The sequence below is a fragment of the Lissotriton vulgaris genome, chromosome 11 (genome assembly GCF_964263255.1).
Source record: "Lissotriton vulgaris chromosome 11, aLisVul1.2, whole genome shotgun sequence".
Lineage (NCBI taxonomy): Eukaryota > Metazoa > Chordata > Amphibia > Caudata > Salamandridae > Lissotriton > Lissotriton vulgaris.
Genome location: NC_141699.1, coordinates 620,434,227 through 620,506,315, shown reverse-complemented (window position 1 = coordinate 620,506,315; position 72,089 = coordinate 620,434,227).

Sequence of the window (72,089 nt, the reverse complement as noted above, 5' to 3'; positions counted from 1 at the left end):
ATTAATAGCATTTTGAGAACATTTCCCCACACAGCAATCCAGGTTTGCTATTATCATTTTAATCAGAGCATATGGAGGCATCTCCAAAAATCTACTTTAAGTATACTATACTCTACAGATAGCACCTTTGCCTATCAAGTTAAAAAGTTAATAGCCCTGGCCTACGTCCCTGTTACAGATGTAGCGGAACATTACAATTTATTAATTGACAGCACATATTACAAGAGGAATGAGGATAAACTAACCCCATTACTGGACTATTTCGAAGACACTTGGGTGGGAAGGTTGCACAGATCTGGACATCGACGCCAGCCCAAATTCCAAATCCCTTGGTGGAATGTCTATCTTAGTACTTTAAACCAAGAGGCTAAAACCAACAACAGTGTAGAAGGGTGGCATAATGCTTTCCAAGCAACTACAAACAGAGGCAAACCCACATTCCATAACCTTCTAGAAGCTTTGAAAAAAGAACAAAGCTATCAGGAACTAAGAATGGAACAATCAGTGTCACAAATAGGTCCAAAACTCACTAAACAAACTAAACAAATGTTCCGACTACTTCAAAGTCAAGTCACACTATACCCTACAACTAGAGGATTAGAATACCTGTCAATAATAGCTAAAAGTCTACTATAAAAATGTCAACTAAATAGACTAATGTCTTCTTACAATAATAGTAAAATTTAAATGTCATAAACATATATAATCAATTATAAATAACACATATTTGTTTGACATACTTATTAAAATTAATAAAAATATTTCGTAACAAATATGCAATGTTTATAATTTCATCACACATACACATAACATTAAAATTCGACATTTCCCACCCAATGAAAATTGTAAATAAAATACTTACAATTTTTGGAGATGAGAAAGACGCAATCAAGCAAAAAGCAATCCATACAATCCAATCCAATATCTTACAATTCCAATATGGGAAACCCTCAAAAACCCGCAAATGAAAGTGTAAAACTTAAAAAAACGCTCCAGGAAATCCCGAAAACAGTAGTGTGGACACTTTAGTATTTAAAGTGATATACACACAACTTTTAAAAAACGGTCACGCATATCAATGTATCAATCCGATTCGAAACCCTCCAAAAAACCCGAAAAGGTTGAAAAAGTGTTAAAACCGCTCCTGGCAAACACGAAAAATAGGAGATAAATGTCAAAATATAAGCATAATAAGTCAAACATTTGTTTCTCCGTAAAAAAACACGCTTCCTTCCATGTAGTTTTCATGCGAGGAACCGGAACCTGTAAAATAACATACATAACGAAACCCACCCACAAATACCCCCTTCACATTTGTAAATATACTAACAATTAACATTAACCATGTAAGAAGACATTTCAGAACACTTAAAATAACACTTGAAGGAAAAAAATCACGACACATCTATTACGGAGACTTTTCACCAAAACGCTACTTAAACAATTAATACATACACCAAGAAACACTACAAAGTTCGATTATACCCTCAAACATGACCACTTACTTATAATTTCTAGGTAAAAATAACCTTACCTCTCTCCACGCGAAGCAACTCCCAACCGCGAGCTTCTCCAGTCCAGAATGGAGCGCAATAACCTTACGCGGTAAAAAAGTAGTTCCCTTAACCCATTTGTGTAAAAGTATAATAGACAATACAATGTAATAGTTAAAAAATATAATACATACACATGTATAATTTAACAAATTAATACACTATACTCATTACAATTTTCCTTATTTAAGAAAAATAAATATATTTAATATAAATTAATATATAATAATTATTATATATTAATAATATTAAATAAATATGTAAGACTTTGAATAAAAGATGTAAATATTTGGTTATTGTGTACATTTATATAAATAAGTTTGTGTTTATTATAAATGTTTATGGTAATAATTAATAATAATAAATAATATAACTTATTTGTTGTTATTAATATAACAATTTGAACGATTTACTATATAAACAATGGCCAGAAAAAAAGTATTTATTTTATCTGTGAATGTATGTTTTTTTGAAAATAATAAAGGAATGTTTATGTTTATTAATTAATAATAATAATAATAAATTGAATAGTTATTATTTTTATTAATTATTACAAAATGTTTTATAATAATTTCTAACTATAACAAAAGTATATAATAGCTTAACTAATATTTTGGCAATACCAGATATTATAATTAAACATATTGTTTCCCTATACAATTATAAAGTTTAGAACCGAATAGATTTCTGTGTTTAATTTAAAAACAACATTTTCTGAAATATATACCAACAAATATTTTATTTTGTATTTCAATTTCTTCTAACAAATGTAATAATAGTCATGTTACTTGTTAAAAAAAAAGTTTTATATATATTTAATGATATTAATATTTAATATTAACATTATTAAATATTAATGTAAGAAATGTATTAAAAAGTCATTTTTTATGTATTTCAATATAAATACTTGTAACTGTAAGTGAATGATGGGAATATGTTAAATTTACAGAAATAATGTTGTAAACAAATTTATTTTTATTATTGACAACATGTATATAAATGTAAATGTGTTATTCTGTGAATACTAAAAGTCAAAATAATGTGATGTTATTTTTGTTTGTGATTGTATTGTAGTACACAATAAAAAATTTAAAAATTGTTTAATAAAGTTTTTTGAAAACATCCATGTTGCATTATTTTTTAATATTAAAAGACAGTAATGAACAAATGTATGCAAATGTGCAGCACACTGACCAATTTAATATGTCCTATTGCTACTCCAGTCAAGCTAATATCATAGAAGCTGCAGGACACTAGCTAAAAATTATTTACTATTCCTACTCCAGTCAAGCTAATATCATAAAATGTGGTGGACACTGACCAATGTTTATTTAGTAATCCAACTCGAGTGTAGGTAATATCAGTGATGGTGCTGGACACTAACCAATTAATAATTAGAATTCCAACTCCACTCTAGCTACTGTCTGCAAAGATGCGAATACATATATTTTTAAGATAAAAGTAAAACTTAATAATGTAAAGTTATATATTTTTGTATTTTCCTGTAATAGCTTTAATGTATAAGTGTTTTATTTTACACTATACACCAGCACTCCAAAATACCCAAAACTGTCCCTGAACACTAAAAATACCCCTTCACCTCAAAGCCCAAAACTGACCCAGAACCCTACAAATACCCCTTTATCCACAAACTTAAAACTGACCCTGAACCCTACAAATACCCCCTTTACTCAGAAACTGAAAACTGACCCTCAACCCCAAAAATACCCCTTTACCCAAGAACTGAAAATTGACCCAGAGCCCCAAAAATACCCCTTTACCCACAAACTGAAAACTGACCCTGATCCCCAAAAATACACCTTTACCCAAGAACTGAAAACTGACCCTGACCCTTTAAAAAACTCCTTTACCCACAAACTGAAAACTGACCCTGAACCCTACAAATACCCCTTTACCCACAAACTGAAAACTGACCTCAACCCAAAAAATACCCCTTTACCCAAGAACTGAAAACTGACCCAGAACCCCAAAAATACCCCTTTACCCACAAACTGAAAACTGACCCTGATCCCAAAAAATACACCTTTACCCAAGAACAGAAAACTGACCCTGAACCTTTAAAAAACTCCTTTACCCACAAACTGAAAACTAACCCTGAACCCTACAAATACCCCTTTACCCACAAACTGAAAACTGACCCTCAACCCTAAAAATACCCCTTTACCCAAGAACTGAAAACTGACCCAGAACCCCAAAAATACCCCTTTACCCACAAACTGAAAACTGACCCTGATCCCAAAAAAACCACCTTTACCCAAGAACTGAAAACTGACCCTGAACCTTTAAAAAACTCCTTTACCCACAAACTGAAAACTGACCCTGAACCCTACAAATACCCCTTTACCCAAGAACTGAAAACTGACCCAGAACCCCAAAAATACCCCTTTACCCACAAACTGAAAACTGACCCTGATCCCAAAAAATACACCTTTACCCAAGAACAGAAAACTGACCCTGAACCTTTAAAAAACTCCTTTACCCACAAACTGAAAACTAACCCTGAACCCTACAAATACCCCTTTACCCACAAACTGAAAACTGACCCTCAACCCTAAAAATACCCCTTTACCCAAGAACTGAAAACTGACCCTGAACCTTTAAAAAACTCCTTTACCCACAAACTGAAAACTGACCCTGAACCCTACAAATACCCCTTTACCCACAAACTGAAAACTGACCCTCAACCCAAAAAATACACCTTTACCCACAAACTGAAAACTGACTCTCAACAAAAATAAAACCCCTTTACCCAACACCTGAAAACTGACCCTGAACCCTATAAATACCCCTTTACCTACAAACTGAAAACTGACCCTAAACCCTATAAATACCCCTTTACCCACAAACTAAAAACTGACCCTGACCCCAAAAAATACACCTTTACCCCTGAACTGAAAACTGACACTGATTCTTAAAAAACACCCCTTAACCCACAAACTGAAAACTGACCCTCAACCCAAACAATACCCCTTCACCCAAGAACAGAAAACTGACCCTGAATCTTTAAATAAGCCCTTGACCCACAAACTGAAAACTGACCCAGAACCTTTAAAAACCCCTTAACCCACAAACTGAAAACTAATCCTCAACCCAAAAAATACCCCTTCACCCAAGAACAGATATCTTACCCTGAACACTCTAAATACCCCTTTACCCACAAACTGAAACCTGACCCTTAACCCTTTAAAAACCCCTTTACCCACAACCTGAAAAATGTCCCAAATCCCACTAAATACACCTTTACTCACGAACAGAAAAATGACCCAGAACCCTAAAAAATTACCCTATACCAAAAATTATTTAACTGACCCTGAACACTATAAATAATAATGTACACAACATTAAACATTAATATTTAATTAACAAAAAAATAATAATTAACAAAAACAAAAAGTAAATATATTATCACATTAGCTATAATAATAAATTTGATTAATTAATATTGTTTATTTCCAATTAATTAATTAACATGAACATACATTTATACATTAAATTTAAATGCATCCAATTAATGTAATTAAGTCATTATTATTAATTAATTACCAATTAATGAATTAAAATAATATGCAAAATATTAATAAGATAATTAACTAATTATAATTAATTTTTTACCAATTTCTAAATTTCAATAATATGCTAATTAATAATAAGATACATCCCTAATTATTATTAATTAATAACCAATTTATCAATTAAAATAATATACAAATCAATAATAAAAAAATCACTAATTATTATTAATTAATTACCAATTAATCAATTAAATAATATGCTAAATACTTAATAAAACAATTAACTAATTAATATTAATTAATTACCAATTAAAATCTAATTAAAACAATTAACAAACATATATTAATTAATTAATTATTATTAAATTACTTCCCACCCTATTCCCCTATAAACCCACAACCCGCTCCTAAACATTAACTACTATTTATTTGTATATATATATATATATATATTTTTTTTTTACTATTTTTTTCTACATAATCTCGATATTTTTTACTTTCACTATTTTTCGATATTTTGTCTTGTCGATATTTTTGAGTCGATATTTTTGTATTCGATATTTTTTGGTCATTTTTTCAGTCGATATTTTGTCCAACGATATTCCTATAGTCGATATTTAGTTAATGTCGATATTTTTCCGTCGATATTTTGTCCATTCGATAATATGTAGTCGATATTATGTCCAGTTACCCTTAATCTCTTGTAAACAAGTGATTTTTGAAGACTTATCGGCTTCTCTAATATGTTTAACTGCTTTAGCATAAAGTGCTAACTCCGGGGTTGTCCATAGACGTCTCCAATATGCCAGGGGTCTGAAACCCGCTGACTCCTCAAAAGAAGTACATCCCAGATCTAAAAGTAGGGGTTTTAGGGGGGATGATTGAGGGAGACCAGTCAATGATCTCAGAAACTTGTTCTGGGCTAGGACAAAAGAACCTACATTTTTGAAGCCCCAGAGTTCTGCACAATAACTTATTGATGCCCTTGATAAATAGTTAGTGCCGGTCCAACTGGTTTTGTGTGAGATAGCTGGTGTTCTCTTAGAAGGGCCCCTGCTAATTGATTGTGCCTAAGGACTAGTAAATCTATCTGTGGCTTCCAATTCATCCTTTTGCCCATCATTACACCCAGGTACATAAAGGAATCAGTTTGCTCCAGAGACGCATTGCTCATTCACTACCAGATCATGGTCTTTGCAGAATAAAGTGAATCTGTCAAGGGCTCGTTTCAGACCAGATTGTGTTTTGGACAGAAATAAAGTATTGTCGGCAAACATTAGGAGCGGAACCCTCGAACCGGCAAGAGTAGGGACATTAGTTGGATACTCAGTATAATATGAAATAACATTATTTATGAACAATGAGAAAAACACACCCATGCCATACTCCCTTGTTCACAGTGAAGCAATCTGTTACCTCACCCTGCTGTCCCCACCGAACCTGGGCATAATTAGACACATGAAGCTTAATAATAAATGTTAACATCTCAGGCGGCATCCCTGCTTCCTTAAGTGTGTCCCTCAACTTGTAACGGGGCACTCAGTCGAATTTAGATTTAAGGACTATAAATGCTCCATATAGAGTCCCCCCAGCTAAAACCACAGTGTTCCAATATAACATCATGAATCTAAAAACTTGATCGATAGTCCTAACGTGAGGACGGAAACCCGCTTGATAGGTGGATAGGATTTTGTTATCATCTATCCAGATATTCACCCTACTTAGCACTAGTCGGGCCACAATCTTTTGCAAAGTGTCTATAAGGCTTATAAGCCTATAGTTATTTGGACTGGCACAGTCCCCTTTTTTATAAATAGGTCTTCAAGACAACAATTTTAATCACTTTTTTCTTTTTTTATACACATTATAATACTTTTTGTTAAGAAAATACCACAAAGATCACAACAGAAAAAGGCGAAAGAAATTAATTGAAAATGTTTTTCTAGTTACACAATGACCGAACCAAACTTAGGTTTGTAAAACCACTAACAATCATACTTAATCATTCATACACCATTCCCCATTCACCGTCAACTTACATCACACACACTATCGCATTTCAACTCCTTGGTTTACAAAGATCCTAATTTTCAACTTGGTGGACCAAGGACCATAACCAAACAAAGAGAAAGCTCGAAGCCAAATTAGCTGTGCATCATGTAAACTCAAAATATCTTTGTTCAATCATATGTTATTTAGAAATGCACAACTTGACTAGCAGCAAGGGCAGCAGCGGCAGGAAGGCGGTAGAACGATCAAGAAATAAAGCAAGTGGGAATGCAATAAAATAAGTAATATTACCTAAATAGAATTAAATCCCCCAAAACAGGACGGGACAGTGAACTGACTGGAACCAGTGAGCAGGGGGTGAGGGGGTAGACCAGGCGGAGCAGGAGCCTGGGTCGCCTGTGCATCTGCGGCGAGCTGCTGGTACAAACCCAGGTGAAGGGAGGGCTCTGACGAAGCGGGAAAGTGTGGAGCTGCTCGGGAGAATGCTGAACCTAGACCTGGGTCAAGGTGTGAGTTGGTGGGCATTAGAATTCTGTAAGTCAAATAATTGTAAAATGTTATTTGCGAGCTGGCTACTCCTGGTTAAACATTTCATTTTTTTGTACACTAGGCACACTTTTGTGTAGAACTTACTCCACTTTACCTTACTTTCCTGTCTGCCCTCATGGCCCTCCCCAATGTGCTTGCTATGTATGACTTGAAAGTGAAATGTGAACTATGTAGTCATTCAGTCACTCTGCCAGGTTTGTCTTTTGGCCTCTAAATTGCCTCTTACATTGGCTTTGTTATTTTTGGGAAATTTGCAAAAATGGAGATATAGTGGTACAATGGGACAAGCCAAGGATTACTATGACAGACTGAAGCTGGTCGCAAACACTCCAATTGCTGACCCATAATGCCATAATGCATCTACATCATTAACTTACATATGTATATTAACCATGTTGAAGAAAGACAACATTTTCTATATTCCTATCAGATATAGGATACATGCAAGTCAGCTTCAAAATAAATTAGGATACAAAATATATTACACTTTCCTCTTCTGATAAATGTAAAAGGGGATGCTTAACAAGGCGTAGCATACCAAAACATAACATAACATATAACAAAAGAGCAAAGCCATCTTCAGCTGGATATAGGCACTGGATGATAGGGTTGTCCATTAACATTCATGCCACCCATGGCATATACTGAATGCACACACTAGGGGCTGGATGTATTAACCTTTCACAAAATGCAGTGTAGCAGGGCAACTTGCTGTGCTGTGTTGTGTGAAAGGAAGTGTAGTGAAGGCAGGACCTTACTTAGGCACATTGCTATGTTAGCATATGTTTATTAGAAGTTTAAACGTCATTTTACCTTTTTACTGCTTTTGCACAAAACACTATATGTAACTGTTGTTGTAAGTTAGGCTGCTTGAATTGCTTCACATGTGAATGGCTTGTTTTCAACGTCCCTAGACTTAAATATCGAACTTAGTCTGCACAGTGAGTGCCTAAGCATCCAAGTTTATCAAAACAATGTTAGGTGTTGTTCAGGCTGATCGGCTCATGCGCTAGACATAACATGCACCATGCTGCAGCTAGCTGAAATGCTGACATCTTTAATATCACACTGCATGTATGAGTTAGATTCTCTGAAGAGAATCTGTTTCCAGAGAGACAGAGAGCTATTGCAGATCCTGATGTGATTCACTTCTGCTTATCTTGGAGGTATGGGGTCACCTATTCAAGCCTAAGAGACCTTCTATATTTTATAAAACATAATACCTAGCTAGGGAGGGGGGCATACAAGACACTATAATATCTGTTTCCACCATCATCATAGTATGATTTCTCCTTTTGTGTTTTATGGAATTGTAACAATGCTGATCATATCATTTGTAATCATATGCCTGCTTATGCTCGCAAAAATACTGCATCTTAGAGCACGTCGTCAAAATAAATATTTTCAACTTTATCGTGTCTCCTTTTTTACCCATGTTTTGGACTGGTATGAGAATATAACAAAAGAGTGTTCTTGATTCCCGCCATTCCTGAGAGTAACCTAAGTCGCATGTTCTGGGTTGTTTAATCATTGGTACTTTTGCTATAGGACGAAGAGGTAATGTGACACTGATTAGTCGGTTAGGGGATCTAGGTACTGAGGTGAGTTTTTTGGTCCACCACAATTCACTGATGTCCTGGGTCTCTGTGTACAGTTCTGTGTCTGAGCAGAATCCCTGCAACAGGATAGAGCAAATATTTGCCATATCTATTAAGATATGGAGCACTTCTGCTCTCTCATACCACTGGCGCACCTGAGGCAGCCTAGCACCAACAAAGGCACCATGGTGCAAGGGTGCCTGTGTTATAAAGAGCATTGTTTTTGTGCAGAAAGGGAAACTTTGCTGCACAAAAGCAATATCTCAAGGCATTTTCCTCTTTCTCTGTGTGCTGCAGAATGCAGCATAGATAGAGTAAATAACAAGGAGAATAAAAGATGTTTCTGCTTTTTATGCCATCCTATGTGAGGCGTAGCAATTTCACGCAATGCCAGGTTTACAAACGTTTGTAAATCCGGGATTGCTTGAAATCCATGGGTGGATTCATGGGAACATCCATTCTCCACATATTGAACACATAGCAGAAAAAAAAGTTAGGCAATGCAATGCAAACTGCTGTGTTACATTTCTTTACAAACCAATGCAAGATGGTGCAAATTGTCCCTTGCGTGGCTTTGCAAATATCAACTAACATTTTCTGGCGTGGCTGCGCCACAAAAGTGACACAACCGCAAAGCAAAATGTTAGTAAAATTGGCCATAAACTAGTAGTCAACTCACCCATTAGCATGATAGCCCTTAATTTTTTTTTCTTATTTTTTCACTGGCACTGTCCTGCCCGTACTCACCAACGCTGGCCCACCAAACAAACAAGCATTTGCAATGCAATAGGTCTCGCATTAGGAATGTTTGAGCTATTGGTATTGTAAATGACACATTTTTTATTTATGTGTTCGTTTTGAAAATATCGAAATTAATAGCTTTGTAATTTACAATGCCAATAGTTTTAACTTTCGCAAATGTGACACCTATAGCATTTGTAATGCAATATGTTGTATTTACGTGATGTATTGCTATTGCAAAGCAATGGCTTTTTAAAAATAATTAATACTTAAATAAAAGTTATTGTAATTTATAATGGCAATAGCTTAAACGTTTGTAAGTAACTTTTGTGAAGATTATGTTCAGTGTATTTTATTGTGACGAAAATCCAAGAACAGAAGTGAAATATTAACATCTTTTTGTGACATTTGTAATAAAGCTTGAAACATTGAGAGAACATAGTTGAACCAGTTGTTGTTGAATGTTTGCACAGATTGATGCTGTGGTGGTGACAAGTGATACTGTGGTGTGGCCGATAGAGTGAGTGAGGGCGATAGAGTGAGTGAGTGCGAGTGAGGGCGAGTGAGGGCAATAGATAGATAGTGGGGACACGGCCAGTCAGAGGATGAAGTGTGAAGGGGTTGTGAGGAAAAGGGGGACACATCAGGGGAGGGGAGAGGCTGGGGGATGGAGGGATGAGGTGCATAAGTTTAATAGAGGCTAGAGGACAACGTAGAAACTGTAAAACGCAGACGGGAGAGGGGGCAGAAATATGAAGGAAAATAGCCAAGGGGAATGGAAAAATAGGAATGACCAGCAGGATAGAGGAGTGATGGTGAAGAGGCAAAAATGGATGAGACAGCCTGAAAGGAGAAGGAAACCAGCCTGACCTAGAAAGGGCCAGATTAAAAAAAATGTCCAACAGCGTTCCATATTCTACAGATCCCTTCAGCATTTTGAGCCCCAGTTTAGCATCATATGAAGACTGCAACACATTTCACAGATGTACCCGTTTCCAGAAGAAACCTGACCACTAGGGGTGAGTTCTCTGTACCATGCATGCTGCAGATCAGGGCTAAACACTCAGCGCATGTGTACAAATCGATGGTTACATACTCACTATCAACATATTTATTCTTATATTTTATTCATGACTATCAAAAAACACCCTGTCGCCTCGAACGGTAGCAGGGGTTCTGTGCACTAAAACTCCAGCAGTTGTACGAAAAAGCGTTACATTTGACCACAAATTAAAGTGCAATAAAATTATAATCAAAAGATTAGAAGCAAAATGCAATACAAAAGCCCTAAAAATATTGCTTCGAAAATGTTTGACAAATAGTTGTTACCCGTTAACAAAATTTGAGATGTTCTAGGCCGGAGATTAACAGAATAGGAGAAATACACTGCTAGAAGCCTAGGTCTGGGGATTTCTAATTTAGGCAGCGTCTGACTGCGAGCCAACCTAGACGGATCCTTTGGACAGGTAGTTTTGGGGATAAACAAGCAAGTGGTTTTTGAGGGTAAGCACCTTTATGTTATCCATGCACATTTAAATTGGGAAAGGAAGTGCAAAGGCAATGGCAAACAATAATTAAAAAAGAGTGTTGAGATTAAATCTGTGGAGAGCAACAGGGTGAAAAACGGTTTCTGAGGCTAGAGGGGGGACACAAAAGGGCCTACAAAAAGTGCATTGGCATTCTTCCAGCTAAGAAATAACTGCAGCTGAGACAGCATAAAGTTATTTGTGAAAAGAAAAGGCGCGATACTTGCAGTGTTCTGCAGTTCCCAAGTTCAGATCCCGCCAAGGGGGCCGCAGGCCTCCATCCTTCCAGGGTCGGTAAATTGAATACCATTGTAGTGAGTAAAAGTAGCACCTGTCTTAAACAGCGCATAGAAACGACCGAAGTGTCTAACAAAGCACTATCTAACAAAACAAGGATGGGATTGTTTTTACTACAGAAAAATGTGCAAGTGAAGAGGCAGGAATGTGAGAGTAGAAGCATGGGAAGAGGGGTGAGAAAACAGAGGCAGCAGTAAAACGGGTTGCAGCAAAAAAGAACTAGCCATGTCTTCATCTTCTTGTTCTGCATGAAATTAAAACTACAATCTCAGTACAAGTCGGGAAGGGGGGGAGAGGGAGGGCGGGGGCGGGGGCATGGCCAGGATGGCTAAAATGGCAGACACCATTTGAACGAGCTCCGACTGAGCCTCATAAAGCCATAAATATCCTGCTGTGAACTCAAGCCTAAAATGACTGCCTCCCCATACTGTGTTTGAGGCAAAGTTGTGGCGGCTCCCTGGGGTCTGAGGGTGGCTAGGAGTACGAAAAGTGGCAAAAGACGGAGACTATGAAATGTGGGCCTACCTGTGTTCCTGTGCTCGAACGGCTGCCTTTCCTGAGGCGACCTGGCCAGGGAAGCGACAACGGCGACTGCTGGCGGACATGCTAGGGTCCTGTTGGCGTATTTCGGCAGAGTTGCTGTGCTCGCCTCCTCGAGTTGCTGACGCAGAGGTATGTGGCCCCCGCCCGAGAATCCTGAAGGTGAGACATGGCGTTTCCTCCTGACCCAAGGCAAGACGACGGATGACTGAGGTGGCGCTGACCGGAGACTGTGCAGCGGATCCCCCTGGCGGGGGTGGTGCCTCTGATAGAACCCCCCCCCACTGGCGGGTGCACGACAGAGAGCTGCAGACCCCGGCTCTGCAACACTGCTGGCCTGCCTCTGCTGGCCTACGGAAAGATTCAGCGGCTGCCCTCCGGCAATAGAAGGTGGTGCACCTGGCCCAGGAGACATGAGGTGAGCAAGGAAGACCGCGAGTGCTGGACTTTACACTGGGCCCGACCGGTGTGGGTGCAGTGGGGTCACCACACTCGGAGGCACGCCGGAGAGCTGGAAATAAATGTGCTTTACAAAGAAGGACTGACTATCAGGGGTTTTAATCATTGATATCAATTACGAAGCTATCTTGTAATTGAGTTACAGATGGTCCGTGCCGACTCCGTCCTTCTTTAAATGAGCCAGCGCTGAAGGGCGCTCAGCCAATGGCGCACTAGCAGGGCGGAGCCCTGGAGGCGGCTGAAGGGCAGGGGCTACGAATTCTGCGCAGCCGCCATCCTGCCCTGCCCGTGCACCGCAGCTGCTGTTCCCGCAGAAAGTTACCAGGCTGCAAGTTGTCAGCCTGTCCCTCGTCTGGAGCCCCTGGCTGCGTCGCCCCCGCCCGCCCATCCATCGGGAGCCGAGGACCCGGAGCTCCATGAATCATTGTCCCCAACAGCAGCGGTGAGGAGCGTGTGTGTGCCTGCGCGCGTGAGTGTGTGTGCATGCGTGAGTGTGCCTGTCGCACCCGTGCGTGTGTGTGTGTGTGTGTGCGCGCATGCGTGAGTGTGGCTGTGTGTGTGTCCATTTACTTGCAGATTAGTACAAAAAGACATGGGTAAGCATTTCATTTCTAATTCAGCGCGTTGAGCGAAAGCAAAAGCACGCCCACACAGCAACCAGCCAGCGTGCTCCTGAGGACAAATCCGAGTCGGAAAAAGCGCGCGTCCGACTCGTGTCCACATTCTCAAAACAGGGCAACTATAGTTGTCGAGCTAGACAGCAGTGCTTTGCACTGCTTTTGTCTAGGCTCGACCTAATAAATGTATCAGTCACAGTAGGCTCCACTTATTTGGTTACACCCATCTGAAAGACTCTCAGAGAACGATCGCCACTTGGGGAGGCCTAGGTCCAATAATCTGCTCATTGGGCCAATGGCGTACAACAGGCTCCCATAGCCCCACAGCCTGTGCGGTGTGGGGTGCCCCCAGCTTCAGGGGGCCCCCTCAGCATAGAACTCTGGCCGGAGAGCTTCCAATTCATTTCGGAGGGGGCCCCGCCACATACCTTGCAGGAAGCCCTCCTTAAGTTTTCTTACGCCAGCGTATGGGGCATCATTGCCTCACAGGCACCAATGTGTAAATGGGAAACACAGAAAACCACACACAGCTTTATAAAGACAGTTGTTTGACTAGTCACAGCAGTCACTTTATTGCAACATCCCCTCCCCCTGTTATCTTAATAGTGTTCGCCGAAAAAAGGACAGTTGCAGTGCAGTGTACGATGAATCTGCATTGTAATTCGTTGCTTTTACGGGAATATGCATCACTGCATCCTTCTTGTCTCTTATCTGGTTGTGTAAAGAAGGCTGGCAGCTTAGAGAGATCTTATCTTGGGTGATTTATAACGATCCCTCCCTTGTGCCCTCAGCTTAAAAACAAGCAGCTGCCTGGGAGATCACTTTCTGTTAATCCACCATGATTGAAAAATGGGTATTAATAGTCCCTATTATTAATTGACTAGAGGCGTAGGAGATATACAAAGGACAGGTTATAACCATTATTATTAATACTATCATGCTTATGACTGATTATCACAGTATTTCTTAAACACTGCTGCTTTGATTCATTGGACTTCGAGGGAGAAATTATCAATTTTGTGGTGATAGTTCAAAATCACAAAAAGTGGCACAAACAGGTACAAAGGATTAATGAAGTATTTAAATTCCAGCATGAAACTGGTTAGTGCTGGAAAGCAGCCCGAAAAGTAATGTAAGTGGCTACTTTGCATCATGGGGGCATCCCATGGTTGGTACTTCGGCATTCCTACGAAACCATCCAATGTTTTGATGGAAAACCTCATCTGCTAGCAGTGGTACACAAGGCTATGTGCCAAAAAACACTTCCTTGTGGCAGGTGTAACAAGAAGAAATGTATTTATTTCTCTTACTTTTATATGCATTGCATTCGTGCGCCGCTGTGCAGCAGATATACCATGTGGGAAACGTATGTCTAAGGGTAGTATGTTGTACTAGAGGGGTAACGTGTGCTAGACATCACACACACCTTCGCACTTTCATCTTTATAAAATATGTATTCTATTAAAAAAACATAAAATAATTACAAACATTTCAAGTATCAAACTATAAATATAACATACACTAAAGATGAAAATTGTGCAGTAAAAGTGCAAAGGTGTGTGCTTGGCTTAGGCAGCCTGAAACAGGGCATGCTGTAACTCAGCAGAAGGGGGATTTTTAATATGGAAGAACAACACTCACATTAGGATTCAGGGCCCAAGAGGAGGCAACAGAGGTATGCAAGAGGGTGAGATGCCTTTACGAAGTAAGTAGTGGCTAAAAGGGGAGCAAGATAGACTTGCCAAAAAGAGGCAGAGATGCTTTCTTATCAAAACCCAACATTTTTTTCACACCACCAGAGTCTGACAACAGGATCCTCCCCCTTTGAGCCACCATGTTATATATATATGCTTGTAGTGACAGCAAGACCAGTATTGCCTTCGTTTTGTCTGCTCTGTACTGTGTTTGTAAAAATGTCTTTCTAATAAAATCTTTTGAAATAAAAAATAAATTTAAAAAAAGGTTTCACAGTAGGCGGGGCAAAAGAAAGTTATTTTTATCTTATTGAAACACAGAGATGTGCCAGAAAACCTTGATTTACGCTCTTTTTAAAGAAGTATAATGACATTGCACTGTCACTAACACAAGAAATGAGCAGGGCTTGCGAAAAGCCAGATCATGATATGAGATGTGGTGATTAAATGCTAAAACTTGCTGGAGGGTCTAGCAGGCATGAAACTAATGGATGTCCGCTGCTGTGCCCCACATGAGCTTATGCCAGGGTTCCATGTATTTGAATGTGAGAAATGCTAGCCACAGGACTAAAAATATCTCTTTTATGTTTGAATTTTTCACTCAACAGGTACAGTAGCATGAGGTGATTCATCATATGTAAGTTTGGAATCACAAGCTTGTAGTGCATGCCTTAGAGTGCATGCGCATCACATAATTCGGTCATGAAAAAGGGATAAAAAAGGACCATTCAAGTCCTAAAGATAACCCCTATGTTTTTAAACTTGCCCAAGCCCACCATTGAATAAAGTACCATAACAGGTGGCAGACCTTGAGACAAATTTGAGCCACCTGCACTTTCTTCACTGTACATAAAAAACCAGCACCGCAGTAAATCTGGCATCGAAACACACCCTGGTGGGCACTCAACACTCATGATGGGAACCCAATGATGAAGCACGTCACCAACTAGAATGGTGAGCGAGGGTTCTTTAATCACAACCTGAGCGTTCCTTTTATATAGTGACTAGGACACTTAAAAGTCTCTAATGTTAAGTTGGTAGTGAGTTTGTTCTTAGTGTTTTTGAAGTGATATATTACAGGAAGACATATGTGCTCCCCCCCCTCTCTGGCTTTGTTTATATATTCTTAAAAAGAGTCGTGAGTTACTAGCAATATGGCTCATAGAGCTAAACTCTTGCTACTTACATCTTTTGTAATTTGCAATTCACAAGTTAAAATTCTGCCAAGACCAACTCAGCCTTCCGGTTTTTCAAACTATGTATATTGAGTACCTTTTTATTGGGAAAAAATACTATATAAATGTACATGCTATTGTGGGTTATTTGTTATTTCGCACATTGGATACTAAGGGGCACATGCATCGAAGTAGGCTTTTGCTATTCCTTAATTGTGTTTATTAAGGAATCACAAATAAGGAATCGCAAAAGCCTATTCATGTAGGAATCTCTAAAAAAATTGCGATTCCTAAACATTCCTTAATTGCGACTCGCAAACTGTGAGTCGCAATTAAGGAATGGCTTCCCATTCATTCCTATGGGCCTACAGGCCTACAGGCCCTTAGGAATGAATGGGAAATACATGCGCAATTTGCGAGTACCCAATATGTACTCGCAAATTGTGCATGAAATTTCGAGGGTGCCCAAAGGACACCCTGTTGCACCCCTGAAATTGTAATCTGAACACATGTTGCGCACATACATGCCCCAAGGGCATGTGTGTGTTTAACCCTTTCGATGCTGATGACGAGCTCAGCTCGTCATCACCCACGGGTGTCATGTGCTGATGACGAGCTGAGCTCGTCATGGAAACAGCAAAATGGCATTTTGCAGCACAGGAGGGGGAAAACGCCTAGCAGCCAAGAGGTTAACCAGGAACTTTGAAAAATGCACTTTAGTGCATTTTTCAAAGTTTTTGAAAATTACCATCAAGTTCAAAATGGTAATTTGTGACCCATATTTGCGAAATCGCCATTTGCGATTTCATCATGCATTGCATTTAGGGAATCGCAATTTGCATTCCCTAAAATCACAATTAAGTAATCGCTATTTTTGCGATTTCTCTTATTGCAATTTTTGCACTTGGTATAATGCATCCCAAATGCAAAAATACCGGCCGCAAAGGGGCAAATTCTGCAAATCTGACCGTTTCCGAATGGATTTTTGCTTGGTGCATGTGGCCCTAACTAACTGTATTACAAAAAAACATCAAACAATTGTCTGCACAGTGAAATATAAAAACAGATGAGAAAAGGTGGGAGTTAAAGAAAATGCGTAATGTAATTTTACGATGTTCTATTTTCTAAGCTATTATTTATTGGTTTTTCAACTTCTCTGGAAACATTTCAGCGCTAAGACAGGGTACTTTAATGTATTATCTTTGGAAAATGGAGACTTCTTCACAGAGGGAAAAGGGATGAAAGACAGAACCACCGGAGCCCTCCTAATACAATGCCGCTATTGTGAATTATGGCAAGCACACCGATGGATTATTTCGAGAACACGGAAGGAAAGCAACTACTCTCGGAAAAGCTGTATTTATAAGCCACTGATCGCAGTGCACCAACACAGCACTGGAGTTATGAGCCGCTCCTCGGCAACTGTCATTGCTTTGATGAAATGCAGCTCTGGCTGAAAAAGATGTCATATATTTTTTTGCTAAGCCGAATATGAAAACATGCCAAAAAGGAAAAACAAGGCTATTCAGACTCGTGATGGACTTTGAACTGAGAGAACTAGGCCCATTATTAATGTGTAAAAGGCGCCAGGTGCTGACAGTCCATTTTTAAAAACTAAAATAGGACTGCCTGGTTGAGATTACAGTCTTGTAGGCTAGACTCGATTCTATGCAGAAGTCTGGCACTTTTTTTTCCGACATTGAGTAGTATTTCTTTCTTCCATAACTTTATTGGTTGGGATATGACCTCTAGCTGCCATGAAAGATGGCAGGCAGAATGCCAATGAAGGTATGGGGGTTGACGAAAGCCCCTTTCCACCTTGAGAAGAGATGCTTTGTGCTACTGCTAAACATCACATGGGTGATTTCTTTCCAACATTGTCTCTATTTCACTTTATAACAGAAAATAAATTAACTAAATGAGAGTGAACCAAATATTTCCCTTTCTAATATCCGAACTGGCAGCAGAAGAGTCATGATTTCGTCATATTTATCCCTAACAAGAATGTAATTAATTAGTGCTGAATTTGCTTTGCATTAAAGAGTATTCGTACAAGTCAGTACGTTATTGAACGGCCAAACATCATCCTTCAAATAATGTGTTAATAATCCATGCATACTTGTTGAAGGTTCAAGAAGCAAGAGGCACAACAGTGGCTTACTGTTCTTTTTCAAGTCGAAGCCCACTTGCTAAAGACATCCTGAGGACATTCTACAAGCTTTCATTGGAATACATTCCGCCCACTACTTAACACTGGCTTTGTGGTTTGTAACTCGCATTTCCTGGATTTCTATTTACTGGCTATGTTTTAGGCTGCCCAGCATAAGTACACCCCTCCCAATGAGTAAAGACTTGTATCACTACCTCACCTTGTATTCTTCCACGAGCACTCCTTTCTGTAAGCAGGCTTGTAAATCTTGAACTTATATTGTCACATTTGTTTTACATTCAAAGACAGAGGTCAAGTGTCAGGTTCTGTCTTCCAGGGGAGACTGGTGTTTACTTTTCTTTCTCTGACTTCAAAATGAGAGGGTTTATGTGCCAGTCTTGCTCGATACTGCACGTAGGAAGTAAGTATTTCAGAATTACAAATGAAGCAAGTTTTTTTAAAGTCCACTGTGTAGTAAACAAATACTTTAATATGATCTGAATAAATCAATACACTAGGTGATGCCATTTCCACACATTATTGTTTGTGTGCTGTATAGTTGTATTAGTAAAACTGAATGTCTGTTCAAATGCAATGGTAGGTTCAATTGAAAATGTGTTGTCTGTAATGGGAGTGTGCTCCCACACAATGCATACTCCTCTCTAAGCACTCCACTCTACTAAACTCTGCAGCACTTCACTCTGCAGCACTCCACTCTATGCCACTGCACTCTATGCCACTTCACTCTACACCACTCCAGTCTAGGCCACTCCACTCTACTCTGCACAACTCTACTCAATGCCACTCTGTAACATTGCACTCTGTGCCACTGCACTCTATGCCAATACACTGTATGCCAATGCTCTCTACTTTGCACTAATCAGCTCTATGCCCCTGCACTCTATGCCAATACACTAAACACTACTCTAATCTATTCTGCACCACTGCAATGTATTCCACTGCACTCTATATCACATTACTCTATGTCATTACAATCTGCGTCACTCTACTCTATGCCATTACACTCAAAGCCACTCTACACTATGGCACTCCACTCTACTGCACCACTCGACTCTACGCCACTTCATTGTACTCTGAAACAGCCTATGCTATGCCATTGCACTCTACGCCACTCTACTCCACTCTGCACCACTCCACTCTAAGCCACTGCACTATACGCCACTCTATTGTAACCCACTGTACTCTTTGCCAGTCCACTTTATACCAGTGCACTTTACACAAAAGCACTCTAACCACTGCACTGTGCACCACTCTCATATATGCTACTGCTTTCTACGATGCTGCATTGTATGCCACTGAATTATATGGCACTTCACTCTCCTCTGCACCTCTCTCCTCAATGCTTAAGCACTCTATATTACTGTGCTCTATGCCACTGCACTTAACCCTGCCCAACTGTACTCAGTGCCACAGCATTTTACACCACTCTCCTCAACACCATTCTATACCACTGCACTCTACTCCAGTGAACTCAACGCTGTTCAACACCACTTTACATTACTGCACTGTATGCTATTTTGCTGTGCAACACTGCACTCTACTCCACACTAATCCACAATACTGCATTCTATGTCACTGACTCTATGCCACTCTACACTACTGCACTCTACAGCATTCCACTCTATGCCACTGCACTCTATGCCACTGCAGTAGATGACACTATATTGTACTCTGCACCACTCTATGCCAATCTTCTCTGCACTATTCTAGGCCACTGCACTTTAAGCCACTCTACTCCACTCGGCACCACTGAATTCAATGCCAGTGTACTCTACACCACTCTACTCTGCACCACTCCACTCTGCACAACTGCATTATACGCTACTGCATTCTGCTAGGCAACACTCTGATCTATAATACTGGATTCGCCGATTCTGCATTGTAATCCACTGAATTCTATGCAGCTGCACTTTACGCCACAATACGCTGCAACAGTCTATACCAATGCACTCTGCAGTAGTCCACTCTACTCTACGACACTCCACAGTATGCCACTCTACAAGGCTCCACTCTATGCCACTCCAATACATGACACTCTATACCAATCCACTCTATGACCCTCTACTACACTCTTTGACATTCTACTCTATGCCACTCCACTCCACTAACTTTTAGCCATGCTGAACATCAGACATACTGGTGTACAACATACCTAAAACACAGTGCAAATAGCTCTTGCATAGGTTAGACCTATTGGCTTTACTAATGCTTGTTCGTTTCTGGCAATTTACAGTATCAGTGGGTCATTCATGAGTCTCACTGTGCCCCAGAACTCAAACTGCAGCTTACTGATGAGGCCCAAAAAGTATCTATTTGTTTGTGTTCACGTTCCCTGGGGACCCATCTTTGCAGTTCAGTTTTGAGCATCTGTTGTAGAGCAGGACATGACTGAAATAAATATATGGCTGATCTCTACCTGTATTAACACATAAAGACTAAGTAATTAAAGGCCAGAGTAATTATCAGTGGTTGATATTAAAGGAAGCTTTCCATCCATCACTTTTTGTACTTTTTATAAAGCCAGGTGGTGTTGTGAATCCGAGGTCCCTCTCTGGTGGTGATCAGTATTGCGAGCCAATCCCAGAAAGTAACGGTTGCATAGATAACTCATTTAGGTCACTTTTGTGGGATTAGCTGTGGCTTTTCTCAGTCTTCGGTTACTTCTGTCAGATCCTCTCCTTACAGTCAGCATTAATCTGTGATCTTACTCTGGTGCCTGACTTCTGTCTCAGGTACTTGTGCCGGAGTTGTCTCAGGAGACTTATGACAAACAGACAGAGATGATGACAGCAGTGAAAGAAGAACCCTGTCAAAAAAGTTTTAAATAACTACTTTCATCTTCAGTGTATTCCTCTTAATAGGTTTAGCATAAACTGGGTAAAAGGAAAAGGGAAATAACCACTTCTTCCAGGAGGACAGAAATGTGATTTCTGGTAAGGGTCACAAGTTGAATTTCAACTTAATGATTGAGTGTATCCTTGGCTGGATGACTGTGGGTGTTGAGGAGAAAGGCTAACTTCATATGAATGATTGCATATCACCTTCAAGGAGAGATCAGAGAGAGCGGAATAGGCTGACCAGCAGTGAGGGATTTCTTTCAAGATGTGTTGAAGGGAAAGTGGCTTAACATCGGAGTGAAATATTTATAAGTTGAAAATATTTGCCAAATTAAAGTCAGATTGAGTTATTGGATAAGCAGCAACAAACACTTCTTCATAAATGCATTTGCATTCAGCAACATTAATTGGATATAGATGCACAATAATTGCTTTTCCTCTAACAATGGTCCATAGTTTGCATTCATAGGGGTAATGTTACTAAAAAATCAGGCATCGCAGCACAGCAACCAAAGTTGCTGCTCTGTGTTGTGTGAAAGGGAGAAAGCAGGACAGCACTGTATCTGCTAAGATATGGCACTGTCTTGCCCTCTAGCACTGGGGCACAATCATGGTGCCTACCACCACACACACTTCCACCATGGTGTAAAGGTGTATGCTTAATGTCTAGCATATATTTTGTAACATAAGGTTACCCTTCAAGCACAAAATACTATGCCTAGACAAACTTTAAATCTTTTCCTACTTTGGACTTGTGCTCTTCTGTGCAGCACCCATGCAAAGTTGGAAACGTTTGGAAAAATAAAAGCATTTATCAACGCCACTCTCCAAGAGGCATTCTTTCTTACTGCAAACCCTGTCTGCTATTGTTAGTAGATAGGACTTTGCACCAAAAACCCAAAGTGTTTGCATTGAAGTGACCAAGTACCACCCATTGAAGACCACCCCTGACACAAAGTATTGTTAGTAGATAAACTTTACAGCACAAAATATGGCCTGTTGTTTGGGAATGCCCAGATACTACTCATGGAATGTCCCTTTGATGCAAAGTAATGCAAAGCAGTAGCATCACTTTTGTGATGCAACCCTAGCACAAAGTGGTAGTAAATCTGCCCCTCAGAATTCAAATGCGTTAGCCCCTACTAAACAATGTACCCATGTTGAGACATATCTATTACGTTTCCTCACATATTTGTTGGTGGTTCAAGAAACCACACCTGGTTGGGGCCCATATTTTGATTCTACAAGAGCATAGCATTGAGGAGGTGGTTGCATCATTGTGTAGGTGATTGCACAGGAGATGGCCATGTTCATTAATAAAAACTGTCAGTTAGCTGTATTCGAGCATAAACAGATAATCTAGGGATATTTCTCCCTTCATACTTTCAGTATCCGCATTTCCTTTAGATAACGTTTCTGGCCCTATTGTCAACAAAGCAGAGCCATTACAACAGTTTGGGGATTTTGTGGTCCAGCCTGTTACGTTGGATAGGACCTCAGCAGAAACACACATACAAGGACAACATTTGTATGTATTTGTAACTTGGCATTGTTATATGATTGTTGAAATGGCTGGAAAAAAAAGACAGTGACAGTTTCGATCCTGGCAGTCATTTAGTAGACTTATGAATTGCTTAGTACTTGGTCTCAATTGGGTTAACAGACAGGTTCAATATAACTGTCTCTCCTATTTCCTTCCAAGATCATAGAGTGATTACTCTAGTGATTGTTCTCTCTATGGGAACACAGGCTCAGAAAAGGATCGTAGAATGTTCTTGGACATCCTCAGTTTCAAACGATTGTGAGTGCAACAATTAAAGCCTTTATCAAGATCAATCAGAATCCCCCGCCCATACTGCTGGCTTACTGTGCAAACCTAAACTCATATGATGGAGAACATAAATGTGCATTTGTCAGAGACAGAGTCCTAGAGCAACATGAGGGTGTTAAAGGGAACCAAGTCTGGATTGTTGTAACCCAGGATCTGAACAAAATGTTCTGCGCTGCAGGGTGGGAACATATATGTGCAAAGTTGTAGCCATTTATAAATAAACTAGAAACTCAATGGCTGATCATTTAGCTGTAGAAGCTCATCAGAAAGGGATTAGAATGAAAGGTAATTACCATCAACTTAGTAAAACAAGCATTTACAATGCAATGGTTTTGCCTTTGACAATGTTAGAGCTATTGGCATTGTAAATGTTAAAATTTTCATCTATGGTTTTTTTGAGTAAACAGATAAATAAATGGTGTTGTTGTTTAGTAGTAAATAGCTTTATTTTTCGAAATTGTGAGACTTGCCATCCCAGAACAGACAGCACAGTATTAGTTTGTACTGCAAGACCAGGGTTTGCCATGGAAGTAGGTGACAGCCATTTTCCCAGAAGATGACCCAAAGCCAATTTTTACTGTCCTTTTATAGCACATCGTTGTAGTATTCTGTTAAGAATTATATTGGCTTCAGAGCGAAGGAAATCTTACACACTAAGGGGTCGATTAGGATGGCGGACGGAAGAGCCACCGCGGCCGGTGAGTAGGTGGAAAAAGCCTTTTCCGTGTCCGCCTGCCGCGGATACTCCGTCCGCCATATCAGGATAGGAAAACTTGTCAAATTTCCGTCCGCGACGGAAAAGCACGCTCCGCCGGCCAACTACACACGACCACGCGGCGGACGTAACAGATCCGGACGCACCGCCGTACGTACTGACGACTAAGACCGTCCCCCCAATCAAGATGGCGGAAAACACACATAAAACCGCAGCGGAAAAACAACCTGTCTGAACACGTCGGAATCCCCACAGCGAACACAGGTGACATAGCCGAGATACCCACCGCAAGCTGACCACCACCATGGACCCTGCGCTACACGCTTTCCCGATGCTCTTCGCGATCCACCACGTCCTAGTCATGGCCTACTATGGACGACGCAGGTAAGGCACAAACCATTGGCTGTCTGGAGGTGAATACCAGCAAGGGACGTGACGTAGGGAGGGGGAGTGTCATGTCACCGTAACCACTGATGAGAAGCAAATACGAATACACATTTGTAGTACGCAAGCAGGAATGACAACGAAAAACCACGAGATTTGATAGACCACCTTTATTTCACAAAATAGGGGTTTAATCACAGTGTATGCGTGAGCATGGGCAAAGTGGGCACCAGAGCAGGCACATCATAGCAGGTAACGAGAGGGCAGTATGCAGTATCAGAGCATCAACAGGGCACAGTGCAGTACACAGCAGGTACATCATGGCAGGTAACGAGAGGGCAGTATGCAGTATCAGAGCATCAACACGGCATTGTGCAGTACAGAGCAGGTACATCATAGCAGGTAATGAGAGGGCAGTATGCAGTATCAGAGCATCAACAGGGCATTGTGCAGTACACAGCAGGTACATCATAGCAGGTAACGAGAGGGCAGTATGCAGTATCAGAGCATCAACAGGGCATTGTGCAGTACACAGCAGGTACATCATAGCAGGTAACGAGAGGGCAGTATGCAGTATCAGAGCATCAACAGGGCACAGTGCAGTACACAGCAGGTACATCATAGCAGGTAACGAGAGGGCAGTATGCAGTATCAGAGCATCAACAGTCCATAGCAAAGAACAGGTCCATCAGAGGCAGCACATGAGAGGGGCACAGAGAATCAACAGACCATTGCACAGAACAGGTCCATCAGAGGCAGCACATGAGAGGGGCCAAGTGCATGAACAGTCCATTGCACAGAACAGGTCCATCAGAGGCAGCACATGAGAGGGGCACAGAGAATCAACAGTCCATTGCACAGAACAGGTCCATCAGAGGCAGCACATGAGAGGGGCCAAGTGCATGAACAGTCCATTGCACAGAACAGGTCCATCAGAGGCAGCACATGAGAGGGGCAGTATGCAGTATCAGAGCATCAACAGGGCACAGTGCAGTACACAGCAGGTACATCATAGCAGGTAACGAGAGGGCAGTATGCAGTATCAGAGCATCAACAGTCCATAGCAAAGAACAGGTCCATCAGAGGCAGCACATGAGAGGGGCACAGAGAATCAACAGACCATTGCACAGAACAGGTCCATCAGAGGCAGCACATGAGAGGGGCCAAGTGCATGAACAGTCCATTGCACAGAACAGGTCCATCAGAGGCAGCACATGAGAGGGGCACAGAGAATCAACAGTCCATTGCACAGAACAGGTCCATCAGAGGCAGCACATGAGAGGGGCCAAGTGCATGAACAGTCCATTGCACAGAACAGGTCCATCAGAGGCAGCACATGAGAGGGGCAGTATGCAGTATCAGAGCATCAACAGGGCACAGTGCAGTACACAGCAGGTACATCATAGCAGGTAATGAGAGGGCAGTATGCAGTATCAGAGCATCAACAGTCCATAGCAAAGAACAGGTCCATCAGAGGCAGCACATGAGAGGGGCACAGAGAATCAACAGACCATTGCACAGAACAGGTCCATCAGAGGCAGCACATGAGAGGGGCCAAGTGCATGAACAGTCCATTGCACAGAACAGGTCCATCAGAGGCAGCACATGAGAGGGGCACAGAGAATCAACAGTCCATTGCACAGAACAGGTCCATCAGAGGCAGCACATGAGAGGGGCCAAGTGCATGAACAGTCCATTGCACAGAACAGGTCCATCAGAGGCAGCACATGAGAGGGGCAGTATGCAGTATCAGAGCATCAACAGGGCACAGTGCAGTACACAGCAGGTACATCATAGCAGGTAACGAGAGGGCAGTATGCAGTATCAGAGCATCAACAGGGCATTGTGCAGTACACAGCAGGTACATCAGAGGCTGCACAACTACGTGTCCCTACCAACCCGTCACAGGAACCACAAGAGTGCCACGCAGTTCCCACTGGACACACCATGTGAAGTAACATTTCAGTGAAGTGTACAGCACCTCACATCACAGACTCAGGGGGACTGCGTGAACTACCTGCCTCGGACACACTGGCAGCACCAGCAACAGGAGTGTGAGACACAGTCACAGCCCGAGTCACACACACATGGGCCACGGACCCAGACACACTGGCAGCACCAGCAACAGGAGTGTGAGACACAGCCACAGATGTAGTCACTGACACGTGAGCCACTGACCCAGACACACTGGCAGCACCAGAAACAGGAGTGTGCAACACAGCCACAGATCTCCTAACTGACACGTGAGCCATAGACCCAGATACACTGCCAGGACGGGCAACAGGAGAGGGCACAACTGACACTGTGCCACCATCTGATACATGAGAGTCAACTGCACCAGCGCCACTGGGACAACTGAAATGATGAGCCACAGGGCTGTATGGGCCAGGAGGCAGGGTGGGCCTGGGAGCTGGTGATAGGTCATCTAGAGCCAAATCGGGGTTGGCAGGTGTCAATGGTGTGTGTCTGCGTTTCTTATGGAGGTGTGAGTGCACCCTGGACAGGACTGGACTGCCAAGTGGCGGGGACTCCAAAGAATCACCACCCAGCATAGGTGGAGCAACTGCTGCCGGGGATCTGGTTTCTGGGGACGTGCTGGAGCCTGCTTGTCGTTTGCTCTGTGCCTGCCGCCTGGACTCGGAATGATGTGTAATGGGGGATGCTACAACAGGGGACACCCACCTCTGCTTCTGACTGGCCTGGATGGGAGTGGAGGTATGGGGGGACTCCGCCGCGGAGACATTAGTTTGGCGTCCAGTAGTAAACATCAGCCTCAGTGCAGCCAGGGGTGAAGTATGCCTGTCCTTGATTGCGCCATTGTCCATGCTAGATGCCTTGTCCGTAGGAGGTGCCTTATCCTTAGGTGGAGTGTTGTCTCTGGATGTAGCCTGTGCCCTGCTCGCCGCCCTGTTCCTGCCAGCAGACTTGTCGTCTGTGGTGCACCTGTCTCCAGTAGACACCTGCTCTCTGTGTGTGTCCATGCCCTTGGGAGTGTCCCTTACCTCTGCTGTGGGCCTGCTCTTGGGAGTCTCCCTGCTCTTAGTAGGTGCCTTAGTCTTCTCACTGTCCTTGGGAGTGTCCCTTACCTCTGCTGTGGGCCTGCTCTTGGGAGTCTCCCTGCTCTTAGTAGGTGCCTTAGTCTTCTCACTGTCCTTGGGAGTGTTCCTATCGACCGCTGTGGGCCTGCTCTTGGGAGTCTCCCTGCTCTTAGTAGGTGCCTTAGTCTTCTCACTGTCCTTGGGAGTGTTCCTATCGACCGCTGTGGGCCTTCTCTTGGGAGTCTCCCTGCTCTTAGTAGGGGCCTTAGCCTTCTCACTGTCCTTGGGAGTGTGCCTTACCTCTGCTGTGGGCCTGCTCTTGGGAGTCTCCCTGCTCTTAGTAGGTGCCTTAGTCTTCTCACTGTCCTTGGGAGTGTCCCTTACCTCTGCTGTGGGCCTGCTCTTGGGAGTCTCCCTGCTCTTAGTAGGTGCCTTAGTCTTCTCACTGTCCTTGGGAGTGTTCCTATCGACCGCTGTGGGCCTGCTCTTGGGAGTCTCCCTGCTCTTAGTAGGTGCCTTAGTCTTCTGACTGGCCTTGTCCAAGGAACAGTCCATGGACATGTGAGTATCCCATGCCTTGGGAGTACCTTTTGTGTTGAATGCCTGTGTAGCTCCTGAAGGCATGTCCTCCAACAACACTTGTGGATCCTGTGTGTGTACTCCAGTGCATCTGACGTCGTCTACGTGAACAGATGTAGGTGATCTAGGGGATGTGGTCTGTGCCCTGCGTGCCCTGACGTGCTGTCTGACGCTGCTTCTAGTGCAATAACCTTTATTTGAGTCTTGCTCACAATAATCACTACCCCCTGAGACATCCAGCGGTGTAGATGGGGAAACAGAAGTAGCACCCTGTTCATTCGACTGAACTATTGCAGACGACACACTGCTTGCCAATGACTGCACTGTCCTGTGTAGACCTGAAAGATCGCCATGCATCCCTTCCATGAATGCCACCACCTGCCCCAACTTCCTATCATGGTCCTGGAAAGCATTCGTCATATTGGTCTGCCCCACACACAGCTGTCGCAGCAGATCAACTGCCTCAGCACACAGTGCATTTTGGCTCACCGTGGCAGGGGCAGCGGTGCCTGCACCGAACGCCACTCTGCTCCCCCTACTCCTCCGGCCACGAACAGTACATGGTGCAGTTGGTGGAAGTGTGGGCCCTGTGTGCTGTCTTCCGACAGAAGGTGATGAGTGCCCACTCCCAGTCTGTGACAACAGTGCAGGCTCACCAAGAGTGTCCGACGAGGAGGACGATGGTGTCTCCACATGCGAGTCCTCAGGGACGGTCCTGTCCCCCTCTCCGGCGCTGGCCTCCTCCGTGTCAGTCTGCGTGTGTGCGAAGTCTGAGCCGGACTCATTTCCTCGGCTACTCTCCACCGTCTGTGGCAGAGTGTCCTCTGTCAAAGCTGAAATGCACAGAAAAGATGTGTGAGTCATGGGCAGACTGACGTACAGAAGGAACAGGATAGCCAAATTACATAGCAGACAAAGGTTTAGGAGCCCACATCCTGCACATGGCCCACCCCTACCAGTCATCCTCACATTTCCTGGCATGGGGCCATGGACCACTAGGGGATGTGCATTAACACTCAAGTACTAAGCAAGTGGCGTGTCAACATGGCGGACCTGGCTGTCAAATGAGTACCACCCAATGGGACCAAAATGGCAGCACAGGCATACGTACGCAACACGGAACTCAATAGTGTGTCTGGGCACCAATACATGCATAGCACTCACAAGTTTCCTACACAGACAGTATGCTCACCGCTAGTTTGCTGTTGATCGGCACTCAGACGTTCGGCCAGTTCAGGATGCGTCACTGCAATTATACGGTGCATGAGAGGGGTCATGGAGCGTCGGGCCAGACGGGGCGTCCTTGGAATCAGGCCCAGTGTTACTTCAGCTACATTCTTGCTCAGCCTGGAAATGTCGTCCCAGCGTTTGTGGCAGTGTGTATGTCGTCTGTTGCACACCCCCAATGCCCGTACTTCCCGTGCTATGCTCCTCCACAGGTCCTTGCGAAGGTGCAGCTTGACCTACCATGATGAAAGACAAAAGGGTTAAAGTCAGTGGACAGGTGGCCTGTGACACACATAGGGGCAAGACGTAACTGTCAGCAGCCATGCACAATCGGGAACATATGTGTAGGCCACACTACACAGCTAAGATAGAAATTGGCAAGATCATTTTGCCCCCTCATGCACACCAACATGTCCCACACTGCACTTACCACCCGTCCTGGTGCGCCGTAGAGGCGTCCATAGTTGCGGAGTACACCGTCCACGAGGACATCAAGCTCCGCGGCGGTGAAGGGTCGAGACCGGATCTCATTGCCTCTCGACATGGCAAGATCACGGTGTATGGCACTAGAGCAGCAGTCGGTGGTCAGCTCAGCAGCAGCAGCAGGTCGAGGTGATGGTCACAGGCAGCAGTCGGTGGTCAGCTCAGCAGCAGCAGCAGGTCGAGGTGATGGTCACAGGCAGCACTGGTCCCCAGGGTAGGAAGCGTCGTTTTGGCCAACACACATATATAGGGCCCTCAGCACGTGTCAGTGGCATACGTCGCCTGCAATTGGTCAGCCCTGGAAGCGTGATCGTGAAATGGGCCAATGACTGGCCCATAGTTGCGGTGCACACCTTCCGCTACTTGCGATTGGCCATATGCGGCCAGCGTCCCTCTCCCCATTGGCTGCATGTGCATGGACCGTCACGGGCAGACATCGGCGACCGCACGTGCAAGCCTCAGGCACGGATGCTTCAGTTGCAACAATGTACTATCACTGGCGCCTCCATGGCGGTGCACGTACTCAGCGGGGGAGGTGCAGGCCCATACACCCTGTAGATGTAGTCAATGGACATGCCATTTCATGACCCCCCTTACAGTCACCTTGCATCATCCACCGTACACCGGCCGGAGCGGCCGGGCCTAGGACGACCGCCGTGCCCGGCCATGAACACAACCGCCATGGCCGGGCACGGCGGTTGTTCATGGCCGGCCACGGCGGTTGTTCATGGCCGGGCACGGCGGTTGTTCATGGCCGGCCACGGCGGTTGTTCATGGCCGGGCACGGCGGTTGTTCATGGCCGGGCACGGCGGTTGTTCATGGCCGGGCACGGCGGTTGTTCATGGCCGGGCACGGCGGTTGAACATGGCCGGGCACGGCGGTTGTTCATGGCCGGGCACGGCGGTTGTTCATGGCCGGGCACGGCGGTTGATCATGGCCGGGCACGGCGGTCGTCCTAGGCCCGGCCGCTCCGGCCGGTGTACGGTGGATGATGCAAGGTGACTGTAAGGGGGGTCATGAAATGGCATGTCCATTGACTACATCTACAGGGTGTATAGGCCTGCACCTCCCCCGCTGAGTACGTGCACCGCCATGGAGGCGCCAGTGATAGTACATTGTTGCAACTGAAGCATCCGTGCCTGAGGCTTGCACGTGCGGTCGCCGATGTCTGCCCGTGACGGTCCATGCACATGCAGCCAATGGGGAGAGGGACGCTGTCCGCATATGGCCTTTGGGAAGTAGCGGAAGTTGAGCACCGCCATGGCGGCGCCAATTATGTGATCTTGTCAGACGCTGCACCGTGATGTCTTGTGTGCAGTTGTGTCATGAGGGATGTGAGCGTGATTGGGAAAGGTCATATGTCATACAATACAGCATGTGTGTCCATACAATGGCAATCGGTCGGCACATAATGGGCAACAGATGTGCATTTGTACTTGTTGACGTCGGGTGTGACCCTACAGACGTTGTTACATCTTCACAACTACACAGTACATCACGGCTGTGTGGCCAATTAATGCATCTGTTGTCAGTTTCTTGTTGTGTCGAGGTGACTACAGTGGTGGTGGTACACATGCATTCCGTGTATGTGTTTTGTACGTTGTGTCACCATGCAAGTCATTTCCGTATGCACATCATTATTGGTGGTGGCATTTGTGCTTGATGACATGGCGTGTGTACACTTATCGTTTGTGTGCATGCAGTAGCATGAGTGTCTGTGATGTGTCTACGAAACATTAGGGTGATGACTGAAGTTTTGTCAGTAAGGTACACATGTGATGGAGTTCTACACGTATGCGTCGTTTGTAAGTTGACCAAAGTTACATCTCTGTCCCACACAGGAGGGCTCCAAATGTGCATCGGCCATACACTGTGCTGGAGGATATGGTAGACGAGGAGGTGATTCGGAAATTCCGGCTGGATCGACGTCGGTTGCTGGACCTTGTGGCACTATTGTCTCCTCATCTGCAGCCACGTAGAACGTATCCTGGGTCGATTACACCCACTGCAAAGGTCATGGCGGTACTACATTTCTTCGCTACCGGCACTTTTCAGTTCACTGTTGCAGTTGCCGGGGGGATGTCGCAGGCCATGTTCAGCACGGTTCTTCGGGATGTGTTAACAGCTATGATGCTCTACAAGGATGAGTACATACATTTTCCACGGCCGGAAGAGTTGCCAGCTGTCAAAGCTGCTTTCTATGCACTGGGCCACATGCCTCACGTTGTGGGCTCAATTGATGGCACACACATCGCTCTGATTCCACCACGGGCACGCGAACAAGTGTTCAGGAATCGCAAACACTTTCATTCGCTGAACGTGCAGGTGGTGTGCCTGGCGAACAACATCATCTCCCATGTGTGTGCCAGATTTCCTGGATCCGCACATGACGCCCACATCATGCAGAGCAGCAATGTCCCACGACTCATGGCAAATCTGCGACCCGGTCAAGCGTGGCTTGTTGGTGAGTGTGCAGTGGGTACTCTTGTGATCTCTGTGTTGCATGGGGTACCCACCATATATTTTTCAGATGTTTGTCTCTGTCATCCCCCTACATAGGCGACTCGGCTTACCCAAACCGGCCCTGGCTCCTCAGTCCCCTACGTAATCCGAGGACGGCGGGTGACATGCGGTACAATGAGGCACATGGAAGGACACGGAGAGTCATCGAACGTACCTTTGGACTGCTAAAGTCCAGGTTTCGGTGCCTCGATAAGACCGGAGGGGCCCTGCCTTACACACCAGGAAAAGTATGCAAGATCGTGATAGCCTGCTGCATGCTCCACAACCTGGCAGTACGCAATGGCATTGAACTGCTGTTGGACCCTGAAGACGAAGGAGTGCCTCGGCCTCCCATCCCACCCATGTCGACTGATGAGGATAGTGGTGAGGAGGAAGGTGTGGACCAGAGGCGCCAGCTCATAGATCGCTACTTCCCTTGAATGTGAGTATCTACCTCTAGTGGCGGTTGACAATGCCTCATGTATGTTTGCTGGTGTTGTGTGGATATGGGGTTAATCAGCTGGGTGTTGTTTGTGATGGTTGCACATGTGTGTCTTCATGTCTTTGGACATGGAAGTGTCCATGATGTGTGTGCTCTCATCCCATGCTTGTGTGATGGTTGTGGTTTGTGTAATGTAGCTGTGCATTGTGTTGTGATGTGTGTGAATCTCTTTACTGACGTGTGTTTGCTGTCTCTGGTTTTCTCTAGGTCACTCCCGCAGCGCCATGATCATGTACGACTATGATCCCTGTACCTGTTTACGTCTGTATCTGATGGCAATCATGTGAATAAACATGGAGTCAAAACATCATTGTGTGAGTTAATGCTATTTATTTACAGGTTGTGCTTCTGTGCTGGTGAATATTTACAAGTCAGTGGGGTGGAGGGAGTTGGAGTTGAAGGTATTGGCTGATAAAATGTCCGTGCTGACGCCACATTGGGGGGTGTCAGGGTAGTCCAGCAGACCAGTGGGAATGATTGTCTGTGGGACAGGCTACTTAGCTGGGTGAATGTCTGGCACAGGCAGTGACATTGTCATGGTCGTCCCCTCTTGGAGCGTGTGCCTGGCGCTCCAACACTGCTCTCAGCCTCTTTCTTACTCGGACGGCCCCTCCGTCTCTGACCTGGAACAGAGTCAGCTGGGAGGGCAGGTTGTTGATGGGCCACATCCGTCGCCAGGGGCTCAGGTGGTGGTGGCGGCGGTGGAGGCGGAGGCGGAGGTGGCGGCGGAGGCGGAGGTGGCGGGGGAGGCGGAGGTGACGGTGGCGCTACCACACTTGGTGGAGGGGGGGGGGGTTGTTCCGGTCAACCCATTCACTCCACATCGTTGCCTGCTGCCCCATGATCAGCAACATCTGGCCAAGGATGCCAGCGATTTGGCGCTGGGTGTTGGTGTTGTCCACTGAGTCCTGGTGTGCACGATCAGCGTTTGCCTGGGACCGGTCGTATGACGCCTGGCACCTGGCAAGAGCTTGTAGGGACTGTGCCACTGGCTGGGGTAGCTGTTCCTCCTCTGCACGGCGGTGTGTGGCTCGCCTGATTGGATGTTGGCCCGTTGCCTGTGTTTGTGGCCCACTCACCCTGCTTGTGTGTGGGGCCGTTGGACCAGCGTTGCGCGGTGGGTTATGCTGGGTGGCAGCGGCAGGAGTCGTGGTGCTGGTGGTAGTGGTGGTACTGGTGGTACTGGTGGTACTGGTGGTACTGGTGGTGGTGGGGACTGTGCAGATCACAGAGACAGGTGCCGCTGGAGTCACACATGCGACGTTGGTCGGTCCCGGGAGTCCCTGTGAGCCAGATGGCCCTGGCTGCGTGCTTGGTCCCGCTCCATCCTCCGCCCCGGAGCTGACTGTGTCCTCGTCACCAGAGAGTCCTGTAGATGTGAGAGGCGAGGCTGGCGGCCGGGTACTGGTTTCCGCAGTCAGTTGACGATCACCTGAGGGACAAGATCGAGCTGGTCAGTAATTTGGACATTACATGGTTATATGGATTTGTAGCCATTTCTGTTTCCTGTCGCACACACCCCACCCTCCACCACCACCACCACCACCCTCCCCGTGAACATGGGGGCCTGTTGGGAGTTGTAGTTTGGGCCTCTCACACACCCCACCCTCCACCACCACCACCACCACCCTCCCTGTGAACATGGGGGCCAGTTGGGAGTTGTAGTTTGGGCCTCTCACACACCCCACCCTCCACCACCACCACCACCACCCTCCCCGTGAACATGGGGGCCAGTTGGGAGTTGTAGTTTGGGCCTCTCACACACCCCACCCTCCACCACCACCACCACCACCCTCCCCGTGAACATGGGGGCCAGTTGGGAGTTGTAGTTTGGGCCTCTCACACACCCCACCCTCCACCACCACCACCACCACCCTCCCCGTGAACATGGGGGCCAGTTGGGAGTTGTAGTTTGGGCCTCTCACACACCCCACCCTCCACCACCACCACCACCACCCTCCCCGTGAACATGGGGGCCTGTTGGGAGCCATGGACATGTTAGTGAGTTGGTGTCGAACGTGCATGGTTTGGGGCGTAGGGGATGTTTCTTCTCAGTTGTGTGAGCCTGACCATGTCGTGCTGATCGTGGTGCTTGGTTTGTACTCACCAGTCTCTTCTCCTTCGTCAAGTCCGTCTAGGCTCTCTCGGTGTAGTATCCCCAGCACCTTCTCCTCCCAATCGGTGTAGGGTAATGGCTCCGGGGGTGTGCCACCGCCAGTATGATTGGCTCTAGCGACGTTTTTCGCTCGGATGCCCTTGATCCTGGTCTTCAGGTCATGCCACCGCCTCTGAATGTCATGCTTCGTCCTCGGCACAGTCCCCGACGCATTCACCCGAGTGACGATCCTGTCCCACATGTGGTTCTTTTGCGCAACGCTCGTCTGCTGGACTTGGGCCCCGAAGATGTGGGGCTCAACACGGATTATTTCATCTACCATTACCCTCAACTCTGTCTCTGAGAATTTCGGGTTTTTTTTGGGTGCCATGGTGTGTGGTGCTCAGTGTGTGAGTTGTGTGAGTTGGGAGGTGCAGGTGTGTGGTGTGTGATGTGTCGGATTTGTGTGGTGGGTGTTTGTGTGGTGGGTGTGGTAGGGTGGTGGGTGGGTGTCTTCTATGTGCTTTTATATGAGTTAGCAGTTTCTCGATTTGCCCTCTTGCTGGCAGCAATGCTGTGGTGCAAAGGATTGTGGTTGTGTGTGGGTGTCATTTTGTAGTCGTGTCTCAATGGTTGTTGCGAGTCAGGTGGTAGGTGGGCGTGTTGACGTGTGTGCATTATTGGATGATTGGGACGTGTCATGGTGGCTTGTGATTGGTGTTGAGGGGGGGGGGGCTTGTCAATGTTCGTATGTTTGCTTAGGACTTGCGGTGCAGTTTCTGACATTTGTTCGGCGCTAGGGATGTTGTGCGTGTTGGCCTTCCGCGGTGCTGCTGTGGTTCTCGTGGCATTGTTTCCGCCGCGGACGTGGATGGCTGTGCGTTCCGTGGTACGGGCGGATTTATCCTAATTGCGGCCACGGAGTATTCTCAGGTATGGCGGTACATGTTTTATTTTCCGCGGTCATTTCCGTCCGCGGCAGTGGTTGTTCATTGAACTCCGTCCGCCGCGGACGGACTTGGTTGTGTTCCGTCCACCGCGGACGGTGTTGGTTGTGAACCGTCCGCCGCGGTCGGAGTTTCGTCACATGAATATCCTAATCCCAAACGCGGTATCTCCGCGGCGCAGCCGGGAGTAAAATTTCCCCCACCATGGCGGACAGTACCCATTTCCGTCCGCCATCCTAATCGGCCCCAAAGTATGGATACAGAACAGAAAGGCTGGGTAAGGTACCCCGCTCTCTCTATATACAACACAGGAATAGCCATATTATGCCCCAAAGATTGGGATAATGACTTGCTGATCAGAGCTATGAGGAGGCTAAAATGGACAACAACGAGGGTCAGGGGTGGGTATGACCAGCAAAAACGCATGCCATAATTCAGTCTCCCCGCATTGTACTAGGTAAAACAAAAAGAAAAACACACACGCTTCAGCCATTTTGTAACTATTTCCCATCTCCAAACTGAGAAAAATATTGTTAAACTATTCTCCTATCCACAGCAGATGACAGAATGTACCAACCAGGCAATGGAAAATTTGAAACCAACTCTAGTCTGGGAATCATCTGCCACGAATATCAGCTGAAGAGAGTCACACCTGGTCTAGCACTGTATTTGCGACCTGCAGCTCACAGACCACAGAGAGGAGAGTCACAGGCCACACATCTAGCAGAGGATTAATTCAAAATGGGTAGAGTAGATTAATCCTCATTGCAGCAAAACACAATTATGTATAAGAAGTTAGACAGCAAGATAGTGTCAGAAACTAGCAACCACGATCTGAGAGTCACACTTGAGATCGTATCATCACCCCAGTTGTTTCTGAATCCCTACTTTCACCGACTCTCATTCTAGAGGGGCCAGTTATAATGCCCCTGCTATCTAGAACACTATTTCCCTTACCACAAATTAGTATCATATTAAGGAAAAGTGGAGTCCAGGGTGCACCTACATGGTGTACATGCATGTTAATGTTAATGTGGGTGTACTTGTAAAGCGCACTGTGACTCCATGGAGTATCCTGGCGCTGAAGACCGCTGGGGAACCCGTCCTGGCTTTCCCTGTGAGATGGTCCCTTTCTGGGTATCTCCAAGGTGAAACCAGGCATCCCCGGCGTCTGTGGGGGGCCGTTGTAGAGATGAGGCAAGCTTAATGCCCAGAGTTGCCGAGTGTGATCCCTGGTTAGAGTAGGCACCGAGGCGAGAATTATCGAGTCCGTTGACCCTGGTCCACAACCCATGTATAAAAAGTGGAACTGCAGGTCCTGTGTTACAAACTGAAGCTATCTGTGCACTAGGAATTCTGGCAATTAGTCCTCTCCTTGAATGAATGTATATGCTTCAGAGTGAATGAGAACAAAAGTGAGTGAGAGAAGTGTCAGGGAACGCCCTTATAGGAAATCCTTCATCTTTCATCTACCAGCCCCTCAAAGCTATTTTGTTTACCTGTGCAGAAATTAACACATAGTTTGAGCAGCCATTACTTATCGAGGCAATTAATAGATGTTCCAAGAAACCCACACTGTAAATGTAAAACTCAATCATGAAGAATACATTTCCCATTCGAGTCACGGATTCAACAAAATGCAAGTAAAATTGTCGATTTTGTGCTTTCACAATAAAATATATCCAAAAATATGTGTAATTTAAGGAAATCAATATCGTAGAAAAACCCATGTGCGACAAGTAAAAATCATATTGTCTGGATTCTGACATAACCTTAAAAATGTCTTCTTACTGTAGTACAATGAAAACGATAAATCCTTGACATAATGACCAATAAAGGCTCATACTAAATGCAAAAGAGAAAATGGAGGTAGAGTGACATCAAGGTATTTGTAGGTTACTTAATGTGGTCAAGCAGAGATGGTACGACTGTGACCGTACTCCATGTTCCTCAGTTGACAATTAGGCAGTGGATTGCATAAATACTCCAGTTTACTTAGTGACATTTTAAAAAGTCATCGCGCAACAGTAAATATGCTCGAGAAATGCACAATAAACACAGCACAATTAGAATCCTGAAATATCAAAAATCTGCTATAATCAGAACTACTCAATAATGAGAGAGCAGCATTCTCAAACGTCTACCATCATCAGAAAGCTGACCTAAGCATACACATTCAATGATTATCTGGGTCTGGTGGCTCAGTGAACTAATGTGTCCACTGCATGGGCCTGTGTTCGACCTAATCGTCATAGGTTCAAATCCAGGCGGGTCCGTGTCAGAAATGTGAACTGATTGCTTTGCTTTTAATATAATAACTGTTTTAATGAAAAAGGACATAATGCACTTTTTGATAAAACTACAGTGGGCTTATAGTAATGTACCTCTCTTGTGTAGCAGCCTGACTACCGAATTTTATTTTTAGTACTGATATGGCCTGCCACTGCATGGTGATGCGTGAAAAATTAGCCAAGGTTTTAAATATATGAAACATGCTTATATACGGATGTTGCGTTGGTTTTAATTAATTATTGCACTGATTAATCTCCAGCAGGTGCATTAGCCCCCTAAGCTATTGTACAAGTTTTATTCCCGGTGATCGATGGGTGCACAGATATCTCTGCGGTTTGTGATTTAAGTCCCTGGCTTTTTAGCTTGCTGTCGGTTTACTAAGGGTCAGAGTGGGATGTATGGCGTTACAACGCATACTTTTACCACGCATACCATTACAACGCGGTATTTACAACGAATACCGTTACAACGCATAGCGCTTAGAGGTGCAGGATAGTGGTAAGTATAATTTTATATTCCAACTCCAGTCCCCGTGGACACTAGGGAAGGTGTTGGATATAAAATTATACTTATTCCCTATCCTGGAGCGCCCCCCAGCGCAATGCGTTGTAATGGTATGCGTGGTAATGCCTGCGTTGTAGTGGTAGTGCGTGGTAAAAACTTTGTTGTAACAGTTGTATACCGTCAGAGTGTACAAATAGTGCACCTGCACTCTCAGATAGGCGGGTGTCCACAGACTCCCTGCTGCGCCTGACACGCAGTCCCTCCTGACTGGGGGCCTCTGTGATTCCACCCCTTTTCAGACCACAAAGTTGTCGGTTCCCGGAGCATCATTTTTCCCATTTCCAGCACCGACGAGGAGAGGCAAACAACAATCAAAGAAAATGTAACTTAAGGGGAGAAAGGCGGGAGGGGGAAATATTAAAAGAAACTTTCAGGAGCATATGGAACGTGAGGAATAAGAAAGGAAGAAAGCAAATTAAGACTATGAAAGAGAAGCAAGCATGGAGGGTGGGAAAAGAAAGTAAGAGAAGGAGGAAATAAGCATTAAAAAACAGAAAAGAGGGAGAAAGAAGTAACATGCAGACAAGGACAGAAGAGAAAGAGGGGGAGGTAAAGTGACAGAAAGTAACCACTGAAGCAGGCAGCCGGAGGAAGCGGCCTAACCTTGGGATGTTTGGACAACAGCGAGAAGACAAAAGCACTCAGTGCGGGGACCATCATGTCCCAAACTAAGTGTCAAACCACTCCGGGCGGGCGGGGGCGCTGGGCAGGCCGGGCTCAAAGGTGCCTGGAGCCCCGGGCCTCGAGGGAGGGCAACAGAGGAGCGGCCAGAGGCTGGCACTGCGCGCAGGGCCTCCATGGAGTGGCGTGAGAAGAGCGAGCCCCGCACTGGCAAGCTGGACACCGACATCACCTACGCCGAGCTCAACTTCCTTCGGGCCTCGCGGCTGAACGTGGGGAGCATGAGCATCGAGACCCCCGCCGTGCCGGCCAAGCCTACGATGTGAGTAGCCGCGGCGTGTGGGGGGGGCCGGGCCTACAGGCATCGGTGGGCACTGCCGTCTGCAGGGGTAGAGGTCACAGTGCAGATGGGAAAGTTCAAAGTGCCTGCAGAGAACGAAGCGAAAAGTGCCTGTGGGGAGAGAAGTCAAAAGTGCCTGCAATGAGACGCTGGTTGCAAACGATACAAGAGGCAACACGGCGAAAGGGGGAGGAGAGGCGAAGAGGAGACCACAGGTGCCGTCAATGCCGGACCAGATTCGGGGCGTTCCCGGCTCTCGGCTGACGTAGCGTGACGTAGCCAAAAGCCAAAAATTCTCAGGAACGCCCCCGAATCTGGTCCGAGATTGACGGACAGAGCCTTCTCCCAATGGCTAGCCTCCATTTATGGAGCTAGCCAATGCGAGAGTGGGGACGGTCCAGTCCCCACACACAGATATCATTAAGTTTTTCCTAGCGCATGCGTACTTCGTACGCATTGGCTAGGCAAAACCTAAAAAGTAGGCAAATGGAGAATGCGGGCAACTCTGGAAACTAAGGAATGAGGTAATGTGTCAAATACTAGAGCAATGATAGCCAAAGTGAACCAAATTTTGTCTGCAATACCTCAATGATGAACAACATCTTTAAACAGCATTGTGAGTTAGAAACTGCAAATATGTTTGATCTGAAAATAGTATTCCTAATCCCATTTTAGGTCAAATACTGAACATTGTTAAAATGTCTGTGATAATAAGGCTGTTGGGCCAGATGATTCACCAATAGAAATGCATACATTCTTTAACAATGCGATTTCAGATTTTTGTCCCCAAATTTTTGATTATGTATTCGTGCATTTTTAGACTCCTGTGAGCTGAATTCAGGGAAGGACCATGAGTCAGTTTGGGCTTATTATCTCATATCATTAATGAATGATGCACACAAGCCGTAATAAATGATTGCAGTGCATAGCTTGCCTACATTGCACCACCACATCCAAAATATTGTCTGCTTCTATCTTCCTCTAACTGCAGAGAATTCTGTACATTAGTCACCAACAGGATAAAATGGATTACAGAAGATTTCTAGACTGATATCTCAATAATTGTTCCTGTGCATGGGAAATCATCTAACTAGTAGGACTCCTTCTCAGCATCAACAAACATGAACTCAAACTGGTGAGTCATTATCTGCATTATCATCCAGTCAACATCATAAAATATAACCTCTATTTTTTTTAATGTATTTTGTATGATCTAAAATGCCCCTCTTTTGCCAGGAGCTTTCCAAACTCATTAAACTCATTCATCGGATCTCACATCTCCTCAAAGTCTCAATCTTTATCAAGAACAATTTACAACTATTGACCATTCTCTAACCTTGTCTAACAGTGGAAAATGATAAAACAATGACTGGCTTCCCAAATAGGCTCCAAATTATCTGAGAAACAGCTGCTTAACAAATGAATATCTGGTTGGTTTCCATTGAAACAGAATCCCTGAAATGACGAACCAATGTCAATCAGATTTTGGATGAGGGTGGCTCATACTAAGTCATTCTTGTTGAATTGATAGAGGTTTTTTGATATGGTTGAACTTAGCAGCATAATCACCACCTTGGAATACTGTATAATATTTTGTGGTAACGAGTTGAGGTGGTAGTCCTTTTTTCTGACTAATTGACAACAAACAGGAAAGTTGTAGTGTAGTGTTTCTCATGGGTTAATATTAGTACCCCTCTATTTAACCTGCATGTGGAACTTGATCTGTAAAGATATCTATCTCTCCATTAACTAGTATGTTGATAACATGAAGCTGTACTTCAACATTTCCACTTACAGGGATGCTTTTACACTCACATTTATAAAAACTCCAAACATGGATGGTTGATAAAACCCTTATTACATAACAAAATCTGATTTTTCCTCACCTTGCCCATTTATAGGAAAAATATCTCTGTTCCTTAAATATTTTGTCAGTAGGAAGCTTCTCTCCATCTTTAGGTTCAACTTTATACTCTGCCCTCATACCACCCATAAGTGGCTAAATTTTCAACCTTCTTCCATCACTCACTCAAAAGTCAAGTATCTGCATTTGTAGTTTTCACACATAACAGTTTATTAGAGGCTCTGGCAGAGGACCTCCCATCATACCTCTGTATCAATATTTCTTATGCAGGTGCAGTGGATGCAATATAAGCACATCTGGATTGTCAAGTGTGTGGGCTGACTTATTAAGCCCTCTCAGAATGTTGTTTTGCTATGCAGAAACACACCGCCAAAGTTAGAGATTGTTCCTGAAAAGCAAACTAACTAAGGGAGTGACCATATGGGATTTTCTCCTCTTTATCAATGATGGTTATCCCACCTGAAGTAGCTCAGAACCACTGTCACTGTTACACCAGCAGTCCTGAGGTGGATTGGCTGCCATGCTGACATGTTCTGGTGGAAGAGCAAGCTGAGGCTCAAACATCAGAAAACCCAACAGCTTTTCTACTTCTAAAAGAAATGGTGAGACCACAGGTTCTGTAGGTTAGGTACTTCATCAATTTATGGCGGAGCTACGACACTGCCCAACTCTAAATATCAATGTTGTATTCTTAGCCAGCAGTTAGCTGAAGTATACAAAAAATGGTGATGGATGGAATGCTTCAATTACTCTCAGCCACTGTTAATTACTCAGACCACATCCCAGTCCATCATTATTTTAAATATACATAATGCCAACTCAGTTTGGAACCAGTCAGATGCAAATCAGTCTTGGTCCTGCTCCTGTGGGAACAGTCAAGCCAATACTGCCAGTTTTTGTCCTCCCTGAACGTGAACACAAGCAACCCAGGACCATTTCCACCCTTATTTGGGATCATCAGCCAGGTTTTGCTAGACTCCAGTGGAATACTGAAGCAATGAATTTCAACCAATTAACACCAAACTTCATAATTTGCTTTGGCTCCTTATGTCCACAGTAATCAATTTCAAGCTAAGCTGCCTCTCCTATAAATACTTACACCTGGAAATCTACAACCATCTAGTCAAGCTCTTCACCATTTTAGCCAAGCTCTTCACCATTTTGAGCTACCAAAGGGATCTGAGAAGTCACAGTGCCTTTTAGCGGGCTGCTCCCTATTTCAAAAACTTGTACACACAGAAACATTCCTTTTCTGGTGCTCCCACTGCCAGCTGCGGTCGGTAGGGGCGTACCTGCCGGGGCTGTGACGTGGGGAGGGGCAGGGTGGGGGTTAGTAATGCATGGATAATGGATGTTTGCAGGTAAGTAAACATATACATAAATCAAACGAATTTCGTTGCATGCACCTCATTGCATTTGGGGATGCAGTGCAAGCAACGAAATTCGTATGATTTATGTATATGTTTACTTACCTGCAAACATCCATTATCCATACATTACCAACCCCCACCCTGCCCCTCCCCCTCCCAACGTCACTGCCCCGGCAGGTACTTCCCTACCGACCGCGGCTACCCACTGCAGCCTGGAACACACTGCCCTTGAATATCAAACCTAACTCCACTCTTCTCATTAAGGAAACATGTGAAAAACTCTCCTCTTTAACAATTACCCAAATTAGTCTGATTCCCCCTTTTATTATGGTACTAGCAGCCCGTCCCGATGTTGTCCGGGTTTGAATTGCTGCCGGCCATTAGGATATTGTTTTGTAGGATTTCGTTTTGATAGCATTTCTTATCTGTGACAGGCCTGTGAAACGCTCCGAATCACAGTGCACTGCTGATGCACTTAAGAGAGAGCGTTCAGTAGTGTGTGAACTTGAGTTTCCCTACTTTTTTTTTCCTTGCAATATTATGTAGCACGAACTCGACAACATGGCATGAGCACAATTTACATTACAGAAGAACACATTCGTTTGTGGTAGGCACGGCGAGACAAAGCGATTTGCCTGGAATCACTGGATGTTGAGCTGATGCCCAGATTCGAACGTAGCTCCCCAGCTCTGAAGTTCGCAATTCTAGAACTTCTGGCGGGAGGTGTGTCTAAAAGTGTATGTCGGTGCTGGCCATCAATAAGAGAGACCGGTGCATTTTTCAAATGGGGGGTGAAAAAATATGTGTATGTTGCTGGAGATGTGGGCCGCCGTGCCACCAATGTACTTACCGGGGGAGGGATAGTCCCTTACTTGCTATTTCCGTGGAGGCAGGCCTTGTGTCAGGATGTGCGTGAAGAAGTGTAAAATGTCCAGTGTGTGCTTCAGGCGTCACCGGAAGTTAAGGCGAGATTAGATTTCCTGTTCAATGGCCCCTGTTTGCGCTCCTTCCGGCCCTTGGGAATAGCGCCATGCCTGACCTACATACAATAAAGCAGGTGCACGCCATTGGGAGTGCGGGGCAAGCACACCTGGAGCTGGAATGTACAGAACCTGGGAAGAAAAAACAATGAAATATTGGGCACAAAGCTCGCTTTTTCTTTTTTTCGTAATCTCGTGCCCCGCACACACCCCCAGCACATGCCCACAGCACACGATATGAGACATGGCATGAAGGGTGGAATGTACCATATGCCCCCAGCATTTGTCACGCCCCCAGCACACGCCCACAGCACAACGCAGACACGCCCACAAGGGATTACTTTGCTGGCACTGTTCTTTTACCTTTTAAATGTATATGGTGGGCGTCTGCATAGCCTATGTCCTTCTGCTGCAACTTCCCTTTCTAACGCTGTATTGGGTGTTGTGATTGATGCTGTGGTTCCTGAGATTACCCTCCTCAAAGGTTTGGGCTCTCTCTTTATTATATTAGTATAGACTGTTAACCAACTGGATCCATAGTATGCTGCAAATCCTAATTTCACTCTAAGCTCTGCCTATAGCCTAACCCTGTAAATCAGCTCTAATATTTAATCATGTCTGTACCAAAGTCAGTTGCAGTTAGTTCTCCGTAAAGCACCCTAAGACCCCCTTAGGTGTAGATGCACTATATACAAACATTAAATAGATAATTAAAGGACTGATGGGCCTGATTTAGAGTTTGGTGGTCTGGTTTTTCCACCATAAACATGATGGTAATCCCGTTCACCATATTATAATTGCATTATAGCCTTTGGCACTTATAATAAGGCAGAAGAATAGCTGTCGTTTTTGTGAAAGTGTACCCATGTGCTAAACTCTAAATCAGGCCTTATGTACTTAATGCCCATATTGAAACAGCAGAAACCATGATAGGAAGCAGAAAGGATTCAAAGTGTTCAAGGCCATGGTGGCCTATTTTGTTGATAGGAGTTAAGAGGAAATAAATTACTATAAATTCTCACATGTGTTAAAGGGATTTTATTTTTTAAGTAATAGAACAATAATTTATTAACACCATAATTTAAAAAGTTAAAATAGTTCCTTAAAGTGATGAATCCTAATTTCAGGCAGTTATGATGAGAAATATACACGAAAGCTATCTTACAACCACTTTTTTTCAAAGTCTGTATTCTCCATCATGAAATGTGTTTGTGCCACACAGCAGAAATGTAGGTGAAGCTGTCAATTGTCAGACTCAAGCGCCTCAGTCTGAAATTGTTCAGACCTCAGCAGACTATATATTTTGCTGGGGTTCCAGAACAGTGTTTATGTCAGATGTATGCAGGTAGAACTCTTCAGAGAAAGCATGTAAGAATATTTAACACAGTGCTGTTTTTTCCCACTTTCTTGCAACTGAACTGATTTCATAAGGATTACAGGTTGATAATTAAAAGCAGCAACATAGGTGAAGTGCCTACTGCAAAAGGGACATGAATGCTTTTTGAAATTCTAAGATTCATCTGCAGTTAGGCCCTCATGCCTTCTATCTCAGTTATCACGATGTGGGTGCAAGCAGGAGTTGGCACATGTGTCCGTATTGCTAAGTTTGCTGTAATTACCTCACCCAGAGGCTTCTATCTGCTTTATTATTGGTTTTCACCAGGTAGAACCTGAAAGAATTTGTGGTGTAAAAGTTGCACATATTTTTCCCTATTCACAAACTGCATTTTGCAGCACGTACAGTAGTATTACAAGGGTAGTACTCACAGACCACAAATGCCATTCACAAACCTACTGGCAGAGATATTGCACATCAAGGCATACGTTTTGGTAAATGCGGGGGGCGAGTGGCTGGAAAGTAAGAAGCACTTACCAATAAATGGGAGGAGTGTAGAGAAGTTTAAGGTGGAATTTGGGAGAGGGATACTAATAAACAACACACACCCACAAAAGAGGAAGACAATTACAATTCACAAAAAAAATCTTCTAAAATAACTAGTCTTAACGGTGTCAAAACAGCTGTAAATGTACCTCAACTAGCCTGGTATTAAGTCAAGCACAATACATGGACAATCACTCAAGATGCAAAACACTTCCAAAGAAATCAATAGACTAAGCAAATGTAAATAACCCCAACATGAACTAATATTAAATACATTAAATTATTTTCAAATAAATATGTCTATATTTTAAAGTGATTAAACAAAATCTATAATTATATTTAGATTTTTTAAATATTTAATAATTAACATAATTCACAAAAATAACATAAAATGTACACCTAAAAGTGTTTTTTCACCTATGCACCTTCTTTTTTATTTAGTACATTTGATTATTTCATACATAGCATTTCATATGATTACATTAAAATATTAATGTGTATTGTAAAAAACTAAAATAATGAACTTAATTAAATGTCCTTTTACTTTTTCAGAGGAAAAGCTCCATCTTCTTAGTAGAGGTCTCTGCCTCTATAGTAGACATGTATGCTTACTAGGCGGAACGGACAATGTAGCTGCAAAATTACTTGCATTTAGTGACGGTTAAAAATACCAATCTAGGAGAATCCACCTTCTCACTGGAGAGGTTGGAAACATGTAACTCTGTTCTCCCATTTGAAATGGTGAATAGGAAAAAGTGGAAAGTTACACCTAAGTGTAGTACTATACATACACATAAGGATATATCACAGCTCCAAGTTGCCCCTGCTAGAACAGCACTCAAAACTCAGCGTTTAGGTGGCAAACCTTTAATTCAGGGTAAGAGCAGGCTCCTGTCTGCTGTTATATTTAAAACAGTCATTCTCCGTGGCAATTGCCTGATGCGTTTCAAAGGTTACTACCTTCTTCTTCAGAGGCTTGACGCTGGGAACAAATGTGTGCCTGCGGTTTCAATTTCCCCCAAATGCAGTTCACGCCCTTTATGGGCTGGTCCATCACCAAGGCATTATGGGAGATGTTGTTCCGATTACTTCCTCCTCTATGGTGGCACTAATTTCTGTCGTGATTTCAAGCCACAGTATGGGCCACAGCAGGCAGATTCCGCTCTCAATCCCTTCGTTGAGTTCCACTACTCTGCTCCGTTACATCGTGCTGCGTGGTCCCCTGAGTTTGCGGGGTGGTGCGCGTTCGGCGGCTGGGCGGCCGCCCAATATCACAGCTCCAAGTTGCCCCTGCTAGAACATCACTCAAAACTCAGCGTTTAGGTGGCAAACCTTTAATTCAGGGTATGAGCAGGCTCCTGTCTGCTGTTATATTTAAGACAGTCATTCTCCGTGGCAATGGCCTGACGCGTTTCAAAGGTTACTACCTTCTTCCTAAGAGGCTTGACGCTGGGAACGAATGCGTGCCTGCGGTTTCAATTTCCCCCAAATGCAGTTCACGCCCTTTATGGGCTGGTCCATCACCAAGGCATTATGGGAGATGTTGTTCCGATTACTTCCTCCTCTATGGTGGCACTCATTTCTGTCGTGATTTCAAGCCACAGTATGGGCCACAGCAGGCAGATTCCGCTCTCAATCCCTTCGTTGAGTTCCACTACTCGGCTCCGTTACATCCTGCTGCATGGTCCCCTGAGTTTGCGGGGTGGTGCGCGTTCGGCGGCTGGGCGGCCGCCCAATATCACAGCTCCAAGTTGCCCCTGCTAGAACATCACTCAAAACTCAGCGTTTAGGTGGCAAACCTTTAAGAGGAGGAAGTAATCGCAACAACATCTCCCATAATGCCTTGGTGATGGACCAGCCCATAAAGGGCGTGAACTGCATTTGGGGGAAATTGAAACCGCAGGCACGCATTCGTTCCCAGCGTCAAGCCTCTGAATAAGATGGTAGTAACCTTTGAAACGCGTCAAGCCATTGCCGAGGAGAATGACTGTCTTAAATATAACAGTAGACAGGAGCCTGCTCATACCTTAAATTAAAGGTTTGCCACCTAAACGCAGAGTTTTGAGTGCTGTTCCTAGCAGGGGCAACTTGGAGCTGTGATATTGGGCGGCCGTCCAGCCGCCGAACGCGCACCACCCGCAAACTCAGGGGACCACGCGGCACGATGTAATGGAGCCGAGTAGTGGAACTCAATGAAGGGATTGAGAGTGGACTCTGACTGCTGTGACCCATACTGTGGCTTGAAATCACTACACAAATTAGTGCCACCATAGAGGAGGAAGTAATCGGAACAACATCTCCCATAATGCCTTGGTGATGGACCAGCCCATAAAGGGCGTGAACTGCATTTGGGGGAAATTGAAACCGCAGGCACGCATTCGTTCCCAGCGTAAAGCCTCTGAAGAAGAAGCTAGTAACCTTTGAAACGCATTAGGCCATTGCCGCGGAGAATGACTGTCTTAAATATAACAGCAGACAGGAGCCTGCTCATACCCTGAATTAAAGGTTTGCCACCTAAACGCTGAGTTTTGAGTGCTGTTCTAGCGGGGGCAACTTGGAGCTGTGATATTGGGCGGCCGCCCAGCCGCCGAACGCGCACCACCCCGCAAACTCAGGGGACCACGCGGCACGATGTAACGGAGCCGAGTAGTGGAAGTTAACGAAGGGACTGAGAGCGGACTCTGCCTGCTGTGGCCCATACTGTGGCTTGAAATCACGACAGAAATTAGTGCCACCATAGAGGAGGAAGTAATCGGAATAACATCTCCCATAATGCCTTGGTGATGGACCAGACCATAAAGGGCGTGAACTGCATTTGGGGAAAATTGAAACCGCAGGTACGCATTCGTTCCCAGCGTCAAGCCTCTGGAGAAGAAGGTGGTAACCTTTGAAACGTGTCAGGCCATTGCCGCGGAGAATGACTGTCTTAAATATAACAGCAGACAGGACCCTGCTCATACCCTGAATTAAAGGTTTGCCACCTAAACGCTGAGTTTCGAGTGCTGTTCTAGCAGGGGCAACTTGGAGCTGTGATATGGGGCGGCTGCCCAGCCGCCGAACGCGCACCACCAAGCAAACTCAGGGGACCACGCAGCACGATGTAACGCAGCAGAGTAGTGGAACTCAATGAAGGGATTGAGAGCGGACTCTGCCTGCTGTGGCCCATACTGTGGCTTAAAATCACGACAGAAATTAGTGCCACCATAGAGGAAGAAGTAATCGGAAAAACATCTCCCATAATGCCTTGGTGATGGACCAGCCCATAAAGGGCGTGAACTGTATTTGGGGGAAATTGAAACGGCAGGCACGCATTCGTTCCCAGCGTCAAGCCTCTGAAGAAGAAGGTAGTAACTTTTGAAACGCGTCAGGCCATTGCAGCGGAGAATGACTGTCTTAAATATACCAGCAGACAGGAGCCTGCTCATACCCTGAATTAAAGGTTTGCCACCTAAACGCTGAGTTTTGAGTGCTGTTCTAGCAGGGGCAACTTGGAGCTGTGATATTGGGCGGCCGCCCAGCCGCCAAACGCGCACCACCCCGCAAACTCAGGGGACCACGAGGCACGATGTAACGGAGCCGAGTAGTGGAACTCAATGAAGGGATTGAGAGCGGACTCTGCCTGCTGTGGCCCATACTGTGGCTTGAAATCAAGACAGAAATTAGTGCCATCATAGAGGAGGAAGTAATCGGAACAACATCTCCCATAATGCCTCTGTGATGTACCAGCCCATAAAGGGCGTGAACTGCATTTGGGGGAAATTGAAACCGCAGGCATGCATTCGTTCCCAGTGTCAAGCCTCTGAAGAAGAAGGTAGTAACCTTTGCAACGCGTCAGGCCATTGCCGCGGAGAATGACTGTCTTAAATATAACAGCAGACAGGAGCCTGCTCATACCCTGAATTAAAGGTTTGCCACCTAAACGCTGAGTTTTGAGTGCTGTTCTAGCAGGGGCAACTTGGAACTGTGATATTGGGCGGCCGCCCAGCCGCCGAACGCGTACCACCCCGCAAACTCAGGGGACCACGCAGCACGATGTAACAGAGCCGAGTAGTGGAACTCAACGAAGGGATTGAGAGCGGACTCTGCCTGCTGTGGCCCATACTGTGGCTTGAAATCACGACAGAAATTAGTGCCACCATAGAGTTGGAAGTAATCGGAACAACATCTCCCATAATGCCTTGGTGATGGACCAGCCAATAAAGGGCATGAACTGCATTGTGGGGAAATTGAAACTGCAGGCACGCATTCGTTCCCAGCGTCAAGCCTCTGAAGAAGAAGGTAGTAACCTGTAAAAAGCATCAGGCCATTGCCGCGGAGAATGACTGTCTTAAATATAACAGCAGACAGGAGCCTGCTCATACCCTGAATTAGAGGTTTGCCACCTAAACGCTGAGTTTTGAGTGCTGTTCTAGCAGGGGCAACTTTGAGCTGTGATATTGGGCGGCCGCCCAGCCGCCGAACGCGCACCACCCCGCAAACTCAGGGGACCACGCGACACGATGTAACGGAGCCGAGTAGTGGAACTCAACGAAGGGATTGAGAGCGGACTCTACCTGCTGTGGCCGATACTGTGGCTTGAAATCACGACAGAAAATAGTGCCACCATAGAGGAGGAAGTAATCGGAACAACATCTCCCATAATGCCTTGGTGATGGACCAGCCCATAAAGGGCGTGAACTGCATTTAGGGGAACTTGAAACCGCAGGCACGCATTCGTTCCCAGCGTCAAGCCTCTGAAGAAGAAGGTAGTAACCTTTGAAACGCGTCAGGCTATTGCCGCGGAGAATGACTGTCTTAAATATAACAGCAGACAGGAGCCTGCTCATACCCTGAATTAAAGGTTTGCCACCTAAATGCTGAGTTTTTAGTGCTGTTCTAGCAGGGGAAACTTGGAGCTGTGATATTGGGCGGCCGCCCAGCCGCCGAACGCGCACCACCGCGCAAACTCAGGGCACCACGCGGCACGATGTAACGGAGCCTAGTTGTGGAACTCAACGAAGGGATTGAGAGCGGCTTCTGGCTGCTGTGGCCCATACTGTGGCTTGAAATCACGACAGAAATTAGTGCTACCATAGAGGAGGAAGTAATCGGAACAACATCTCCCATAATGCCTTGGTGATGGACCAGCCCATAAATGGCGTGAACTGAATTTGGGGAAAATTGAAACCGCAGGCACGCATTCGTTCCCAGCGTCAAGCCTCTGAAGAAGAAGGTAGTAACCTTTGAAACGCGTCAGGCCATTGCCGCGGAGAATGACTGTCTTAAATATAACAGCAGACAGGAGCCTGCTCATACCCTGAATTAAAGGTTTGCCACCTAAACGCTGAGTTTTGAGTGCTGTTCTAGCAGGGGCAACTTGGAGCTGTGACATAAGGATATATATACACATTGACATATAAATATACATTTGTTAATCAAGTCCTTTGAGTTTCGTATATCATCAATAGAAAACACACATTAATACACATTTTCCTACTTTTAAGGTGCAGACCTTTTATTGGCAAGACAAAATCACTCTTAATATATGGTGCAATCTGTGGTATCGATATTCACTCGGGTGGTATTACTGCGGGAAATAATATCAACTTTTAATGAGGCCTCTTGTCTGCCCATTTCTCTGGCTGTTGTAGAACCTGGGAACTCATCACTCATTGTGAAGGTTTTAAACAGCACCCTGTTGCTTTGCTGACTTTAATTAAATAAATTGTTAGATTTCAGGGGAGTTCTTAAGCTGTAAATATGCGACTGAAAACAAACATGAATTGTTTTATTTACTAAGGAAAAATAATGTGAAACATACTTATCTATCTACGAATTTTCTTTATCTTATATGTTTAAAAAAAGCGGGACTAAACTGGGACAACTTGAGCCTACTGTACACATAGAACAACATGGAGCTGTGTGGCAATCCGTTATTATGAAGTCATGATCATGAAACCGTTATAGTTAAATACTTATAAGACATTTTTAATGATTCATTAACACTCTACTAAGATGGTACCAACCTTTCTTATAACCCATTTCCTAGCCAAGCAACACACAGAACAAGATCTAAAGTGAATGATTCTCCAATTAATCAAATCTAAACCAAATGTTGGAAGTACAAAAACATTACTTTTCCTGAAAGAAGAAATATCGATGCTCAAGTTGATAACAGTTGAGCACAGTCTTAATATAGCACATGAATTGCAAAACATAACACAATATATATAAGCAGTAATTGACACATACAGAAACACTACCCTGTTCTCGGAGGACTTCAACATCCATCAAGTAACCTAGTTACACCGCAAACTTAAGTTAAGTAAAGCACTATAAAATGGCTAATTTATGGCCAAGCTGTACCAGACCACACAAACAAATACATTTTGGCACTACCACAATAATGGAAAGACAACAATATACTTCCGACAGAGGGAGGTGGATACTCAACTGTCCACGAAAAACAAGAAGAAAGGATGATCTGAAATGTTCAGCCACTCAGAGCAAAAGTTGACCTACTAACATAAGGTAAAGCATAGATCCCATTTCACACATCTTTACCTCATATGCCCACTGGTTCAACACCCACCATCTAAATTAGCAATAGCCTAAAGAAAAGTAAGGGATTCCCTGATGAAAATGACCTATATATACCACTTCACACAAAGGCTATCAGTTATTTCAAAGAGAATCTGACTCTGTCCACCCCGGCTAAGGGCAGTCAAATGCAATAGATAAGTATCAGCACACAAAACATGAATTAACGGTACTCGTGATCTGAATATAATAATAATAATAATAATAATCTTTATTCAGAGGTCGTCACATCTGTAAAAGATACATTCAGAAAAAGAGACAAGCAATAAAACACATCAATACAGCTAAATATCAATCTACTTTATGTGCAAAAAACGCAAAATCCATTCAATTGTCAACAAATCTAGTATTTCTAGATCTAAGTGCTGCTCTTAAGAAATGGATCACTGCAAAGAGCGTATAATCATTAAGCAGCAGCTGCAGGTACATTAAGGCAACACAGGCTTGTCTAAAACACATCGCTTTTAAAAGAGGTTTTAGATACAATCCCCTGGGGTAAGTACACAGGGACCTCTGATTTCATCATGTAAAAGAAAGCCAGCCGGCTAAGCTAAAAGATGATGGAGCTGGTCAAATTTAAAACAAGTTAATAAAAATATATCTGAGGTATTTCTTAAAATGCATAGATAATTCTCCATACCCTCTACTGATTTTAAAAGAAAGTACCCTTTCAAAGCAGGCTTGGTGAGCTCAGTATTTTCACGGGAGACTGCGGTATATTGAAAAAATGGCTCGTTCACTATACTCAGGTCCCGAGACTTCACTGAGTCAGGTTTTAAGAAAATATTTGCCCTGCCAATAGCAGAAAACGCAACTTTTTGACATAGCGTAGCCAAGGGATTTTTAGTGCATGGTATAGTGACAAGCAATGTAAAACAATCAAACGGTTGGGAGCCAACTCATTGTTAGAACAGATTTTCACCCCGCAAGTCAATGGTTTTACTGCCACTATATCTGCTATGTAGTTTAAGCCTAATTCCTAATGTATGGAAAACGATGGGGTACCATGAGGAACCTTCAGAATTCGTTTCAGAAACGTATTTTCTGCGATATGAAGTTTATTGGTCGCAATATTACCCCAAATCTCACTACCGTACTGAGCCTTGGATATGCAGAATGACTGATGGAGCTTTATATTCACACCCGGAGACCAGATACCTAGTCTGTGGGCATAACTAGCAATGGCTCCCATGGATTTGTTCATATCGCCAACTTTTCCCTCTTGCAACTGTTTCCAGTTCAATTCCTCATCAAATAACATTTCCAAGTAAGAGAAGGCCGAGATCTTTGTTAAAGTATGAGCACCTGCTTTGAATGTCTTAGAACGGGGCCTAGAGGGCCAACTTCCAAAATGTATGACTTTGTGAAGTAGGCTGACAAGTCCAACCCACTCATAAGGGCAACAAATTCATCAATCAGGGTCTGTAGGCCCATTGGAATGCCTGCCATCAACACCGCGTCATCGACATATAAAATAACTGGGATTGCTTTCCTGCCCATTTGAGGGCAGTCTATCTGCAAAGATGTCAGGGTCACCTCTAAACCATTAATATATAAGGTAAATAAAAAAGGGCCAAAAATGGTACAATTAAAATTATCAGCGAGTCACGCCCCCTGTGAGTATCTAACTGCGGCATTGGTGTGGGCATGGAGCGTCCATAGTAGATTTACAATGGCGGGTTCAACCACCAGGGAATTGAGTAGGGCCCATAGTTCTTTACGTTTCACCTGGTCAAAAGCAGAGGTGAGGTCCATGACACCTAAAAAGAAGGTCCCAGGTTGAGCAACTATTAAGTAAAGATTTAAGTATTACTCTTTAGTTGATTTCCCCATTTAGAAACCATATTGTGCCTCAGAAATTATATTTTTCGAATCAGTCCACTCAGAAAGCCTATTAGGTAAGACCCACCCAGGACTTTGACTGTGGAGTCAATGTGAGAAATGGGGCGATATCAATAGGGGTTATTCTTTTCCCCCTTCTTAAAGATCGGCACGATTGTGGCAGTAGACCTCGAAGGTGGCAACCTATTCTTTACCACTGCATTTAACACTCTCATCACAACTCAGGCCCATACATCAGTATTATCCTGGTAAAGGTCCAGGGGGAACACCATCGGGTCCAGGGGCCTTACTCCAGGCAGTCTCTCAATGCCCAACTGCACTTAATTCAAGGAAAAAATGATAGGGGTGTCCGTCTGGAGGAATCCTGTCTCATGAGTAAATCCTTGGCTGTGTCAAAAATTGAAAACCCCTTCGAAGTGGGCCCTCCATTCTTTTGGGGTGATATGATGACATAAAGTGGGTTTAAGTGGATCAGACAAACAGGATCTATGTATTACTTGCCAAAATAAAGTGCTATCCTGCTGCTCGCTCACTTGGGTTAATGCATCCCATGTCTGCCTGTGTATCATTCACCTCCAGTCACTGAAGGGACCCTTGTAGTTGGTGGGGCAATTGATTACCCATTCTCTATCCCTGGGGGTCTGTTTCAACGCCCTGTTCAAAAGGCAAAGGGCCCAAGAGCACTTGCCATCAAACCATTTTGGATGTAAAGGATGGGCTTGGCTGCAGGAACTGATAATAAACTAGCAGTTGACTGCGTGATGGCAATAAATAATTTAATATTCTCCTCATCAGATGTTAATGGCTCTAGGCAGGTTTGAATCTCCTGTTGTCGAGTTTTAAAAAGAGTATAATTAAAAACCTTAGGGTCTACCTGCGAACAACGTAAGCATCTTCCCATATTAGATAAGGATAGTGAACCCACAGATGTACTAGAATGCTTCGGCTGCTTACCCATCCTTTTGAGCACTAGTGTCAGGGGGTTGTGATTGCTGTATGGACTAAGTAGGCTCTTAAAACAGAGTGAGGACCCTCCCAGCGAGGCGGAAACAGAGATTGAGTTGATGATCTTCTTGTCAGCTCTGCCTTTATAGGCTGGGGGAATACCAGTATTAAAAGGATGTGGCCTCTTATCTTGGGTTAACACTAAATTATAAGAGTGTAGAAGACTATTCAATTCAAGCCCTTCTGGGGAGTGCTCCATTTGCAGTCTCTCCTAAATCATACATGCTAGTAAACTTTGTTGAAGTTGTAATGAGTCGGGGCAGAGGTGGCAATTGAAATCCCCGGCTATGATTAAGTTGTCTAGACAGAGGCCCTCTCTATCTAACGTGTCTAGAGCCCCTCTCAGTTCTAGTAGACTTGATGGCCCCTGCCTTCTTTTTTTGGCATTAGACAAATGTACTATGGTCAGGCGAAGTGTTCTTCCCACCACTAATTTGAAGCCCTAGATCACTCTGGTATCCGACTTCAGTTGCTTCACTGTCCCACCAAGAACAAAAGCTACAAAAATATTAAGACCTCCTCTCACTCTGCCTGCTCTGGAGCTCAGTGCTGGGAGGAAAAAAGTTTTACAACCTTCAAGAAAGAATTGATTCTAAACCTCTCATAATCTGATTAACGAAATCCAACCTGCATCTGCAAACTTTGCAGATAACTCTGCCACATTCCATGAGACAAGGCTTACATCTTTCCCTCTGCCCTGACTATGGGTTGGGAGAGGAGTTATGAGACCTCCTGGCTTGGTTATGGCGACTACAGTGGGGAGCTTGCAAATGAGGAAATCTGTGTTTGGATGCAAAGGAGCCTCATCTTTGCCAAAACCTGTAAGGGGGATCTTGGGGGGGGGGGGGTCATTAGTAAAACATCTGATGTCATCATCTGTGAGTCAGTCCAAACCATGAAGGTCTGCCAGGGGAGCACAGCAATTAGACAATGCATTTAATCCACCCTGGGCACAATCTTCCCTTGTACCGGCGAAGAGATGCCTCCTTGTTATGATGATATGCAGGGGTCTATAGAAAAAGCCCAGCTGTAAAAATGTAATATTCGATTGGGGAAGATAGGACTGGGATACATTTTTCAGGATATTGCGTGCCACATCAGGGTATCTGAGAGTAATGATTACGCAATCTCCCTCTAGACTCTTCCCCGAGGTCCCAATCCAGGAAATTCTCCTAGCCATCAAAATATGCCTACAATCTGTCACGTTAAATCTAGTATGTCTGCCTAGACAATGGGAAACTTTATTAATTAGTTGGCCTGTGGTTTCCTGATTCACTGAGTTGAGCCCTAGGAAGCCTGCGAAAACCAAGGTAAAGGGACAGCAATCTGGGGGAGATTAATCATGGGTGAAAGAGTAGTATTGGGAGACGTTTTTAATTCCCTCCCTTCTGCGGGTGTACATGACAAAGGGCGCTGGGTAGTAAGAACTTGCAGCTTAAATCTGGTCTCATATGCTGTATGCCCAAAAGGAATAGTCTGGCTAGCGTGGCCCACTATCATAGCAGTATTGGTATGGGTCTGGCCTCTACTCGGATGAACTGGAAGGGGCTGTTTAGTGCATGTAACTTAGACCTGAGTGGTTGAGGGTAAGGGAGCTTAATTGGCGGTGGCCGAAACATTCTCAACTTTGTTCAGGATTATTCTCGAGTCTGACACAAGTATCACAATTTTATCCCAAAATAGGGTAATTTACTCAGTAAATGTCTCTGTGATTTTTTGTGTTAGAAGATCCCCAAAATCCTCAATGTCCTCCAAGGTATATATTGTATAATCAGTACCAGTCCCCTTCTAAGTAGTTTTCGTTACCTCTCCTTTTTTAAGTCTTGCATTTCCACTTAGAGGGTGGAGATGTCACCGAGTCCTTTCCCACTGGTTAAAATTGGATAATCAAACTGTTATTAGGGCCAAGACGAGGAAGGTTAAAACTGGGGCCATTTACGTCTATCATCATGCCCCCTTGTGTCAGGCTCCTGAATGATCTTGGATGGGGCAGCCAAGTGTGGAGCTTCCCTAGGCAGTGATAAGGATGGGTCTCCAGATATTAAAGGACCAACGGAGAGCTTTCTCTTTGCCCGATTGATCTCTTTTGAGATGGCCCCCACCTCCTTCACTGGGAACAAGTCTATGGTCGATCTTTTTGGTCTGCAAGAAACCATATTAAGCATAAACACCGAAGAAAAAAGGAAGACAGCGTCATTAGCTTTTCATTCCGGAAATATACAACTTGAGGAAACTCAAATGGAGAGGCCCCATAATTAATGAGATAATGGATTTGGTGTTCGAACATGTAAAAAACACGAAGGCCTTTGAAAATCAATCACTCGAAAGAAGATGGGAGAATTTACACATGCTTGTGTTAGGAAAATTTCCGGTAAAAACAGTAGTAAAATATGGACAAGATTCTAATAAAGACCTATGGTATACTGCAAAGTTAAGAGATAATAAAAGGGAAATCGCTAAAAAACTAAGAATAAAGGCTGCAGACAACAGGTTGGGAAAAGAAGCAGAAAAAAACGAAATACTGATAATGAGAAAAGAATATAAAGAGGAATGTAGAAAAGCGAAAAGGCTGCACACAGAGAAAATTTGGGAAGATCTGCTACGGACGAGCCAACTACCTAGTAGTAGTGAATTTTGGAGCATAATAAATAAATTATCAAAAGGAACGGGCGGACAGCAAAACATCGGAATCAGTGAAACCACATGGCTAGATTATATTGAAAGCCTGTATAACACACACAGGTACCAACCCCCCAAAGAAATAAATAAAGACATAATAAAAGGAATAGATCAGGGATACGCAGTAACCAGACACGGAAACAACGAACAGTACAAAGATTCCTTTAGTGGTGAATCAGAAGATCTAACCTCAGTAAGATCAGTAAGAATCAGAAGATCAGGCCTCAGTAAGGCGACCACTGTGCCTTACTGAGGCCTGGTCGCCCCCATGCTCCTCCTGCTGTTTGCTACTATTCCTGCCGCCTACCTCCTGATTGAGTTCTGCCGCCGCTGCAGGCGACCCAGCCGCCGCTGAGCCGCCCGCACTCGCCTTCCCGCCGCTGCCTCCCTGCGGCCTGCCCCCCGCCAGCCGATTGGGAAACCCGCTCCCGCCACCCAGCAGACCCTCCCTCCCGGCTCCCTTCTTAAGGGGACTTCGCTCCTCATTTCGGGAGTGACCACTGTGCCTTACTGAGGCCTGATCGCCCCCACGCTCCTCCTGCTGTGTGCTACTATTCCTGCCTCCTACCTCCTGATTGAGTTCTGCCGCCGCTGCAGGCGACCCAGCCGCCGCTGAGCCGCCTGCACTCGCCTTCCCGCTTTCCCGCCGCTGCCTCCCTGCGGCCCCGCCCCCCGCCAGCCGATTGGGCAACCCGCTCCAGCCACCCAGCGGACCCTCCCTCCCGGCTCCCTTCTTATGACGCCCCCACGCACGCGCAGCGGGCGCGCCGATTGTGCGCCGAAGGCGCGCCAAAGGCAAGCCCGTCTGCGCCCGTCCGCGCCTGGACCGCGCCCAGCGCCAGGACCCCTGGCCTCCGCAGAGACCAACCCATCCGCCGGACCTACGATGCCGCAGCACTCAACGCACTCAACACCGGCCGAACCCCCGGATGCTAGCGAGCCACCCCGAGACGCACCCACCGATCCTTCTGCTGCCGATCCTGCAACTTCTCCTGCATGCGGACATGCACCACACCTGCTAAGCCGACCGCCACCAGCAACCACCTGGAGTGCATCCTGCTCAACACCCGCTCCGTTCACAGACACGCCGTGGAACTCTGGAACCTCCTCGACACCACATCCCCCCACGTCGCCTTCCTGACAGAAACCTGGATGAACGCCTCCTCAGCGCCCGACATCGCCATCGCCATTCCGGACGGATACAAGATCACCCGGAAGGACCGCGTCAACCAGACTGGAGGAGGCATCGCCATCGTCCACAAGAACACCATCCGCATCACGACCTACTCCGACGACACCCTCACGGCGGCCGAACACCTGCACTTCCAGATCCACACCAACCCCAAGACCACCCTCAGAGGCACCCCCATCTACAGACCCCCAGGACCCCGCACACAATTCAGCGATGACATCGCGACTTCATCAGCCCAAACGCCCTCCCCTCCGCCGACTACATCCTCCTCGGGGACCTCAACTTCCACCTGGAGAACAACAACGACCGCAACACCACCACCCTGCTGGACAACCTCCACAACCTCGGACTCAAGCAACTGGTCAACACCCCCACCCACTACGCCGGCCACACGCTCGATCCAGTCTTCTCATCCAGCAAGCACATCACCTTCAGCCACTCCACATGACTTCACTGGACCGACCACAGCTGCATCCACTTCAGCCTCAGAAGAACCACGACCCACCACCACCCGCAACAGGTTCCCCACAGGAACTGGAGCAAGATCACCGCCGAACAGCTCACCACCTCCCTCAGTCAGAATCCACCCGCCAGCACAACGGACCCCACCGAAGCAGCACGCAACCTCACGAAGTGGTTGTCCGACTGCGCTGACGACCTCTCGCCACTAAAGAACCCTCCCAGCAGACCCAGAAGCAAGAAAGCCTCCTGGTTCACCGACAAACTCAAGGACTCCAAGAAAAACTGCCGCACCCTCGAGAAAGCCTGGCTCCTCGACCAGACCACAGACAACATGGCCGCCCTTAAACACGCCACCTGCAAACACCACCAGCTTATCCACACCACCAAGAAGAAATCACTGAAGGAATGACTGGACAACAACACCCACGACAGCAAGGAACTCTTCAGCATTGTCAAGGAGTTCTCCAACCCCAGCACCGGCAACAACGACATCACTCCTTCACAAGATCTCTGCGACTCTCTCGCCTCGTTCTTCCACCGCAAGATCGCCGACATCCACAACAGCTTCGGCGCACCATCATCTCACCTAACCGTCGAACCAACGCCCTCCACCACCACCCTCCGCACCTGGACCATGGTGACGACCCCTGCCCTCACCACGTCTTCAACAAGGCCGAATCCATCATCGCACCCCAACTGCAGAACATCATCAATGCCTCCTTCAACACCGCCACCTTCCCCGCAGAGCTGGAAGCACGCCTAGCTCAGCGCCCTACCGACCTCAAGAACTTTCGCCCCATCTCGCTCCTCCCGTTCCCTGCCAGAATCATCAAGAAGAACGTCAACAGACAGCTTGCAGCCTTCCTCGAGACGAACGGATACTTCGACCCCTCCCAGTCTGGTTTTCGTGCCAACCACAGCATCGAGACCGCCCTCATCGCAGCCACCGACGACATCAGAACCCTGCTCGACAACGGGGAAACAGAGGCCCTCATCCTACTGGACCTCTCTGCAGCGTTCGACACCGTCTGCCACCGCACCCTAGTTCAACTCCTCAGCAACATCAGTATCCAACAGAAGGCACTGGAGTGGATCATCTCCTTCTTCACCGGAAGGACACAGAGAGTCCTCCTCCCCCCATTTCGTTCCGAGGCCACCGAAGTCATCTGCGGCGTACCGCAAGGATCATCACTCAGCCCCACCCTCTTCAACATCTACATGAGACCTCTTGCAGCCATCGCACGCCAGCACAACCTCAACATCATCTCCTACGCCGACGACACCCAACTGATCCTCTCCCTCACCAGAGACCCTGCCACCACCAGGACAAGCCTACACGAAGGGATGAAAGACGTCACCGAATGGATGAAGAACAGCCGCCTGAAACTGAACTCAGACAAGACGGAAATCCTTGTCCTGGGACCATCGCCCTCCGCCTGGGACGACTCCTGGTGGCGCCACCCCCAAGCCTACAGACCACGCACGAAACCTGGGATTCATCCTGGACTCCTCCCTCTCGATGACCAGACAAGTCAACGCTGTCTCCTCATCATGCTTCAACACCCTACGTATGCTCCGCAAGATCTTCCGAAGGATCCCGACCGAAACCAGGAAGACGGTCACCCAGGCCGTCGTCACCAGCCGACTGGACTACGGAAACACCCTCTACGCTGGAACCACAGCCAAGCTACAGAAAAGACTCCAACGCATCCAGAACGCCTCCGCCCGACTCATCCTGAACATCCCCCGATGCAGCCACGGGAAACATCCTTAACAACGAAGTTCTAATTCCAACTTACCTGAACAATGATGTCCAAACCACGACAAATTCAGAACAACAAAGTTCTAAACCACGAAGTCCTAAACCACGACTTTTCCCGGACTGCAATGCAAAACTATGCTTGGCATCTCTCCGCCCCCATTGTCTGCACGTCACTCTCTTCTCCCGACATTGATCTCAGAACCCGGACTGCTCACGTCACTCATCTCCACCCCCACCCCTGTTGACTCACAAAAACAAGTGAACACCATTGTTCCGGGAGATGTTTACTCAAATAATCTTTGCTCGGGATATATCCAATCAGCATTGAGTAGTGATAGAGCCATCAATATGCAAAATCAATCCCGTTTCCTATTGGTCGCAAAGGTTTCTCAGGGGCTAGATCACAATGAGACGCCTCCTCAAAATATTAAGTAAATAGTTAAATTGGTTCCTGGGTAAGTGATGTGTGCCCAGCTGGCACACTCTGTTGTTTGTTCAGGACACACTATGGTGATTCTACATGCCTCAGATTTTGACGAGATAGCGCTCAACTCTTCTTTAATTAGGCTATGCACGTCCCCCACCCCAAAAAAGACACTTGAATAAAGATATCAGGCTGACGGGCTCGGAGGAAAGTTGGGAAGCAGCCAGCTTTCAAAATGCCAACATGGTAATAGGTTGGGGGAACCAAACACCACAAGTCTCTCCTCCTCCCCATCGATGTTGTCAGATAGGTGATTTAAATTTTAGATTGAATTAATTTAATTAATATTAATGTTATTCTTTTGTAAAATAATTAAATCAGAGTCAACATTTTGTAAAACAATATTTTAAATAATGAAATATGAAATTATCAAAAATAAGCTTAATCGATATTGTTAATGTTGCCTTTTCAAAACATTTACATTTTTAAGCATAATATCAAGGACAAAAAATTACAATCATTTATAGTTTGTCAGGTTTTAGAAAATATAACAATAAATTAAAATATAAACTGAATAAATTAAAAATAAAAATTGAGCAATGTAAAAATATTTCGAAAAAGTATTGTAAATACAATAGTGCCATCTAATGGCCAGTCACGAAGTTTTTTTTTTTTCGTGGAATAGGAAGTCGTTGTATAATACAGTAGTGGTTTAGCATAGCTAGTTGTTCAGCTCTCGTGGTACAGAAAGTTGTGGTTTAGGAAGTCGTCATTTAGTCATACATCCGCAGCCACATCTCCGGCCACCTGAAGGACCTGCACTGGCTCCCCGTCAGCAAGAGGATCACGTTCAGGCTCCTCACCCACACACACAAATCTCTCCACGACCTGGGCCCCAAGTACCTCAACGACCGCCTGACCTTCTACACGCCCACCCGCCAGCTACGTTCGACAAGCCTCGCCCTCGCCGCCGTACCACGCATACGAAGAGCCACCGCCGGCGGCAGATCCTTCTCCTACCTGGCGACCAAGACATGGAACTCCCTCCCCATCCATCTTCGGCTGACCCAGGACCATCTCGCCTTCAGGAGACAACTGATTGATTGATTGATTGATTTTTGACAACAGTAAAACAAACAACCACCATGATAAAAAGAATGAAAGCCAAAGGAGCCGCAGGCCCTAATGGGCTTCCAAATGCATTATTCAAATACGACTCCGACTTCTGGGCAAAGTACCTCACACCACTATTTAATCAACTGTTCACGGAAAACAAGATACCCCGGTCCTGGCAGGGCAATATCTTCCACCCAATATACAAAAACGGGTGCAGAATGGAACCTGGGAATTATAGGTTGATAGCCCTTATTGATGTTGAGGCAAAGCTTTTCGCATCTTGCATACTGATTCATCTTCGGGAATGGATGAATAAAAATAAAATAGTACCAAAATTCCAAACGGGTTTCAGGGAAGGCACAGGTTGTACTACAAATCTCTCAGCACTGGCGCTGCTAATTGAAGGAGCAGGAAAAAAGAAGGTAGGACTACTGGCGTGTTATATTGATTTGAAATCCGCCTTCGACCGAGTTCCAAGAGATTGTCTGTGGAAAAAACTTGAAACATGGGGTCTCCCTCAAAAATTAATCGACATCATAATAGCTTTATACAGCGGAACGTGGGCAAAAGTAAAGCTTGGTGATGGGAGACGAATATCTGCAGAAATAAAAACAAGAAATGGCCTAAAACAGGGATGTGTGCTCTCTCAAAGCCTATTCAATGTATACCTTGCAGATCTAGAAAGTCACCTGCGGAATGTGATCGGACACCCACCAAAACTGGCCAACGAACCCATCCAGTTTTTACAATATGCTGGTGATATCGTGGTTTTAAGTCAAACCCCGATAGGCCTCCAAAGAGTCATAACTAAAATAACGGAGTACTTTGATTTAGAAGGCCTGGAATTAAACATCAAAAAAACGAAAGTGGTGAGATTGGGGGGTTCAAGCAGACGATCATTTAAATGGCATCAAAGAACAGGCACATCGAGGAGTTAACATCATATAAATACTTAGGGGTTACACTAAGCAAAAATATGTCCATACTGCATCAAAAAAGAGACATCACTGCTAAAGCTCAATCACTTACTTTCGCCTATAGAATACTCCATAAGAAACTTCAATGCCCGTCATACGATCATCTTCTAAAAGTATTGGCAGCCCAAGTATTACCATCTCTGTCCTATGGGCTAGAAATATGGCATGGAAAAGAATCCGATATCTTAAACAAACTCCAGAAAAAAATATACAAATCAGTGTTTAATCTTTACAAAGGATCAGCCCCGGCGCAAATACGATTAGAATTTGGCCTGCAAAACCAAATATACCAAAGGAAAGCAGTCTTTGCGAAATGATGCTGGAAACTCAGATCAGCAGAAACAGGATCACTAAATAACCTATGTTGGCTGGAAATTAAAAAACAATACAAACAACATGAACCAAACTCCTGGGGTGATGACTTGCGAATAGCCTTAGAAACCCTTAATATCGAGGATATCTGGAACAGCCAACTAGAAAAAGCGTCATTTAATAAAATTTGTAAATTGAATGCAAAGGCTCTATCCTTGGTAGAAGACAAAAAGATCTTGGCCAAACGTCGACACGCATGGACCGTATTAAGTTCCTATAAAAGATTAAAGCCGCAACCTTACCTCATGGCACACTTCTGGCTATTTTTAAAAACGAAATTTATGGCATGTAGACTGGGCGACCATTGCTCTAAAGATTTGATACCATCGTGGAAAAATATACAACAAAAAACAACATGTAGACTATGTGGGTACCACACAAAAACTCTATGCCATCTAATGTGTACGTGCGAGTCAATAAAAGATGAGGGAAGAACTTTGCTGAAATCAGTTCTAAATGCCCTTCAAATCCGCACTTGCAGGCAGGCTGTTACTAGCTGGATGGGTGTGGGCTCGAACATTTTGATATGCTGTGGTGTAAAATTTATGATGAAAATAGAGACTCTTCTTTCAAAGGTCGAACTAGTTTAAGACTGGGGACAGGAAAACAATTTGTTATTTTTTTAGAACTAAAAATATTTTAAGAAAACAAATTTTAATCCTTTTTTTACTAGTTTGTAATTTGTACATGCATACTTTATGGTTGTGAGAAACCAAATAAAGTTAATTTTTGACTTGACTTGACTTGATCCGATGGGTGACGTGGGGGCCACAGTTTAACTTTTCCCCATTTGTACTGGAAGCCTAGTGACCTGGGGGGATGCTGGGGGAGTATAGAGGCACACAGGTTGGACCACCGGAATCTCAGGCCCGCTGAACTGTACTAAAATATTTAACTAATTAAGTGATTACTCACTGGGAGATCTTCTAGTGTGCCCTGTTGCCAGATTAGCTCCTTATCTCAATCCAGCCTCTCATGTTTTTTCAGTAGGACCAAGAGAGTTGGCCCAGCCCAACCTCCTCTGTCCGCATACGGGCACCGAAGGTTGGGACGAGCTGTTGCAAACAGCAGGAGCCCCAGGGCGCTTTAGTAGGTACCTCTGGACACGAAATAGCTGGAGTAGGTGGCAGTGGTGGTTGTCGCAAGTACCGCTGGTCATGTATTCCTGCCCCACCTCCTACTGTTGCGAGCGAGATATGAAAATGGTTTGACAAGCGGGGATATGATACTGTTCCTTGATGCTAACCTAGACTTATTGACCCTACAGACCATGTCCTTAACCAACCACAAAAGAGGTGCTTTGAGTAAGACAAAGAGAGTAGGAAGATAAATCCACACAACCAGGCGCTTGTTATTAAGACATAGTGCAGAGAATGCATTTTATTAAAACAATTTCATTTAGACATGCGTTAATGTAACCCCCAATGATCCCAAGGAAGCAGACCTTAGTAAAATCTCTGTTCTGAATAAGGCCTCACCTGACCACCTAACTTCAGAGGGTTAAAAAATGTTGACTTCTTCAGAGTAGGACACATACAACAGCTACATTATTTTCATATGTATAACACACAGGAACACTCTCAGCAAATAAAGTATGCAGTTTGTGACTCCCTTCCCATTTTCCACAAACAAGGAATTGATCGCCCTGGAACACATGCTTAAACTGACCATTTGCAATTTGATAATTGTCCCGGAAAGAGAAAAAAGTGGACTGCTTTGTTTTGGGCCCTGAAAGGCTTGACTAAAAATCATTAATTTTTAAACTTTTTCCACCGACAAAAAGTAATTTTGTTCACTTCAAATAACGTATGAAAAGAGAATTTCTCATGGATCACACCTCAAAAACAATATAAACATCCACCCTAAATCATACAAAGGTCATTAAAATATTCTTGGTCAACTATCACACCAGGACCCATTAATCTGTTATAAAACAATGTTTGTAGATATCAAGAGCACATTTATTTAAAAAAATGTAATCATGTAGGACACAGTTAACAAATTCAATGATTTTTTCAAAGGATAAAAAACAATCCACCACGTTCATACTACTCACATACATAACAACTGAGCTTCAGTAAAAACAAGAGACAAAACAAGTGACAACTTAAAATCATCATAACCAAATTAAATCGACAGAATCAATGTTGTTGAAGTCTATAAATTGTTTTGTAGTTAGACTTAAAAGTTCAGCAAATTTAACAATGAAAACAGAAGCGACAACGCGTTTCGATGAGCAGTATATTACTAAGCCACCTTCTTCAGGACTCTCAATCTTAATGTCTCTCTTACAAATGACACATTATCATATGTGACTTATGTTGACACTATTCCACCTGGAAGGAAAGGTGTCAGACGTAATGCTCCATGTGGTCTTGCCGTTTTCTTGCATCCTGATATTATTAATCTAGGTCTCTGATGATCACTAATGCACCAAGAGTTAGGAAATTATACTCCAGAAAGTTGTACTCCGGATATTTGCCGGTCTGTAAAAGGGGATCAATGTAAAGTACGCTCCCACAGGGGACAAAGTCCCTCCAGAAGAAAGTTCTCCCAAAAGGAGGCAAATAAATACTCCACCTGATTTGAGCGGTTTCCAATATTTCCCGAATCACCAATATTGTTTACTGGTATGTGTAGCGGGGTTCTCTAAGAATCCTTCTGCAGAGTGGAATACCGCCCGGCTACACTCAAGATCAGAGAGACCTTCAAATAACCACATGTTTATTGCACATTGTTAGTGATAGGAACTGATCGCAATTGAGAAAAAAAGGTATTTAGAAATTCTTGACAGTGTATGATATAGAGTTAAGCAGCCAAGCATGATACAAGAGGAGGAGCAATGCAATTGTTGTCTATGTTGTCATAAGAGTACCCATGAACGAACTGCCTGTTTCATAGGCTAAAGTGTAATTTACTCAACCTTCTAAGTACAAAGAATATTGGTGCCATGCCAAACTACTCTCAGCATGTAGCCTCTTAATAGTACCATTTTCCTGGTCATCTTTTTGATGTGTGTGCAATGTTCCAAGTATGGTCAAACCAATCAGACAATTGTAAATATACAATCTCATACAGAATCAAATCAAAATAGGTTATTGTGTTGGTATGCCAAAGACAGGCCATACAATATACAGTGCAAAATCAACAACATTAAAAATGTGATAGCATACCAAAAAAAGATTACATGCTAAAACAATTTTTATGTAGGCTAAAACGGAACTTCACTGCCAGAAAAGTACACTCATATTTTAAAATCGCCATTAATAAAGTACTTGTACATAACCTTCATCCAACTCAAAAAGTGCTGGTGTTTAGGATAAGTGCATTAACAGCTGCCAGCCAAAGTGCCATCTAGTTCTTTCTAGAAGAGGCCACAATTAAAACCCTAAAAAAAGATCATCCAGAAAAATAATATTGAGGAACTCAGTGCTGCTAAGATAGTTATAGTTCTTCTTGCGCTGGATCTAAAGAAAGTTTGAATCACTAATAGAGTGTTCCCAAAAGATCCCCATTTACTGCCACAAACAAATATCGACAACTACATTGCTAGCTATGAGCAATACATTCACGGGGACAGGTAGGCAAACGTTTTGTCAAAGCCTCTGGATTTCACAGTTAACGGTGTCTAATGAAATGCGCTAGTTGTCTCTGAAGCCACCTACATATATAAAGAAGACTGTTTAAAAATTAATTCAGAATCGGTACTCATACATAAAATTAAGGCATCCGTACAGTGTCTCATACTATTAGCAATAAAAAGTGGATGCAGATAGTCTCTTCTAGAATTCACGGAAAAAGTGCAAAACAACATAAAATGCATCACAGATTCTATCCCCCAACTCACATTCGCAGATGAATGAACTACTTCCACCTTTTTTCCAAGTGCTACTGTACTGTTTCACTGTCAGGGTGCCAGTCCAACATGAATATATAGGGATCTTTTAAAAGCTGGATAGCGCATATCCATGTATGGTTCAAAAGTAGGAATGGGTTTGAGAATCCGAACCTGGACTACCTTTATCCCTTTCTGATTGTTATAAATATAATGCCAGAACCGTTCCTTTATGACCTTTCTGCTTTCCAAGGTCATACTTTCTGGGTTAGACCAGCATTTGGCTCAGCCAATAGCGGTCAAAGTAGTTGCCACATGATTGATCCAGAGTAGTTTTACTAGCTTAGCTTGCAACTAAACTTCTTGCATGATGAACAAATAAGGTTTTGCAAATATTCTTACCAAGTATTGGAGGGGACGTAGTGCTGCATACTGCTCAACAGATTTAAGACCTAGCTCATGTCTCAGTATGGGGTACCTGGGCCTAGGAGGAGTAACTGGTGTAAAAAGAAATTCTGCTTTTACCAACCCATTTGCTTTTTTTTAGCCCCACAGCTCTGCTCCAAAAAGCCCTGCCCACTCTTGCGCTCCATAGGGCCCAAGAGTGGGGCCAATCAATCTACGGTCCTGACTTTTAGCAAAGCTGAGGACTCCGCTGGTATTTTGACTCAGTGTGACCTTGCCTTTTAATAGTTGGGCTGACCAAGTCAACTTTGAGTCGAATATCATTCCGAGGTAGTCGCAACGTTCAATTCCATAGATTTTAAGGGAACTCTTCAGTTTAGAACTGTACTTCAGAATCATGTTTTTTGTTTTTGCAGTGTTAATCTGTAACTTGTATATGTCGCAGTAACATTCAAATGCCTTCGATAGCTTATGCATGGCCAATTCAGTGAGTGGCAGGAGCCCTGCATCATCAACAAAAGGCAGAATTGACTATTTTTGACATCCCCAAACTGGCACATCGAGGTTTAAGGCCTTCAGATAGCTATCAAAATTGTTGATATAAATACTAAACAAAGCTGGTGCCAGAATGCAACCCTGACGGACTCCGACACTGATATCGAAGCTTTCAGTTAATTCTCCTCTTGGGTCATACCTAACCAAAGACATATTATTATATAGAAGTTTGATTGCCAAAATCAGTTTTTATGGGCAACCCTGGGAAGAGAGTGTTTGCCAAAGCAACTCGTGGTTTATGTTATCAAAGTCCCTTTTTATGTCAATAAATTTCAAATATAATTTAGATTTTATAATCCTGGTATATTTCAGGCAAATGTTGAAAAACCGCATTGCTTGATCAACGCTGCGCGACCTGTCCTAAAACTTGCCAGGATTGCTTTGATGATGCCATTTCAAGTCTTGATATGGGCAAAATTTGAGAATTTGCGTTCTGCGAATTCACACGAATTCGAATTCGCAATCCGCAAAATCCGCGAATTCGTGCGAATTTGCGGATTTTTGTTTTTTGCGCGTTCGCTGGGTTTTTTTCGTGTTCGCGGGGTTTTTTGCGTGTTCGCGGGGCTTTTTGCGTGTTCGAGGGCCACTTGCATAGTAAAGTTACCCATGCGGTCATGTATGGGCACAGCACCCTCTGGTTCACCACTGCCACCCTCTGGTTCATCACGGCCACCCTCTGTTTCCCCACTGCCACCCTCTGGTTCATCCCTGCCACCCTCTGGTTCACCCCTGCCACCCTCTGGTTCACCACTGCCACCCTCTGGTTCAGCACTGCCACTCTCTGGTTCACCCCTGCCACCCTCTGGTTCAGCACTGTCACCCTCTGGTTCACCACTGCCACCCTCTGGTTCACCACTGACACCCTCTGGTTCACCCTTGCCACCCTCAAATTCAGCACTGTCACCCTCTGGTTCACCACTGCCGCCCTCTGGTTCACGACTGCCACCCTCTGGTTCATCACAGCACCTCTGGTTCACCACTGCCACCCTCTGGTTAACCACTGTCACCCTCTGGTTCACCACTGCCACCCTCTACTGAGACCTTTTGTGACGCAGCGGCAGTACAAAAGATGCGCCATGGTGCTGGGTATTAACAACGTGACTATTCTGAGAGATGCGTCACGTTGTAAAGCCCTGCGCCATCAGGAGGCGTTCCGGCGCAGGGGAGGGCGTTCCTGCACAGGAACGCCTCCTAAAAGTGGCTGAGTGAAATCTACAAGATTTCACTAAGTCACTTTTAGGCCAATGCTGCGTCAAAACCCTGTGCCTGCTTGAAGCAGGTGCAAGGCTTGATGCAGCATTGGGGAGATAGGGCCCCCCAGAGCATTGCTGGAGCTGCGTCGCAAGCACGACGCAGCTCTAGCAATGCGCTGCTTTTACGGCACAGATGCGTGACGCATCTGTGCCGTTTTTGCCACATGGTGCGCCGCATTGTAAATGCGGCGCACTATGGGTGGCGGAGCTGCGACGCACAATAACTGGTGCATCCCTGGGGATGCGCCAGTTATTGTAAATCTGCCCCTATACATTTAGCCAACGAGGGAGCACTTACTGATTAGACAGTAGAAAGTACTCCAGTTGAGTAGAGGTATTGCACAAAAAGGTGGCATCTTCGTGGACAAACACGCAGGGCGGGATTCATTCTGCCCCCTGTTAGACTTGTTTTTTGTGCCCTTCTGCCCTCTGTTAGACTCGTTTTTCCCTTGTTTTTCTGCCCTTCTGCCCTCTGTTAGACTCGTTTTTCCCTTGTTTTTCGGCCCTTCTGCCCCCTGTTAGACTCGTTTTTTGTGCCCTTCTGCCCTCTGTTAGACTCGTTTTTGTGCTCTTCTGCCCCGTTAGACTCGTTTTTTGTGCCCTTCTGCCCTCAGTTAGACTCATTTTTCTGCCCTTCTGTCCTCTGTTAGACTGGTTTTTTGTGCCCTTCTGCCCTCTGTTAGACTCGTTTTTCGCTTGTTTTTCTGCCCTTTTGCCCTTTGTTAGACTGCTTTTTGTGCCTTTCTGCCCTCTGCATCACAACATCATCACTCAGCGCTACCCCAGCATCACTCAGCTCCACCACATTATCACTCAGCACCTCCACATTATCACTCAGCACCACCACAGCACCACTCAGCACCAACCCAGCATCACTCAGCACCACCACAGCATCACTCAGCACCACCACAGCACCACTCAGCACCACTCCAGCATCACTCAGCACCATCCCAGTATCCCTCAGCACCCCACAGCACCACTCAGCATCACCACAGCACCACTCAGCACCACCACAGCACCACTCAGCGCCACCCCAGCATCAATCTGCACAACCATTCAACAACAACTGGTTCAAATATGTTCTCTCAATGTTTCAAACTTTATTACAAATGTCACAAAAAGATGTTAATATTTCACTTCTGTTCTTGGATTTTCTTCACAATAAAATACACTGAACATAATCTTCACAAAAGTTATTTACAAAAGTTTAAGCTATTCCCATTATACATTAAAATCACTTTTATTTAAGTATTAATTATTTAAAAAAATTAAAATCCATTGTAATTTGTAATATCAATACAGCTAAGTCATGTAAATACAAAACATGTTGCATTACAAATGCTATAGGTTTCACATTTGTGAAAGTTATAACTATTGGCATTGTAAATTACAAAGCTATTAATTTAGCTATTTTCAAAACCAACACATAAATAAAAAAAATTGTCATTTACAAGACCAATAGCTCAAACTTTCCTAATGCGAGACCTATTGCATTGCAAATGCTTGTTTTTATATCTGTCAGTGCTTCCTGTTGAGATTTAATTTTCGTGACAGGCACCTCATTGCCTACTTGTAACTATTCTCTGACCCTGCTTCAATGGTTAGAGCAGGGTCAGAGAATAGTTGCAAGTAGGCAATGAGGCGCCAGGAAGCACTTACAGGCTTACAGCAGCAGGTGCCCAAGTTGAAGTTAATTTCTTTGTAACCCTTTTGTAAAAGGTTACAAAAAATTAGCTGCTGTAACCCTGTAAGTGCTTGGCTGAAAATTCGTCCCCGCTGATTCGCGGATTTTACCGCGATTTCGCGAGATTAGCGGATCGCGAAATCGCGGAAAATCCGCAAATTCTGCAAGCGGAACGAATTTTCAGCCCATGCTTAATTTTCGATATAAACAAACAATGGTCCGCGACCCATAGATTGAGGTACACAGATCTGATCAGAAAATGAATTATTATTCCCAGAACAATAGCACCTTTGATAAGTCTGCTAACTACACAGTAAAGACTAAATCTTTGGGAGAAGAAACCTAACACCACGGTTTTGGAAAAATATATTCTTATTTTATTTTTATATATTCAAATTTTGGCATATTTTTGTCAATAAAAACAAACGGGT